The sequence below is a fragment of the Eschrichtius robustus genome, chromosome 7 (genome assembly GCF_028021215.1).
Source record: "Eschrichtius robustus isolate mEscRob2 chromosome 7, mEscRob2.pri, whole genome shotgun sequence".
NCBI classification, from domain to species: domain Eukaryota; kingdom Metazoa; phylum Chordata; class Mammalia; order Artiodactyla; family Eschrichtiidae; genus Eschrichtius; species Eschrichtius robustus.
In genome coordinates this window covers 27,908,997-27,981,085 of record NC_090830.1, presented here as the reverse complement: position 1 = coordinate 27,981,085, position 72,089 = coordinate 27,908,997, and positions in this window count along the sequence as shown.

Genomic DNA, 72,089 nt, shown 5'->3' with positions numbered 1-72,089 from the left:
GAACAGAGTCACACGGTTAGAAAACACACTATGGCTGCCTAACGGGAAAGGTGAGGTGGGGTGATGCCTAAAACAAGGGTTTCAAATTAGCTCAGATACCGTTCCATAAACCCAATACGTAATAGACAAGACCTACTCCTTGGTCAGGGAACTGGACTCAACACCCCCTATTCACCGCCCAAGAATATATCTGACTAGTAAGAATCTTAAAACCTATGTATTGATATCTCTCTGTAAGTGAGTCAAGTGGGTGTAAAGCTGCATAAACACAGCAGTGAAAAGCAGCTAAACCCCATTATAAAACTCAAATAATTTTAAAAACCCGTGAAACAAAGACAGTGAAAGAGAGAGAAATTCTTACAAAATTCGTTCAGGGGTTGTGATGCCACCTGGATTGACCATGTCTAGACCCGCAGCTGATTGAGACATAAGGGTGGACACTCTTAGGGCTGAGAGGTTTGGTGAGGTTGGGTGAGCAAACGCAGACGCTTTAAAGTAATACTGCGTGGTACCCATCCCATGGGTCCCAAATCTCTAGGTTCAAGGGCATCTGCCTACATCGAAAACATGCATGAGAAACCCAGAAGATGGTCCACCGAGTGATCGGGAAAGGTTTCTAAAACGCACCTCATTTCTCATCTCCTTGTGCTCGGGTTCGCCATTCCAGCCGCTTTACTAGCAATCTCCCTCCTTGGAGAATCAGCACCTTTAACCTCCTGTTCCATACAGGTGGCAATTTGAACTGAGGATGAACGGGAAGACGGGGAACCAATGAGAGACTAGCTCTAGGTGTTGGGACAGGCACAGGTCACTCTATTTTCCCATCAGGAAGAAGAATTAACCAGAGGCTCAGTCTGCCGCCCGGAAGCAGAATAGTGCCTAAAGCAATCCTGCGCTTTTGCGGCCAGCTCCCAAGAGAGCGAGTTGAAAAATGGAGCTCAGGGGCACTGCAATTCACAAACCTGCAGACTTATAAATGATAACTCTCGTCTACAAATATATTGAGGGAAGGCAACAAAGAGGATTTGAAAGCAAGGCAGAATTGCAGGAAACAGATTTCAGGAGGCAGATTCGAATCGCCTTTAAAGCACAGGAAAAGCGGCAAAATCTCGACAATGATGCCCTTGGCCAAAAAGGGCGTATGCGTTTTTTCCTGAATATATTCAGGAAAAAACGCATACGCCCTTTTTGGCCAACCAAGCAACCTGGAAAGGCAAATCAGCGCTACAAAGAAGTCTCGCTTCCCATCGGTCAAAAGGGCCATGCTGAATAAAGTGTCAAAACCAGAAATGCAGGACAGGCCACGGAGAAACGGGAGCCTTGCTACGCTGATGGGCGGGATGTAAATTGCCAACAACCACTCTGGAGAAGTGTACGGTGTGTCCTGAAACATTTACAAAACTCAGCTTAGAGAGCATAGGGCACTTCCACTCATGGGCGTATACATTGGGAAAACTAAAAATCAGCAAGACACAAGCACCCCAAAGTTTAGGGCTGCTCTGTTGACAAGAACCTCCACTTCGTTACACCTTAAATATCCCAGGAAAGAGAAAAATGGATAAAGAAGTTGTGCTCCTTATGTACAATGGAATATCACTCAGCCATGAAATCAACGTCATAAGGCTAGTAGCAGCATGATGAGTGGATTTAGGTACGACGATTCTAAGTCAAATAAGTCACGCAGAAAAAGACACTTATCATAAGATATCACTTATAGAGGGAATGTAAAAACCGCTACCCTTGAACTGAATTACAAAACAGAACAGGGTCACACGGTTAGAAAAGACACTATGGCTGCCTAACGGCAAAGGTGAGGTGGGGTGATGCATAAAACAAGGGTTTCAAATTAGCTCAGATACCGTTCCATAAACCCAATACGTAATAGACAAGACCTACTCCTTGCTCAGGGAACTGGACTCAACACCCCCTATTCACCGCCCAAGAATATATCTGACTAGTAAGAATCTTAAAACCTATGTATTGATATCTCTCTGTAAGTGAGTCAAGTGGGTGTAAAGCTGCATAAACACAGCAGTGAAAAGCAGCTAAACCCCATTATAAAACTCAAATAATTTTAAAAACCCGTGAAACAAAGACAGTGAAAGAGAGAGAAATTCTTACAAAATTCGTTCAGGGGCTGTGATGCCACCTGGATTGACCATGTCTAGACCCGCAGCTGATTGAGACATAAGGGTGGACACTCTTAGGGCTGAGAGGTTTGGTGAGGTTGGGTGAGCAAACGCAGACGCTTTAAAGTAATACTGCGTGGTACCCATCCCATGGGTCCCAAATCTCCAGGTTCAAGGGCATCTGCCTACATCGAAAACATGCATGAGAAACCCAGAAGATGGTCCACCGAGTGATCGGGAAAGGTTTCTAAAACGCACCTCATTTCTCATCTCCTTGTGCTCGGGTTCGCCATTCCAGCCGCTTTACTCGCAATCTCCCTCCTTGGAGAATCAGCACCTTTAACCTCCTGTTCCATACAGGTGGCAATTTGAACTGAGGATGAACGGGAAGACGGGGAACCATATGAGAGACTAGCTCTAGGTGTTGGGACAGGCACAGGTCACTCTATTTTCCCATCAGGAAGAAGAATTAACCAGAGGCTCAGTCTGCCGCCCGGAAGCAGAATAGTGCCTAAAGCAATCCTGCGCTTTTGCGGCCAGCTCCCAAGAGAGCGAGTTGAAAAATGGAGCTCAGGGGCACTGCAATTCACAAACCTGCAGACTTATAAATGATAACTCTCTTCTACAAATATATTGAGGGAAGGCAACAAAGAGGATTTGAAAGCAAGGCAGAATTGCAGGAAACAGATTTCAGCAGGCAGATTCGAATCGCCTTTAAAGCACAGGAAAAGTGGCAAAACCTCGACAATGATGCCCTTGGCCAAAAAGGGCGTATGCGTTTTTTCCTGAATATATTCAGGAAAAAACGCATACGCCCTTTTTGGCCAACCAAGCAACCTGGAAAGGCAAATCAGCGCTACAAAGAAGTCTCGCTTCCCATCGGTCAAAAGGGCCATGCTGAATAAAGTGTCAAAACCAGAAATGCAGGACAGGCCACGGAGAAACGGGAGCCTTGCTACGCGGATGGGCGGGATGTAAATTGCCAACAGCCACTCTGGAGAAGTGTACGGTGTGTCCTGAAACATTTACAAAACTCAGCTTAGAGAGCATAGGGCACTTCCACTCATGGGCGTATACATTGGGAAAACTAAAAATCAGCAAGACACAAGCACCCCAAAGTTTAGGGCTGCTCTGTTGACAAGAACCTCCACTTCGTTACACCTTAAATATCCCAGGAAAGAGAAAAATGGATAAAGAAGTTGTGCTCCTTATGTACAATGGAATATCACTCAGCCATGAAATCAACGTCATAAGGCTAGTAGCAGCATGATGAGTGGATTTAGGTACGACGATTCTAAGTCAAATAAGTCACGCAGAAAAAGACACTTATCATAAGATATCACTTATAGAGGGAATGTAAAAACCGCTATCCTTGAACTGAATTACAAAACAGAACAGGGTCACACGGTTAGAAAAGACACTATGGCTGCCTAACGGGAAAGGTGAGGTGGGGTGATGCATAAAACAAGGGTTTCAAATTAGCTCAGATACGTTCCATAAACCCAATACGTAATAGACAAGACCTACTCCTTGCTCAGGGAACTGGACTCAACACCCCCTATTCACCGCCCAAGAATATATCTGACTAGTAAGAATCTTAAAACCTATGTATTGATACCTCTCTGTAAGTGAGTCAAGTTGGTGTAAAGCTGCATAAACACAGCAGTGAAAAGCAGCTAAACCCCATTATAAAACTCAATTAATTTTAAAAACCCGTGAAACAAAGACAGTGAAAGAGAGAGAAATTCTTACAAAATTCGTTCAGGGGCTGTGATGCCACCTGGATTGACCATGTCTAGACCCGCAGCTGATTGAGACATAAGGGTGGACACTCTTAGGGCTGAGAGGTTTGGTGAGGTTGGGTGAGCAAACGCAGACGCTTTAAAGTAATACTGCGTGGTACCCATCCCATGGGTCCCAAATCTCCAGGTTCAAGGGCATCTTCCTACATCGAAAACATGCATGAGAAACCCAGAAGATGGTCCACCGAGTGATCGGGAAAGGTTTCTAAAACGCACCTCATTTCTCATCTCCTTGTGCTCGGGTTCGCCATTCCAGCCGCTTTACTAGCAATCTCCCTCCTTGGAGAATCAGCACCTTTAACCTCCTGTTCCATACAGGTGGCAATTTGAACTGAGGATGAACGGGAAGAGGGGGAACCAATGAGAGACTAGCTCTAGGTGTTGGGACAGGCACAGGTCACTCTATTTTCCCATCAGGAAGAAGACTTAACCACAGGCTCAGTCTGCCGCCCGGAAGCAGAATAGGGCCTAAAGCAATCCTGCGCTTTTGCGGCCAGCTCCCAAGAGAGCGAGTTGAAAAATGGAGCTCAGGGGCACTGCAATTCACAAACCTGCAGACTTATAAATGATAACTCTCGTCTACAAATATATTGAGGGAAGGCAACAAAGAGGATTTGAAAGCAAGGCAGAATTGCAGGAAACAGATTTCAGGAGGCAGATTCGAATCGCCTTTAAAGCACAGGAAAAGCGGCAAAACCTCGACAATGATGCCCTTGGCCAAAAAGGGCGTATGCGTTTTTTCCTGAATATATTCAGGAAAAAACGCATACGCCCTTTTTGGCCAACCAAGCAACCTGGAAAGGCAAATCAGCGCTACAAAGAAGTCTCGCTTCCCATCGGTCAAAAGGGCCATGCTGAATAAAGTGTCAAAACCAGAAATGCAGGACAGGCCACGGAGAAACGGGAGCCTTGCTACGCTGATGGGCGGGATGTAAATTGCCAACAACCACTCTGGAGAAGTGTACGGTGTGTCCTGAAACATTTACAAAACTCAGCTTAGAGAGCATAGGGCACTTCCACTCATGGGCGTATACATTGGGAAAACTAAAAATCAGCAAGACACAAGCACCCCAAAGTTTAGGGCTGCTCTGTTGACAAGAACCTCCACTTCGTTACACCTTAAATATCCCAGGAAAGAGAAAAATGGATAAAGAAGTTGTGCTCCTTATGTACAATGGAATATCACTCAGCCATGAAATCAACGTCATAAGGCTAGTAGCAGCATGATGAGTGGATTTAGGTACGACGATTCTAAGTCAAATAAGTCACGCAGAAAAAGACACTTATCATAAGATATCACTTATAGAGGGAATGTAAAAACCGCTACCCTTGAACTGAATTACAAAACAGAACAGGGTCACACGGTTAGAAAAGACACTATGGCTGCCTAACGGCAAAGGTGAGGTGGGGTGATGCATAAAACAAGGGTTTCAAATTAGCTCAGATACCGTTCCATAAACCCAATACGTAATAGACAAGACCTACTCCTTGCTCAGGGAACTGGACTCAACACCCCCTATTCACCGCCCAAGAATATATCTGACTAGTAAGAATCTTAAAACCTATGTATTGATATCTCTCTGTAAGTGAGTCAAGTGGGTGTAAAGCTGCATAAACACAGCAGTGAAAAGCAGCTAAACCCCATTATAAAACTCAAATAATTTTAAAAACCCGTGAAACAAAGACAGTGAAAGAGAGAGAAATTCTTACAAAATTCGTTCAGGGGCTGTGATGCCACCTGGATTGACCATGTCTAGACCCGCAGCTGATTGAGACATAAGGGTGGACACTCTTAGGGCTGAGAGGTTTGGTGAGGTTGGGTGAGCAAACGCAGACGCTTTAAAGTAATACTGCGTGGTACCCATCCCATGGGTCCCAAATCTCCAGGTTCAAGGGCATCTGCCTACATCGAAAACATGCATGAGAAACCCAGAAGATGGTCCACCGAGTGATCGGGAAAGGTTTCTAAAACGCACCTCATTTCTCATCTCCTTGTGCTCGGGTTCGCCATTCCAGCCGCTTTACTAGCAATCTCCCTCCTTGGAGAATCAGCACCTTTAACCTCCTGTTCCATACAGGTGGCAATTTGAACTGAGGATGAACGGGAAGACGGGGAACCATATGAGAGACTAGCTCTAGGTGTTGGGACAGGCACAGGTCACTCTATTTTCCCATCAGGAAGAAGAATTAACCAGAGGCTCAGTCTGCCGCCCGGAAGCAGAATAGTGCCTAAAGCAATCCTGCGCTTTTGCGGCCAGCTCCCAAGAGAGCGAGTTGAAAAATGGAGCTCAGGGGCACTGCAATTCACAAACCTGCAGACTTATAAATGATAACTCTCTTCTACAAATATATTGAGGGAAGGCAACAAAGAGGATTTGAAAGCAAGGCAGAATTGCAGGAAACAGATTTCAGCAGGCAGATTCGAATCGCCTTTAAAGCACAGGAAAAGTGGCAAAACCTCGACAATGATGCCCTTGGCCAAAAAGGGCGTATGCGTTTTTTCCTGAATATATTCAGGAAAAAACGCATACGCCCTTTTTGGCCAACCAAGCAACCTGGAAAGGCAAATCAGCGCTACAAAGAAGTCTCGCTTCCCATCGGTCAAAAGGGCCATGCTGAATAAAGTGTCAAAACCAGAAATGCAGGACAGGCCACGGAGAAACGGGAGCCTTGCTACGCGGATGGGCGGGATGTAAATTGCCAACAGCCACTCTGGAGAAGTGTACGGTGTGTCCTGAAACATTTACAAAACTCAGCTTAGAGAGCATAGGGCACTTCCACTCATGGGCGTATACATTGGGAAAACTAAAAATCAGCAAGACACAAGCACCCCAAAGTTTAGGGCTGCTCTGTTGACAAGAACCTCCACTTCGTTACACCTTAAATATCCCAGGAAAGAGAAAAATGGATAAAGAAGTTGTGCTCCTTATGTACAATGGAATATCACTCAGCCATGAAATCAACGTCATAAGGCTAGTAGCAGCATGATGAGTGGATTTAGGTACGACGATTCTAAGTCAAATAAGTCACGCAGAAAAAGACACTTATCATAAGATATCACTTATAGAGGGAATGTAAAAACCGCTATCCTTGAACTGAATTACAAAACAGAACAGGGTCACACGGTTAGAAAAGACACTATGGCTGCCTAACGGGAAAGGTGAGGTGGGGTGATGCATAAAACAAGGGTTTCAAATTAGCTCAGATACGTTCCATAAACCCAATACGTAATAGACAAGACCTACTCCTTGCTCAGGGAACTGGACTCAACACCCCCTATTCACCGCCCAAGAATATATCTGACTAGTAAGAATCTTAAAACCTATGTATTGATACCTCTCTGTAAGTGAGTCAAGTTGGTGTAAAGCTGCATAAACACAGCAGTGAAAAGCAGCTAAACCCCATTATAAAACTCAATTAATTTTAAAAACCCGTGAAACAAAGACAGTGAAAGAGAGAGAAATTCTTACAAAATTCGTTCAGGGGCTGTGATGCCACCTGGATTGACCATGTCTAGACCCGCAGCTGATTGAGACATAAGGGTGGACACTCTTAGGGCTGAGAGGTTTGGTGAGGTTGGGTGAGCAAACGCAGACGCTTTAAAGTAATACTGCGTGGTACCCATCCCATGGGTCCCAAATCTCCAGGTTCAAGGGCATCTTCCTACATCGAAAACATGCATGAGAAACCCAGAAGATGGTCCACCGAGTGATCGGGAAAGGTTTCTAAAACGCACCTCATTTCTCATCTCCTTGTGCTCGGGTTCGCCATTCCAGCCGCTTTACTAGCAATCTCCCTCCTTGGAGAATCAGCACCTTTAACCTCCTGTTCCATACAGGTGGCAATTTGAACTGAGGATGAACGGGAAGAGGGGGAACCAATGAGAGACTAGCTCTAGGTGTTGGGACAGGCACAGGTCACTCTATTTTCCCATCAGGAAGAAGACTTAACCACAGGCTCAGTCTGCCGCCCGGAAGCAGAATAGGGCCTAAAGCAATCCTGCGCTTTTGCGGCCAGCTCCCAAGAGAGCGAGTTGAAAAATGGAGCTCAGGGGCACTGCAATTCACAAACCTGCAGACTTATAAATGATAACTCTCGTCTACAAATATATTGAGGGAAGGCAACAAAGAGGATTTGAAAGCAAGGCAGAATTGCAGGAAACAGATTTCAGGAGGCAGATTCGAATCGCCTTTAAAGCACAGGAAAAGCGGCAAAACCTCGACAATGATGCCCTTGGCCAAAAAGGGCGTATGCGTTTTTTCCTGAATATATTCAGGAAAAAACGCATACGCCCTTTTTGGCCAACCAAGCAACCTGGAAAGGCAAATCAGCGCTACAAAGAAGTCTCGCTTCCCATCGGTCAAAAGGGCCATGCTGAATAAAGTGTCAAAACCAGAAATGCAGGACAGGCCACGGAGAAACGGGAGCCTTGCTACGCTGATGGGCGGGATGTAAATTGCCAACAACCACTCTGGAGAAGTGTACGGTGTGTCCTGAAACATTTACAAAACTCAGCTTAGAGAGCATAGGGCACTTCCACTCATGGGCGTATACATTGGGAAAACTAAAAATCAGCAAGACACAAGCACCCCAAAGTTTAGGGCTGCTCTGTTGACAAGAACCTCCACTTCGTTACACCTTAAATATCCCAGGAAAGAGAAAAATGGATAAAGAAGTTGTGCTCCTTATGTACAATGGAATATCACTCAGCCATGAAATCAACGTCATAAGGCTAGTAGCAGCATGATGAGTGGATTTAGGTACGACGATTCTAAGTCAAATAAGTCACGCAGAAAAAGACACTTATCATAAGATATCACTTATAGAGGGAATGTAAAAACCGCTACCCTTGAACTGAATTACAAAACAGAACAGGGTCACACGGTTAGAAAAGACACTATGGCTGCCTAACGGCAAAGGTGAGGTGGGGTGATGCATAAAACAAGGGTTTCAAATTAGCTCAGATACCGTTCCATAAACCCAATACGTAATAGACAAGACCTACTCCTTGCTCAGGGAACTGGACTCAACACCCCCTATTCACCGCCCAAGAATATATCTGACTAGTAAGAATCTTAAAACCTATGTATTGATATCTCTCTGTAAGTGAGTCAAGTGGGTGTAAAGCTGCATAAACACAGCAGTGAAAAGCAGCTAAACCCCATTATAAAACTCAAATAATTTTAAAAACCCGTGAAACAAAGACAGTGAAAGAGAGAGAAATTCTTACAAAATTCGTTCAGGGGCTGTGATGCCACCTGGATTGACCATGTCTAGACCCGCAGCTGATTGAGACATAAGGGTGGACACTCTTAGGGCTGAGAGGTTTGGTGAGGTTGGGTGAGCAAACGCAGACGCTTTAAAGTAATACTGCGTGGTACCCATCCCATGGGTCCCAAATCTCCAGGTTCAAGGGCATCTGCCTACATCGAAAACATGCATGAGAAACCCAGAAGATGGTCCACCGAGTGATCGGGAAAGGTTTCTAAAACGCACCTCATTTCTCATCTCCTTGTGCTCGGGTTCGCCATTCCAGCCGCTTTACTAGCAATCTCCCTCCTTGGAGAATCAGCACCTTTAACCTCCTGTTCCATACAGGTGGCAATTTGAACTGAGGATGAACGGGAAGACGGGGAACCATATGAGAGACTAGCTCTAGGTGTTGGGACAGGCACAGGTCACTCTATTTTCCCATCAGGAAGAAGAATTAACCAGAGGCTCAGTCTGCCGCCCGGAAGCAGAATAGTGCCTAAAGCAATCCTGCGCTTTTGCGGCCAGCTCCCAAGAGAGCGAGTTGAAAAATGGAGCTCAGGGGCACTGCAATTCACAAACCTGCAGACTTATAAATGATAACTCTCTTCTACAAATATATTGAGGGAAGGCAACAAAGAGGATTTGAAAGCAAGGCAGAATTGCAGGAAACAGATTTCAGCAGGCAGATTCGAATCGCCTTTAAAGCACAGGAAAAGCGGCAAAACCTCGACAATGATGCCCTTGGCCAAAAAGGGCGTATGCGTTTTTTCCTGAATATATTCAGGAAAAAACGCATACGCCCTTTTTGGCCAACCAAGCAACCTGGAAAGGCAAATCAGCGCTACAAAGAAGTCTCGCTTCCCATCGGTCAAAAGGGCCATGCTGAATAAAGTGTCAAAACCAGAAATGCAGGACAGGCCACGGAGAAACGGGAGCCTTGCTACGCGGATGGGCGGGATGTAAATTGCCAACAGCCACTCTGGAGAAGTGTACGGTGTGTCCTGAAACATTTACAAAACTCAGCTTAGAGAGCATAGGGCACTTCCACTCATGGGCGTATACATTGGGAAAACTAAAAATCAGCAAGACACAAGCACCCCAAAGTTTAGGGCTGCTCTGTTGACAAGAACCTCCACTTCGTTACACCTTAAATATCCCAGGAAAGAGAAAAATGGATAAAGAAGTTGTGCTCCTTATGTACAATGGAATATCACTCAGCCATGAAATCAACGTCATAAGGCTAGTAGCAGCATGATGAGTGGATTTAGGTACGACGATTCTAAGTCAAATAAGTCACGCAGAAAAAGACACTTATCATAAGATATCACTTATAGAGGGAATGTAAAAACCGCTATCCTTGAACTGAATTACAAAACAGAACAGGGTCACACGGTTAGAAAAGACACTATGGCTGCCTAACGGGAAAGGTGAGGTGGGGTGATGCATAAAACAAGGGTTTCAAATTAGCTCAGATACGTTCCATAAACCCAATACGTAATAGACAAGACCTACTCCTTGCTCAGGGAACTGGACTCAACACCCCCTATTCACCGCCCAAGAATATATCTGACTAGTAAGAATCTTAAAACCTATGTATTGATACCTCTCTGTAAGTGAGTCAAGTTGGTGTAAAGCTGCATAAACACAGCAGTGAAAAGCAGCTAAACCCCATTATAAAACTCAATTAATTTTAAAAACCCGTGAAACAAAGACAGTGAAAGAGAGAGAAATTCTTACAAAATTCGTTCAGGGGCTGTGATGCCACCTGGATTGACCATGTCTAGACCCGCAGCTGATTGAGACATAAGGGTGGACACTCTTAGGGCTGAGAGGTTTGGTGAGGTTGGGTGAGCAAACGCAGACGCTTTAAAGTAATACTGCGTGGTACCCATCCCATGGGTCCCAAATCTCCAGGTTCAAGGGCATCTTCCTACATCGAAAACATGCATGAGAAACCCAGAAGATGGTCCACCGAGTGATCGGGAAAGGTTTCTAAAACGCACCTCATTTCTCATCTCCTTGTGCTCGGGTTCGCCATTCCAGCCGCTTTACTAGCAATCTCCCTCCTTGGAGAATCAGCACCTTTAACCTCCTGTTCCATACAGGTGGCAATTTGAACTGAGGATGAACGGGAAGAGGGGGAACCAATGAGAGACTAGCTCTAGGTGTTGGGACAGGCACAGGTCACTCTATTTTCCCATCAGGAAGAAGAATTAACCACAGGCTCAGTCTGCCGCCCGGAAGCAGAATAGGGCCTAAAGCAATCCTGCGCTTTTGCGGCCAGCTCCCAAGAGAGCGAGTTGAAAAATGGAGCTCAGGGGCACTGCAATTCACAAACCTGCAGACTTATAAATGATAACTCTCTTCTACAAATATATTGAGGGAAGGCAACAAAGAGGATTTGAAAGCAAGGCAGAATTGCAGGAAACAGATTTCAGCAGGCAGATTCGAATCGCCTTTAAAGCACAGGAAAAGCGGCAAAACCTCGACAATGATGCCCTTGGCCAAAAAGGGCGTATGCGTTTTTTCCTGAATATATTCAGGAAAAAACGCATACGCCCTTTTTGGCCAACCAAGCAACCTGGAAAGGCAAATCAGCGCTACAAAGAAGTCTCGCTTCCCATCGGTCAAAAGGGCCATGCTGAATAAAGTGTCAAAACCAGAAATGCAGGACAGGCCACGGAGAAACGGGAGCCTTGCTACGCTGATGGGCGGGATGTAAATTGCCAACAACCACTCTGGAGAAGTGTACGGTGTGTCCTGAAACATTTACAAAACTCAGCTTAGAGAGCATAGGGCACTTCCACTCATGGGCGTATACATTGGGAAAACTAAAAATCAGCAAGACACAAGCACCCCAAAGTTTAGGGCTGCTCTGTTGACAAGAACCTCCACTTCGTTACACCTTAAATATCCCAGGAAAGAGAAAAATGGATAAAGAAGTTGTGCTCCTTATGTACAATGGAATATCACTCAGCCATGAAATCAACGTCATAAGGCTAGTAGCAGCATGATGAGTGGATTTAGGTACGACGATTCTAAGTCAAATAAGTCACGCAGAAAAAGACACTTATCATAAGATATCACTTATAGAGGGAATGTAAAAACCGCTACCCTTGAACTGAATTACAAAACAGAACAGGGTCACACGGTTAGAAAAGACACTATGGCTGCCTAACGGCAAAGGTGAGGTGGGGTGATGCATAAAACAAGGGTTTCAAATTAGCTCAGATACCGTTCCATAAACCCAATACGTAATAGACAAGACCTACTCCTTGCTCAGGGAACTGGACTCAACACCCCCTATTCACCGCCCAAGAATATATCTGACTAGTAAGAATCTTAAAACCTATGTATTGATATCTCTCTGTAAGTGAGTCAAGTGGGTGTAAAGCTGCATAAACACAGCAGTGAAAAGCAGCTAAACCCCATTATAAAACTCAAATAATTTTAAAAACCCGTGAAACAAAGACAGTGAAAGAGAGAGAAATTCTTACAAAATTCGTTCAGGGGCTGTGATGCCACCTGGATTGACCATGTCTAGACCCGCAGCTGATTGAGACATAAGGGTGGACACTCTTAGGGCTGAGAGGTTTGGTGAGGTTGGGTGAGCAAACGCAGACGCTTTAAAGTAATACTGCGTGGTACCCATCCCATGGGTCCCAAATCTCCAGGTTCAAGGGCATCTGCCTACATCGAAAACATGCATGAGAAACCCAGAAGATGGTCCACCGAGTGATCGGGAAAGGTTTCTAAAACGCACCTCATTTCTCATCTCCTTGTGCTCGGGTTCGCCATTCCAGCCGCTTTACTAGCAATCTCCCTCCTTGGAGAATCAGCACCTTTAACCTCCTGTTCCATACAGGTGGCAATTTGAACTGAGGATGAACGGGAAGACGGGGAACCATATGAGAGACTAGCTCTAGGTGTTGGGACAGGCACAGGTCACTCTATTTTCCCATCAGGAAGAAGAATTAACCAGAGGCTCAGTCTGCCGCCCGGAAGCAGAATAGTGCCTAAAGCAATCCTGCGCTTTTGCGGCCAGCTCCCAAGAGAGCGAGTTGAAAAATGGAGCTCAGGGGCACTGCAATTCACAAACCTGCAGACTTATAAATGATAACTCTCTTCTACAAATATATTGAGGGAAGGCAACAAAGAGGATTTGAAAGCAAGGCAGAATTGCAGGAAACAGATTTCAGCAGGCAGATTCGAATCGCCTTTAAAGCACAGGAAAAGCGGCAAAACCTCGACAATGATGCCCTTGGCCAAAAAGGGCGTATGCGTTTTTTCCTGAATATATTCAGGAAAAAACGCATACGCCCTTTTTGGCCAACCAAGCAACCTGGAAAGGCAAATCAGCGCTACAAAGAAGTCTCGCTTCCCATCGGTCAAAAGGGCCATGCTGAATAAAGTGTCAAAACCAGAAATGCAGGACAGGCCACGGAGAAACGGGAGCCTTGCTACGCGGATGGGCGGGATGTAAATTGCCAACAGCCACTCTGGAGAAGTGTACGGTGTGTCCTGAAACATTTACAAAACTCAGCTTAGAGAGCATAGGGCACTTCCACTCATGGGCGTATACATTGGGAAAACTAAAAATCAGCAAGACACAAGCACCCCAAAGTTTAGGGCTGCTCTGTTGACAAGAACCTCCACTTCGTTACACCTTAAATATCCCAGGAAAGAGAAAAATGGATAAAGAAGTTGTGCTCCTTATGTACAATGGAATATCACTCAGCCATGAAATCAACGTCATAAGGCTAGTAGCAGCATGATGAGTGGATTTAGGTACGACGATTCTAAGTCAAATAAGTCACGCAGAAAAAGACACTTATCATAAGATATCACTTATAGAGGGAATGTAAAAACCGCTATCCTTGAACTGAATTACAAAACAGAACAGGGTCACACGGTTAGAAAAGACACTATGGCTGCCTAACGGCAAAGGTGAGGTGGGGTGATGCATAAAACAAGGGTTTCAAATTAGCTCAGATACCGTTCCATAAACCCAATACGTAATAGACAAGACCTACTCCTTGCTCAGGGAACTGGACTCAACACCCCCTATTCACCGCCCAAGAATATATCTGACTAGTAAGAATCTTAAAACCTATGTATTGATATCTCTCTGTAAGTGAGTCAAGTGGGTGTAAAGCTGCATAAACACAGCAGTGAAAAGCAGCTAAACCCCATTATAAAACTCAAATAATTTTAAAAACCCGTGAAACAAAGACAGTGAAAGAGAGAGAAATTCTTACAAAATTCGTTCAGGGGCTGTGATGCCACCTGGATTGACCATGTCTAGACCCGCAGCTGATTGAGACATAAGGGTGGACACTCTTAGGGCTGAGAGGTTTGGTGAGGTTGGGTGAGCAAACGCAGACGCTTTAAAGTAATACTGCGTGGTACCCATCCCATGGGTCCCAAATCTCCAGGTTCAAGGGCATCTGCCTACATCGAAAACATGCATGAGAAACCCAGAAGATGGTCCACCGAGTGATCGGGAAAGGTTTCTAAAACGCACCTCATTTCTCATCTCCTTGTGCTCGGGTTCGCCATTCCAGCCGCTTTACTAGCAATCTCCCTCCTTGGAGAATCAGCACCTTTAACCTCCTGTTCCATACAGGTGGCAATTTGAACTGAGGATGAACGGGAAGACGGGGAACCATATGAGAGACTAGCTCTAGGTGTTGGGACAGGCACAGGTCACTCTATTTTCCCATCAGGAAGAAGAATTAACCAGAGGCTCAGTCTGCCGCCCGGAAGCAGAATAGTGCCTAAAGCAATCCTGCGCTTTTGCGGCCAGCTCCCAAGAGAGCGAGTTGAAAAATGGAGCTCAGGGGCACTGCAATTCACAAACCTGCAGACTTATAAATGATAACTCTCTTCTACAAATATATTGAGGGAAGGCAACAAAGAGGATTTGAAAGCAAGGCAGAATTGCAGGAAACAGATTTCAGCAGGCAGATTCGAATCGCCTTTAAAGCACAGGAAAAGCGGCAAAACCTCGACAATGATGCCCTTGGCCAAAAAGGGCGTATGCGTTTTTTCCTGAATATATTCAGGAAAAAACGCATACGCCCTTTTTGGCCAACCAAGCAACCTGGAAAGGCAAATCAGCGCTACAAAGAAGTCTCGCTTCCCATCGGTCAAAAGGGCCATGCTGAATAAAGTGTCAAAACCAGAAATGCAGGACAGGCCACGGAGAAACGGGAGCCTTGCTACGCGGATGGGCGGGATGTAAATTGCCAACAGCCACTCTGGAGAAGTGTACGGTGTGTCCTGAAACATTTACAAAACTCAGCTTAGAGAGCATAGGGCACTTCCACTCATGGGCGTATACATTGGGAAAACTAAAAATCAGCAAGACACAAGCACCCCAAAGTTTAGGGCTGCTCTGTTGACAAGAACCTCCACTTCGTTACACCTTAAATATCCCAGGAAAGAGAAAAATGGATAAAGAAGTTGTGCTCCTTATGTACAATGGAATATCACTCAGCCATGAAATCAACGTCATAAGGCTAGTAGCAGCATGATGAGTGGATTTAGGTACGACGATTCTAAGTCAAATAAGTCACGCAGAAAAAGACACTTATCATAAGATATCACTTATAGAGGGAATGTAAAAACCGCTATCCTTGAACTGAATTACAAAACAGAACAGGGTCACACGGTTAGAAAAGACACTATGGCTGCCTAACGGGAAAGGTGAGGTGGGGTGATGCATAAAATATGGGTTTCAAATTAGCTCAGATACCGTTCCATAAACCCAATACGTAATAGACAAGACCTACTCCTTGCTCAGGGAACTGGACTCAACACCCCCTATTCACCGCCCAAGAATATATCTGACTAGTAAGAATCTTAAAACCTATGTATTGATATCTCTCTGTAAGTGAGTCAAGTGGGTGTAAAGCTGCATAAACACAGCAGTGAAAAGCAGCTAAACCCCATTATAAAACTCAAATAATTTTAAAAACCCGTGAAACAAAGACAGTGAAAGAGAGAGAAATTCTTATAAAATTTGTTCAGGGGCTGTGATGCCACCTGGATTGACCATGTCTAGACCCGCAGCTGATTGAGACATAAGGGTGGACACTCTTAGGGCTGAGAGGTTTGGTGAGGTTGGGTGAGCAAACGCAGACGCTTTAAAGTAATACTGCGTGGTACCCATCCCATGGGTCCCAAATCTCCAGGTTCAAGGGCATCTTCCTACATCGAAAACATGCATGAGAAACCCAGAAGATGGTCCACCGAGTGATCGGGAAAGGTTTCTAAAACGCACCTCATTTCTCATCTCCTTGTGCTCGGGTTCGCCATTCCAGCCGCTTTACTAGCAATCTCCCTCCTTGGAGAATCAGCACCTTTAACCTCCTGTTCCATACAGGTGGCAATTTGAACTGAGGATGAACGGGAAGAGGGGGAACCAATGAGAGACTAGCTCTAGGTGTTGGGACAGGCACAGGTCACTCTATTTTCCCATCAGGAAGAAGACTTAACCACAGGCTCAGTCTGCCGCCCGGAAGCAGAATAGGGCCTAAAGCAATCCTGCGCTTTTGCGGCCAGCTCCCAAGAGAGCGAGTTGAAAAATGGAGCTCAGGGGCACTGCAATTCACAAACCTGCAGACTTATAAATGATAACTCTCGTCTACAAATATATTGAGGGAAGGCAACAAAGAGGATTTGAAAGCAAGGCAGAATTGCAGGAAACAGATTTCAGGAGGCAGATTCGAATCGCCTTTAAAGCACAGGAAAAGCGGCAAAACCTCGACAATGATGCCCTTGGCCAAAAAGGGCGTATGCGTTTTTTCCTGAATATATTCAGGAAAAAACGCATACGCCCTTTTTGGCCAACCAAGCAACCTGGAAAGGCAAATCAGCGCTACAAAGAAGTCTCGCTTCCCATCGGTCAAAAGGGCCATGCTGAATAAAGTGTCAAAACCAGAAATGCAGGACAGGCCACGGAGAAACGGGAGCCTTGCTACGCTGATGGGCGGGATGTAAATTGCCAACAACCACTCTGGAGAAGTGTACGGTGTGTCCTGAAACATTTACAAAACTCAGCTTAGAGAGCATAGGGCACTTCCACTCATGGGCGTATACATTGGGAAAACTAAAAATCAGCAAGACACAAGCACCCCAAAGTTTAGGGCTGCTCTGTTGACAAGAACCTCCACTTCGTTACACCTTAAATATCCCAGGAAAGAGAAAAATGGATAAAGAAGTTGTGCTCCTTATGTACAATGGAATATCACTCAGCCATGAAATCAACGTCATAAGGCTAGTAGCAGCATGATGAGTGGATTTAGGTACGACGATTCTAAGTCAAATAAGTCACGCAGAAAAAGACACTTATCATAAGATATCACTTATAGAGGGAATGTAAAAACCGCTACCCTTGAACTGAATTACAAAACAGAACAGGGTCACACGGTTAGAAAAGACACTATGGTTGCCTAACGGCAAAGGTGAGGTGGGGTGATGCATAAAACAAGGGTTTCAAATTAGCTCAGATACCGTTCCATAAACCCAATACGTAATAGACTGACCTACTCCTTGCTCAGGGAACTGGACTCAACACCCCCTATTCACCGCCCAAGAATATATCTGACTAGTAAGAATCTTAAAACCTATGTATTGATATCTCTCTGTAAGTGAGTCAAGTGGGTGTAAAGCTGCATAAACACAGCAGTGAAAAGCAGCTAAACCCCATTATAAAACTCAAATAATTTTAAAAACCCGTGAAACAAAGACAGTGAAAGAGAGAGAAATTCTTACAAAATTCGTTCAGGGGCTGTGATGCCACCTGGATTGACCATGTCTAGACCCGCAGCTGATTGAGACATAAGGGTGGACACTCTTAGGGCTGAGAGGTTTGGTGAGGTTGGGTGAGCAAACGCAGACGCTTTAAAGTAATACTGCGTGGTACCCATCCCATGGGTCCCAAATCTCCAGGTTCAAGGGCATCTGCCTACATCGAAAACATGCATGAGAAACCCAGAAGATGGTCCACCGAGTGATCGGGAAAGGTTTCTAAAACGCACCTCATTTCTCATCTCCTTGTGCTCGGGTTCGCCATTCCAGCCGCTTTACTAGCAATCTCCCTCCTTGGAGAATCAGCACCTTTAACCTCCTGTTCCATACAGGTGGCAATTTGAACTGAGGATGAACGGGAAGACGGGGAACCATATGAGAGACTAGCTCTAGGTGTTGGGACAGGCACAGGTCACTCTATTTTCCCATCAGGAAGAAGAATTAACCAGAGGCTCAGTCTGCCGCCCGGAAGCAGAATAGTGCCTAAAGCAATCCTGCGCTTTTGCGGCCAGCTCCCAAGAGAGCGAGTTGAAAAATGGAGCTCAGGGGCACTGCAATTCACAAACCTGCAGACTTATAAATGATAACTCTCTTCTACAAATATATTGAGGGAAGGCAACAAAGAGGATTTGAAAGCAAGGCAGAATTGCAGGAAACAGATTTCAGCAGGCAGATTCGAATCGCCTTTAAAGCACAGGAAAAGCGGCAAAACCTCGACAATGATGCCCTTGGCCAAAAAGGGCGTATGCGTTTTTTCCTGAATATATTCAGGAAAAAAACGCATACGCCCTTTTTGGCCAACCAAGCAACCTGGAAAGGCAAATCAGCGCTACAAAGAAGTCTCGCTTCCCATCGGTCAAAAGGGCCATGCTGAATAAAGTGTCAAAACCAGAAATGCAGGACAGGCCACGGAGAAACGGGAGCCTTGCTACGCTGATGGGCGGGATGTAAATTGCCAACAGCCACTCTGGAGAAGTGTACGGTGTGTCCTGAAACATTTACAAAACTCAGCTTAGAGAGCATAGGGCACTTCCACTCATGGGCGTATACATTGGGAAAACTAAAAATCAGCAAGACACAAGCACCCCAAAGTTTAGGGCTGCTCTGTTGACAAGAACCTCCACTTCGTTACACCTTAAATATCCCAGGAAAGAGAAAAATGGATAAAGAAGTTGTGCTCCTTATGTACAATGGAATATCACTCAGCCATGAAATCAACGTCATAAGGCTAGTAGCAGCATGATGAGTGGATTTAGGTACGACGATTCTAAGTCAAATAAGTCACGCAGAAAAAGACACTTATCATAAGATATCACTTATAGAGGGAATGTAAAAACCGCTACCCTTGAACTGAATTACAAAACAGAACAGGGTCACACGGTTAGAAAAGACACTATGGCTGCCTAACGGCAAAGGTGAGGTGGGGTGATGCATAAAACAAGGGTTTCAAATTAGCTCAGATACCGTTCCATAAACCCAATACGTAATAGACAAGACCTACTCCTTGCTCAGGGAACTGGACTCAACACCCCCTATTCACCGCCCAAGAATATATCTGACTAGTAAGAATCTTAAAACCTATGTATTGATATCTCTCTGTAAGTGAGTCAAGTGGGTGTAAAGCTGCATAAACACAGCAGTGAAAAGCAGCTAAACCCCATTATAAAACTCAAATAATTTTAAAAACCCGTGAAACAAAGACAGTGAAAGAGAGAGAAATTCTTACAAAATTCGTTCAGGGGCTGTTGATGCCACCTGGATTGACCATGTCTAGACCCGCAGCTGATTGAGACATAAGGGTGGACACTCTTAGGGCTGAGAGGTTTGGTGAGGTTGGGTGAGCAAACGCAGACGCTTTAAAGTAATACTGCGTGGTACCCATCCCATGGGTCCCAAATCTCCAGGTTCAAGGGCATCTGCCTACATCGAAAACATGCATGAGAAACCCAGAAGATGGTCCACCGAGTGATCGGGAAAGGTTTCTAAAACGCACCTCATTTCTCATCTCCTTGTGCTCGGGTTCGCCATTCCAGCCGCTTTACTAGCAATCTCCCTCCTTGGAGAATCAGCACCTTTAACCTCCTGTTCCATACAGGTGGCAATTTGAACTGAGGATGAACGGGAAGACGGGGAACCATATGAGAGACTAGCTCTAGGTGTTGGGACAGGCACAGGTCACTCTATTTTCCCATCAGGAAGAAGAATTAACCAGAGGCTCAGTCTGCCGCCCGGAAGCAGAATAGTGCCTAAAGCAATCCTGCGCTTTTGCGGCCAGCTCCCAAGAGAGCGAGTTGAAAAATGGAGCTCAGGGGCACTGCAATTCACAAACCTGCAGACTTATAAATGATAACTCTCTTCTACAAATATATTGAGGGAAGGCAACAAAGAGGATTTGAAAGCAAGGCAGAATTGCAGGAAACAGATTTCAGCAGGCAGATTCGAATCGCCTTTAAAGCACAGGAAAAGCGGCAAAACCTCGACAATGATGCCCTTGGCCAAAAGGGCGTATGCGTTTTTTCCTGAATATATTCAGGAAAAAACGCATACGCCCTTTTTGGCCAACCAAGCAACCTGGAAAGGCAAATCAGCGCTACAAAGAAGTCTCGCTTCCCATCGGTCAAAAGGGCCATGCTGAATAAAGTGTCAAAACCAGAAATGCAGGACAGGCCACGGAGAAACGGGAGCCTTGCTACGCGGATGGGCGGGATGTAAATTGCCAACAGCCACTCTGGAGAAGTGTACGGTGTGTCCTGAAACATTTACAAAACTCAGCTTAGAGAGCATAGGGCACTTCCACTCATGGGCGTATACATTGGGAAAACTAAAAATCAGCAAGACACAAGCACCCCAAAGTTTAGGGCTGCTCTGTTGACAAGAACCTCCACTTCGTTACACCTTAAATATCCCAGGAAAGAGAAAAATGGATAAAGAAGTTGTGCTCCTTATGTACAATGGAATATCACTCAGCCATGAAATCAACGTCATAAGGCTAGTAGCAGCATGATGAGTGGATTTAGGTACGACGATTCTAAGTCAAATAAGTCACGCAGAAAAAGACACTTATCATAAGATATCACTTATAGAGGGAATGTAAAAACCGCTATCCTTGAACTGAATTACAAAACAGAACAGGGTCACACGGTTAGAAAAGACACTATGGCTGCCTAACGGGAAAGGTGAGGTGGGGTGATGCATAAAACAAGGGTTTCAAATTAGCTCAGATACGTTCCATAAACCCAATACGTAATAGACAAGACCTACTCCTTGCTCAGGGAACTGGACTCAACACCCCCTATTCACCGCCCAAGAATATATCTGACTAGTAAGAATCTTAAAACCTATGTATTGATACCTCTCTGTAAGTGAGTCAAGTTGGTGTAAAGCTGCATAAACACAGCAGTGAAAAGCAGCTAAACCCCATTATAAAACTCAATTAATTTTAAAAACCCGTGAAACAAAGACAGTGAAAGAGAGAGAAATTCTTACAAAATTCGTTCAGGGGCTGTGATGCCACCTGGATTGACCATGTCTAGACCCGCAGCTGATTGAGACATAAGGGTGGACACTCTTAGGGCTGAGAGGTTTGGTGAGGTTGGGTGAGCAAACGCAGACGCTTTAAAGTAATACTGCGTGGTACCCATCCCATGGGTCCCAAATCTCCAGGTTCAAGGGCATCTTCCTACATCGAAAACATGCATGAGAAACCCAGAAGATGGTCCACCGAGTGATCGGGAAAGGTTTCTAAAACGCACCTCATTTCTCATCTCCTTGTGCTCGGGTTCGCCATTCCAGCCGCTTTACTAGCAATCTCCCTCCTTGGAGAATCAGCACCTTTAACCTCCTGTTCCATACAGGTGGCAATTTGAACTGAGGATGAACGGGAAGAGGGGGAACCAATGAGAGACTAGCTCTAGGTGTTGGGACAGGCACAGGTCACTCTATTTTCCCATCAGGAAGAAGACTTAACCACAGGCTCAGTCTGCCGCCCGGAAGCAGAATAGGGCCTAAAGCAATCCTGCGCTTTTGCGGCCAGCTCCCAAGAGAGCGAGTTGAAAAATGGAGCTCAGGGGCACTGCAATTCACAAACCTGCAGACTTATAAATGATAACTCTCTTCTACAAATATATTGAGGGAAGGCAACAAAGAGGATTTGAAAGCAAGGCAGAATTGCAGGAAACAGATTTCAGCAGGCAGATTCGAATCGCCTTTAAAGCACAGGAAAAGCGGCAAAACCTCGACAATGATGCCCTTGGCCAAAAAGGGCGTATGCGTTTTTTCCTGAATATATTCAGGAAAAAACGCATACGCCCTTTTTGGCCAACCAAGCAACCTGGAAAGGCAAATCAGCGCTACAAAGAAGTCTCGCTTCCCATCGGTCAAAAGGGCCATGCTGAATAAAGTGTCAAAACCAGAAATGCAGGACAGGCCACGGAGAAACGGGAGCCTTGCTACGCTGATGGGCGGGATGTAAATTGCCAACAACCACTCTGGAGAAGTGTACGGTGTGTCCTGAAACATTTACAAAACTCAGCTTAGAGAGCATAGGGCACTTCCACTCATGGGCGTATACATTGGGAAAACTAAAAATCAGCAAGACACAAGCACCCCAAAGTTTAGGGCTGCTCTGTTGACAAGAACCTCCACTTCGTTACACCTTAAATATCCCAGGAAAGAGAAAAATGGATAAAGAAGTTGTGCTCCTTATGTACAATGGAATATCACTCAGCCATGAAATCAACGTCATAAGGCTAGTAGCAGCATGATGAGTGGATTTAGGTACGACGATTCTAAGTCAAATAAGTCACGCAGAAAAAGACACTTATCATAAGATATCACTTATAGAGGGAATGTAAAAACCGCTACCCTTGAACTGAATTACAAAACAGAACAGGGTCACACGGTTAGAAAAGACACTATGGCTGCCTAACGGCAAAGGTGAGGTGGGGTGATGCATAAAACAAGGGTTTCAAATTAGCTCAGATACCGTTCCATAAACCCAATACGTAATAGACAAGACCTACTCCTTGCTCAGGGAACTGGACTCAACACCCCCTATTCACCGCCCAAGAATATATCTGACTAGTAAGAATCTTAAAACCTATGTATTGATATCTCTCTGTAAGTGAGTCAAGTGGGTGTAAAGCTGCATAAACACAGCAGTGAAAAGCAGCTAAACCCCATTATAAAACTCAAATAATTTTAAAAACCCGTGAAACAAAGACAGTGAAAGAGAGAGAAATTCTTACAAAATTCGTTCAGGGGCTGTGATGCCACCTGGATTGACCATGTCTAGACCCGCAGCTGATTGAGACATAAGGGTGGACACTCTTAGGGCTGAGAGGTTTGGTGAGGTTGGGTGAGCAAACGCAGACGCTTTAAAGTAATACTGCGTGGTACCCATCCCATGGGTCCCAAATCTCCAGGTTCAAGGGCATCTGCCTACATCGAAAACATGCATGAGAAACCCAGAAGATGGTCCACCGAGTGATCGGGAAAGGTTTCTAAAATAACGCACCTCATTTCTCATCTCCTTGTGCTCGGGTTCGCCATTCCAGCCGCTTTACTAGCAATCTCCCTCCTTGGAGAATCAGCACCTTTAACCTCCTGTTCCATACAGGTGGCAATTTGAACTGAGGATGAACGGGAAGACGGGGAATCATATGAGAGACTAGCTCTAGGTGTTGGGACAGGCACAGGTCACTCTATTTTCCCATCAGGAAGAAGAATTAACCAGAGGCTCAGTCTGCCGCCCGGAAGCAGAATAGTGCCTAAAGCAATCCTGCGCTTTTGCGGCCAGCTCCCAAGAGAGCGAGTTGAAAAATGGAGCTCAGGGGCACTGCAATTCACAAACCTGCAGACTTATAAATGATAACTCTCTTCTACAAATATATTGAGGGAAGGCAACAAAGAGGATTTGAAAGCAAGGCAGAATTGCAGGAAACAGATTTCAGCAGGCAGATTCGAATCGCCTTTAAAGCACAGGAAAAGCGGCAAAACCTCGACAATGATGCCCTTGGCCAAAAAGGGCGTATGCGTTTTTTCCTGAATATATTCAGGAAAAAACGCATACGCCCTTTTTGGCCAACCAAGCAACCTGGAAAGGCAAATCAGCGCTACAAAGAAGTCTCGCTTCCCATCGGTCAAAAGGGCCATGCTGAATAAAGTGTCAAAACCAGAAATGCAGGACAGGCCACGGAGAAACGGGAGCCTTGCTACGCGGATGGGCGGGATGTAAATTGCCAACAGCCACTCTGGAGAAGTGTACGGTGTGTCCTGAAACATTTACAAAACTCAGCTTAGAGAGCATAGGGCACTTCCACTCATGGGCGTATACATTGGGAAAACTAAAAATCAGCAAGACACAAGCACCCCAAAGTTTAGGGCTGCTCTGTTGACAAGAACCTCCACTTCGTTACACCTTAAATATCCCAGGAAAGAGAAAAATGGATAAAGAAGTTGTGCTCCTTATGTACAATGGAATATCACTCAGCCATGAAATCAACGTCATAAGGCTAGTAGCAGCATGATGAGTGGATTTAGGTACGACGATTCTAAGTCAAATAAGTCACGCAGAAAAAGACACTTATCATAAGATATCACTTATAGAGGGAATGTAAAAACCGCTACCCTTGAACTGAATTACAAAACAGAACAGGGTCACACGGTTAGAAAAGACACTATGGCTGCCTAACGGCAAAGGTGAGGTGGGGTGATGCATAAAACAAGGGTTTCAAATTAGCTCAGATACCGTTCCATAAACCCAATACGTAATAGACAAGACCTACTCCTTGCTCAGGGAACTGGACTCAACACCCCCTATTCACCGCCCAAGAATATATCTGACTAGTAAGAATCTTAAAACCTATGTATTGATATCTCTCTGTAAGTGAGTCAAGTGGGTGTAAAGCTGCATAAACACAGCAGTGAAAAGCAGCTAAACCCCATTATAAAACTCAAATAATTTTAAAAACCCGTGAAACAAAGACAGTGAAAGAGAGAGAAATTCTTACAAAATTCGTTCAGGGGCTGTGATGCCACCTGGATTGACCATGTCTAGACCCGCAGCTGATTGAGACATAAGGGTGGACACTCTTAGGGCTGAGAGGTTTGGTGAGGTTGGGTGAGCAAACGCAGACGCTTTAAAGTAATACTGCGTGGTACCCATCCCATGGGTCCCAAATCTCCAGGTTCAAGGGCATCTGCCTACATCGAAAACATGCATGAGAAACCCAGAAGATGGTCCACCGAGTGATCGGGAAAGGTTTCTAAAACGCACCTCATTTCTCATCTCCTTGTGCTCGGGTTCGCCATTCCAGCCGCTTTACTAGCAATCTCCCTCCTTGGAGAATCAGCACCTTTAACCTCCTGTTCCATACAGGTGGCAATTTGAACTGAGGATGAACGGGAAGACGGGGAACCATATGAGAGACTAGCTCTAGGTGTTGGGACAGGCACAGGTCACTCTATTTTCCCATCAGGAAGAAGAATTAACCAGAGGCTCAGTCTGCCGCCCGGAAGCAGAATAGTGCCTAAAGCAATCCTGCGCTTTTGCGGCCAGCTCCCAAGAGAGCGAGTTGAAAAATGGAGCTCAGGGGCACTGCAATTCACAAACCTGCAGACTTATAAATGATAACTCTCTTCTACAAATATATTGAGGGAAGGCAACAAAGAGGATTTGAAAGCAAGGCAGAATTGCAGGAAACAGATTTCAGCAGGCAGATTCGAATCGCCTTTAAAGCACAGGAAAAGCGGCAAAACCTCGACAATGATGCCCTTGGCCAAAAAGGGCGTATGCGTTTTTTCCTGAATATATTCAGGAAAAAACGCATACGCCCTTTTTGGCCAACCAAGCAACCTGGAAAGGCAAATCAGCGCTACAAAGAAGTCTCGCTTCCCATCGGTCAAAAGGGCCATGCTGAATAAAGTGTCAAAACCAGAAATGCAGGACAGGCCACGGAGAAACGGGAGCCTTGCTACGCGGATGGGCGGGATGTAAATTGCCAACAGCCACTCTGGAGAAGTGTACGGTGTGTCCTGAAACATTTACAAAACTCAGCTTAGAGAGCATAGGGCACTTCCACTCATGGGCGTATACATTGGGAAAACTAAAAATCAGCAAGACACAAGCACCCCAAAGTTTAGGGCTGCTCTGTTGACAAGAACCTCCACTTCGTTACACCTTAAATATCCCAGGAAAGAGAAAAATGGATAAAGAAGTTGTGCTCCTTATGTACAATGGAATATCACTCAGCCATGAAATCAACGTCATAAGGCTAGTAGCAGCATGATGAGTGGATTTAGGTACGACGATTCTAAGTCAAATAAGTCACGCAGAAAAAGACACTTATCATAAGATATCACTTATAGAGGGAATGTAAAAACCGCTATCCTTGAACTGAATTACAAAACAGAACAGGGTCACACGGTTAGAAAAGACACTATGGCTGCCTAACGGGAAAGGTGAGGTGGGGTGATGCATAAAATATGGGTTTCAAATTAGCTCAGATACCGTTCCATAAACCCAATACGTAATAGACAAGACCTACTCCTTGCTCAGGGAACTGGACTCAACACCCCCTATTCACCGCCCAAGAATATATCTGACTAGTAAGAATCTTAAAACCTATGTATTGATATCTCTCTGTAAGTGAGTCAAGTGGGTGTAAAGCTGCATAAACACAGCAGTGAAAAGCAGCTAAACCCCATTATAAAACTCAAATAATTTTAAAAACCCGTGAAACAAAGACAGTGAAAGAGAGAGAAATTCTTATAAAATTTGTTCAGGGGCTGTGATGCCACCTGGATTGACCATGTCTAGACCCGCAGCTGATTGAGACATAAGGGTGGACACTCTTAGGGCTGAGAGGTTTGGTGAGGTTGGGTGAGCAAACGCAGACGCTTTAAAGTAATACTGCGTGGTACCCATCCCATGGGTCCCAAATCTCCAGGTTCAAGGGCATCTTCCTACATCGAAAACATGCATGAGAAACCCAGAAGATGGTCCACCGAGTGATCGGGAAAGGTTTCTAAAACGCACCTCATTTCTCATCTCCTTGTGCTCGGGTTCGCCATTCCAGCCGCTTTACTAGCAATCTCCCTCCTTGGAGAATCAGCACCTTTAACCTCCTGTTCCATACAGGTGGCAATTTGAACTGAGGATGAACGGGAAGAGGGGGAACCAATGAGAGACTAGCTCTAGGTGTTGGGACAGGCACAGGTCACTCTATTTTCCCATCAGGAAGAAGACTTAACCACAGGCTCAGTCTGCCGCCCGGAAGCAGAATAGGGCCTAAAGCAATCCTGCGCTTTTGCGGCCAGCTCCCAAGAGAGCGAGTTGAAAAATGGAGCTCAGGGGCACTGCAATTCACAAACCTGCAGACTTATAAATGATAACTCTCGTCTACAAATATATTGAGGGAAGGCAACAAAGAGGATTTGAAAGCAAGGCAGAATTGCAGGAAACAGATTTCAGGAGGCAGATTCGAATCGCCTTTAAAGCACAGGAAAAGCGGCAAAACCTCGACAATGATGCCCTTGGCCAAAAAGGGCGTATGCGTTTTTTCCTGAATATATTCAGGAAAAAACGCATACGCCCTTTTTGGCCAACCAAGCAACCTGGAAAGGCAAATCAGCGCTACAAAGAAGTCTCGCTTCCCATCGGTCAAAAGGGCCATGCTGAATAAAGTGTCAAAACCAGAAATGCAGGACAGGCCACGGAGAAACGGGAGCCTTGCTACGCTGATGGGCGGGATGTAAATTGCCAACAACCACTCTGGAGAAGTGTACGGTGTGTCCTGAAACATTTACAAAACTCAGCTTAGAGAGCATAGGGCACTTCCACTCATGGGCGTATACATTGGGAAAACTAAAAATCAGCAAGACACAAGCACCCCAAAGTTTAGGGCTGCTCTGTTGACAAGAACCTCCACTTCGTTACACCTTAAATATCCCAGGAAAGAGAAAAATGGATAAAGAAGTTGTGCTCCTTATGTACAATGGAATATCACTCAGCCATGAAATCAACGTCATAAGGCTAGTAGCAGCATGATGAGTGGATTTAGGTACGACGATTCTAAGTCAAATAAGTCACGCAGAAAAAGACACTTATCATAAGATATCACTTATAGAGGGAATGTAAAAACCGCTACCCTTGAACTGAATTACAAAACAGAACAGGGTCACACGGTTAGAAAAGACACTATGGCTGCCTAACGGCAAAGGTGAGGTGGGGTGATGCATAAAACAAGGGTTTCAAATTAGCTCAGATACCGTTCCATAAACCCAATACGTAATAGACAAGACCTACTCCTTGCTCAGGGAACTGGACTCAACACCCCCTATTCACCGCCCAAGAATATATCTGACTAGTAAGAATCTTAAAACCTATGTATTGATATCTCTCTGTAAGTGAGTCAAGTGGGTGTAAAGCTGCATAAACACAGCAGTGAAAAGCAGCTAAACCCCATTATAAAACTCAAATAATTTTAAAAACCCGTGAAACAAAGACAGTGAAAGAGAGAGAAATTCTTACAAAATTCGTTCAGGGGCTGTGATGCCACCTGGATTGACCATGTCTAGACCCGCAGCTGATTGAGACATAAGGGTGGACACTCTTAGGGCTGAGAGGTTTGGTGAGGTTGGGTGAGCAAACGCAGACGCTTTAAAGTAATACTGCGTGGTACCCATCCCATGGGTCCCAAATCTCCAGGTTCAAGGGCATCTGCCTACATCGAAAACATGCATGAGAAACCCAGAAGATGGTCCACCGAGTGATCGGGAAAGGTTTCTAAAACGCACCTCATTTCTCATCTCCTTGTGCTCGGGTTCGCCATTCCAGCCGCTTTACTAGCAATCTCCCTCCTTGGAGAATCAGCACCTTTAACCTCCTGTTCCATACAGGTGGCAATTTGAACTGAGGATGAACGGGAAGACGGGGAACCATATGAGAGACTAGCTCTAGGTGTTGGGACAGGCACAGGTCACTCTATTTTCCCATCAGGAAGAAGAATTAACCAGAGGCTCAGTCTGCCGCCCGGAAGCAGAATAGTGCCTAAAGCAATCCTGCGCTTTTGCGGCCAGCTCCCAAGAGAGCGAGTTGAAAAATGGAGCTCAGGGGCACTGCAATTCACAAACCTGCAGACTTATAAATGATAACTCTCTTCTACAAATATATTGAGGGAAGGCAACAAAGAGGATTTGAAAGCAAGGCAGAATTGCAGGAAACAGATTTCAGCAGGCAGATTCGAATCGCCTTTAAAGCACAGGAAAAGCGGCAAAACCTCGACAATGATGCCCTTGGCCAAAAAGGGCGTATGCGTTTTTTCCTGAATATATTCAGGAAAAAACGCATACGCCCTTTTTGGCCAACCAAGCAACCTGGAAAGGCAAATCAGCGCTACAAAGAAGTCTCGCTTCCCATCGGTCAAAAGGGCCATGCTGAATAAAGTGTCAAAACCAGAAATGCAGGACAGGCCACGGAGAAACGGGAGCCTTGCTACGCTGATGGGCGGGATGTAAATTGCCAACAGCCACTCTGGAGAAGTGTACGGTGTGTCCTGAAACATTTACAAAACTCAGCTTAGAGAGCATAGGGCACTTCCACTCATGGGCGTATACATTGGGAAAACTAAAAATCAGCAAGACACAAGCACCCCAAAGTTTAGGGCTGCTCTGTTGACAAGAACCTCCACTTCGTTACACCTTAAATATCCCAGGAAAGAGAAAAATGGATAAAGAAGTTGTGCTCCTTATGTACAATGGAATATCACTCAGCCATGAAATCAACGTCATAAGGCTAGTAGCAGCATGATGAGTGGATTTAGGTACGACGATTCTAAGTCAAATAAGTCACGCAGAAAAAGACACTTATCATAAGATATCACTTATAGAGGGAATGTAAAAACCGCTACCCTTGAACTGAATTACAAAACAGAACAGGGTCACACGGTTAGAAAAGACACTATGGCTGCCTAACGGCAAAGGTGAGGTGGGGTGATGCATAAAACAAGGGTTTCAAATTAGCTCAGATACCGTTCCATAAACCCAATACGTAATAGACAAGACCTACTCCTTGCTCAGGGAACTGGACTCAACACCCCCTATTCACCGCCCAAGAATATATCTGACTAGTAAGAATCTTAAAACCTATGTATTGATATCTCTCTGTAAGTGAGTCAAGTGGGTGTAAAGCTGCATAAACACAGCAGTGAAAAGCAGCTAAACCCCATTATAAAACTCAAATAATTTTAAAAACCCGTGAAACAAAGACAGTGAAAGAGAGAGAAATTCTTACAAAATTCGTTCAGGGGCTGTGATGCCACCTGGATTGACCATGTCTAGACCCGCAGCTGATTGAGACATAAGGGTGGACACTCTTAGGGCTGAGAGGTTTGGTGAGGTTGGGTGAGCAAACGCAGACGCTTTAAAGTAATACTGCGTGGTACCCATCCCATGGGTCCCAAATCTCCAGGTTCAAGGGCATCTTCCTACATCGAAAACATGCATGAGAAACCCAGAAGATGGTCCACCGAGTGATCGGGAAAGGTTTCTAAAACGCACCTCATTTCTCATCTCCTTGTGCTCGGGTTCGCCATTCCAGCCGCTTTACTAGCAATCTCCCTCCTTGGAGAATCAGCACCTTTAACCTCCTGTTCCATACAGGTGGCAATTTGAACTGAGGATGAAAGGGAAGACGGGGAACCAATGAGAGACTAGCTCTAGGTGTTGGGACAGGCACAGGTCACTCTAGTTTCCCATCAGGAAGAAGAATTAACCACAGGCTGAGTCTGCCGCCCGGAAGCAGAATAGGGCCTAAAGCAATCCTGCGCTTTTGCGGCCAGCTCCCAAGAGAGCGAGTTGAAAAATGGAGCTCAGGGGCACTGCAATTCACAAACCTGCAGACTTATAAATGATAACTCTCGTCTACAAATATATTGAGGGAAGGCAACAAAGAGTATTTGAAAGCAAGGCAGAATTGCAGGAAACAGATTTCAGGAGGCAGATTCGAATCGCCTTTAAAGCACAGGAAAAGCGGCAAAACCTCGACAATGATGCCCTTGGCCAAAAAGGGCGTATGCGTTTTTTCCTGAATATATTCAGGAAAAAACGCATACGCCCTTTTTGGCCAACCAAGCAACCTGGAAAGGCAAATCAGCGCTACAAAGAAGTCTCGCTTCCCATCGGTCAAAAGGGCCATGCTGAATAAAGTGTCAAAACCAGAAATGCAGGACAGGCCACGGAGAAACGGGAGCCTTGCTACGCTGATGGGCGGGATGTAAATTGCCAACAGCCACTCTGGAGAAGTGTACGGTGTGTCCTGAAACATTTACAAAACTCAGCTTAGAGAGCATAGGGCACTTCCACTCATGGGCGTATACATTGGGAAAACTAAAAATCAGCAAGACACAAGCACCCCAAAGTTTAGGGCTGCTCTGTTGACAAGAACCTCCACTTCGTTACACCTTAAATATCCCAGGAAAGAGAAAAATGGATAAAGAAGTTGTGCTCCTTATGTACAATGGAATATCACTCAGCCATGAAATCAACGTCATAAGGCTAGTAGCAGCATGATGAGTGGATTTAGGTACGACGATTCTAAGTCAAATAAGTCACGCAGAAAAAGACACTTATCATAAGATATCACTTATAGAGGGAATGTAAAAACCGCTACCCTTGAACTGAATTACAAAACAGAACAGGGTCACACGGTTAGAAAAGACACTATGGCTGCCTAACGGGAAAGGTGAGGTGGGGTGATGCATAAAACAAGGGTTTCAAATTAGCTCAGATACGTTCCATAAACCCAATACGTAATAGACAAGACCTACTCCTTGCTCAGGGAACTGGACTCAACACCCCCTATTCACCGCCCAAGAATATATCTGACTAGTAAGAATCTTAAAACCTATGTATTGATACCTCTCTGTAAGTGAGTCAAGTTGGTGTAAAGCTGCATAAACACAGCAGTGAAAAGCAGCTAAACCCCATTATAAAACTCAATTAATTTTAAAAACCCGTGAAACAAAGACAGTGAAAGAGAGAGAAATTCTTACAAAATTCGTTCAGGGGCTGTGATGCCACCTGGATTGACCATGTCTAGACCCGCAGGTGATTGAGACATAAGGGTGGACACTCTTAGGGCTGAGAGGTTTGGTGAGGTTGGGTGAGCAAACGCAGACGCTTTAAAGTAATACTGCGTGGTACCCATCCCATGGGTCCCAAATCTCCAGGTTCAAGGGCATCTTCCTACATCGAAAACATGCATGAGAAACCCAGAAGATGGTCCACCGAGTGATCGGGAAAGGTTTCTAAAACGCACCTCATTTCTCATCTCCTTGTGCTCGGGTTCGCCATTCCAGCCGCTTTACTAGCAATCTCCCTCCTTGGAGAATCAGCACCTTTAACCTCCTGTTCCATACAGGTGGCAATTTGAACTGAGGATGAACGGGAAGAGGGGGAACCAATGAGAGACTAGCTCTAGGTGTTGGGACAGGCACAGGTCACTCTATTTTCCCATCAGGAAGAAGACTTAACCACAGGCTCAGTCTGCCGCCCGGAAGCAGAATAGGGCCTAAAGCAATCCTGCGCTTTTGCGGCCAGCTCCCAAGAGAGCGAGTTGAAAAATGGAGCTCAGGGGCACTGCAATTCACAAACCTGCAGACTTATAAATGATAACTCTCGTCTACAAATATATTGAGGGAAGGCAACAAAGAGGATTTGAAAGCAAGGCAGAATTGCAGGGAACAGATTTCAGGAGGCAGATTCGAATCGCCTTTAAAGCACAGGAAAAGCGGCAAAACCTCGACAATGATGCCCTTGGCCAAAAAGGGCGTATGCGTTTTTTCCTGAATATATTCAGGAAAAAACGCATACGCCCTTTTTGGCCAACCAAGCAACCTGGAAAGGCAAATCGGCGCTACAAAGAAGTCTCGCTTCCCATCGGTCAAAAGGGCCATGCTGAATAAAGTGTCAAAACCAGAAATGCAGGACAGGCCACGGAGAAACGGGAGCCTTGCTACGCTGATGGGCGGGATGTAAATTGCCAACAACCACTCTGGAGAAGTGTACGGTGTGTCCTGAAACATTTACAAAACTCAGCTTAGAGAGCATAGGGCACTTCCACTCATGGGCGTATACATTGGGAAAACTAAAAATCAGCAAGACACAAGCACCCCAAAGTTTAGGGCTGCTCTGTTGACAAGAACCTCCACTTCGTTACACCTTAAATATCCCAGGAAAGAGAAAAATGGATAAAGAAGTTGTGCTCCTTATGTACAATGGAATATCACTCAGCCATGAAATCAACGTCATAAGGCTAGTAGCAGCATGATGAGTGGATTTAGGTACGACGATTCTAAGTCAAATAAGTCACGCAGAAAAAGACACTTATCATAAGATATCACTTATAGAGGGAATGTAAAAACCGCTACCCTTGAACTGAATTACAAAACAGAACAGGGTCACACGGTTAGAAAAGACACTATGGCTGCCTAACGGCAAAGGTGAGGTGGGGTGATGCATAAAACAAGGGTTTCAAATTAGCTCAGATACCGTTCCATAAACCCAATACGTAATAGACAAGACCTACTCCTTGCTCAGGGAACTGGACTCAACACCCCCTATTCACCGCCCAAGAATATATCTGACTAGTAAGAATCTTAAAACCTATGTATTGATATCTCTCTGTAAGTGAGTCAAGTGGGTGTAAAGCTGCATAAACACAGCAGTGAAAAGCAGCTAAACCCCATTATAAAACTCAAATAATTTTAAAAACCCGTGAAACAAAGACAGTGAGAGAGAGAGAAATTCTTACAAAATTCGTTCAGGGGCTGTGATGCCACCTGGATTGACCATGTCTAGACCCGCAGCTGATTGAGACATAAGGGTGGACACTCTTAGGGCTGAGAGGTTTGGTGAGGTTGGGTGAGCAAACGCAGACGCTTTAAAGTAATACTGCGTGGTACCCATCCCATGGGTCCCAAATCTCCAGGTTCAAGGGCATCTGCCTACATCGAAAACATGCATGAGAAACCCAGAAGATGGTCCACCGAGTGATCGGGAAAGGTTTCTAAAACGCACCTCATTTCTCATCTCCTTGTGCTCGGGTTCGCCATTCCAGCCGCTTTACTAGCAATCTCCCTCCTTGGAGAATCAGCACCTTTAACCTCCTGTTCCATACAGGTGGCAATTTGAACTGAGGATGAACGGGAAGACGGGGAACCATATGAGAGACTAGCTCTAGGTGTTGGGACAGGCACAGGTCACTCTATTTTCCCATCAGGAAGAAGAATTAACCAGAGGCTCAGTCTGCCGCCCGGAAGCAGAATAGTGCCTAAAGCAATCCTGCGCTTTTGCGGCCAGCTCCCAAGAGAGCGAGTTGAAAAATGGAGCTCAGGGGCACTGCAATTCACAAACCTGCAGACTTATAAATGATAACTCTCTTCTACAAATATATTGAGGGAAGGCAACAAAGAGGATTTGAAAGCAAGGCAGAATTGCAGGAAACAGATTTCAGCAGGCAGATTCGAATCGCCTTTAAAGCACAGGAAAAGCGGCAAAACCTCGACAATGATGCCCTTGGCCAAAAAGGGCGTATGCGTTTTTTCCTGAATATATTCAGGAAAAAACGCATACGCCCTTTTTGGCCAACCAAGCAACCTGGAAAGGCAAATCAGCGCTACAAAGAAGTCTCGCTTCCCATCGGTCAAAAGGGCCATGCTGAATAAAGTGTCAAAACCAGAAATGCAGGACAGGCCACGGAGAAACGGGAGCCTTGCTACGCGGATGGGCGGGATGTAAATTGCCAACAGCCACTCTGGAGAAGTGTACGGTGTGTCCTGAAACATTTACAAAACTCAGCTTAGAGAGCATAGGGCACTTCCACTCATGGGCGTATACATTGGGAAAACTAAAAATCAGCAAGACACAAGCACCCCAAAGTTTAGGGCTGCTCTGTTGACAAGAACCTCCACTTCGTTACACCTTAAATATCCCAGGAAAGAGAAAAATGGATAAAGAAGTTGTGCTCCTTATGTACAATGGAATATCACTCAGCCATGAAATCAACGTCATAAGGCTAGTAGCAGCATGATGAGTGGATTTAGGTACGACGATTCTAAGTCAAATAAGTCACGCAGAAAAAGACACTTATCATAAGATATCACTTATAGAGGGAATGTAAAAACCGCTACCCTTGAACTGAATTACAAAACAGAACAGGGTCACACGGTTAGAAAAGACACTATGGCTGCCTAACGGGAAAGGTGAGGTGGGGTGATGCATAAAACAAGGGTTTCAAATTAGCTCAGATACGTTCCATAAACCCAATACGTAATAGACAAGACCTACTCCTTGCTCAGGGAACTGGACTCAACACCCCCTATTCACCGCCCAAGAATATATCTGACTAGTAAGAATCTTAAAACCTATGTATTGATACCTCTCTGTAAGTGAGTCAAGTTGGTGTAAAGCTGCATAAACACAGCAGTGAAAAGCAGCTAAACCCCATTATAAAACTCAATTAATTTTAAAAACCCGTGAAACAAAGACAGTGAAAGAGAGAGAAATTCTTACAAAATTCGTTCAGGGGCTGTGATGCCACCTGGATTGACCATGTCTAGACCCGCAGGTGATTGAGACATAAGGGTGGACACTCTTAGGGCTGAGAGGTTTGGTGAGGTTGGGTGAGCAAACGCAGACGCTTTAAAGTAATACTGCGTGGTACCCATCCCATGGGTCCCAAATCTCCAGGTTCAAGGGCATCTTCCTACATCGAAAACATGCATGAGAAACCCAGAAGATGGTCCACCGAGTGATCGGGAAAGGTTTCTAAAACGCACCTCATTTCTCATCTCCTTGTGCTCGGGTTCGCCATTCCAGCCGCTTTACTAGCAATCTCCCTCCTTGGAGAATCAGCACCTTTAACCTCCTGTTCCATACAGGTGGCAATTTGAACTGAGGATGAACGGGAAGAGGGGGAACCAATGAGAGACTAGCTCTAGGTGTTGGGACAGGCACAGGTCACTCTATTTTCCCATCAGGAAGAAGACTTAACCACAGGCTCAGTCTGCCGCCCGGAAGCAGAATAGGGCCTAAAGCAATCCTGCGCTTTTGCGGCCAGCTCCCAAGAGAGCGAGTTGAAAAATGGAGCTCAGGGGCACTGCAATTCACAAACCTGCAGACTTATAAATGATAACTCTCGTCTACAAATATATTGAGGGAAGGCAACAAAGAGGATTTGAAAGCAAGGCAGAATTGCAGGGAACAGATTTCAGGAGGCAGATTCGAATCGCCTTTAAAGCACAGGAAAAGCGGCAAAACCTCGACAATGATGCCCTTGGCCAAAAAGGGCGTATGCGTTTTTTCCTGAATATATTCAGGAAAAAACGCATACGCCCTTTTTGGCCAACCAAGCAACCTGGAAAGGCAAATCAGCGCTACAAAGAAGTCTCGCTTCCCATCGGTCAAAAGGGCCATGCTGAATAAAGTGTCAAAACCAGAAATGCAGGACAGGCCACGGAGAAACGGGAGCCTTGCTACGCTGATGGGCGGGATGTAAATTGCCAACAACCACTCTGGAGAAGTGTACGGTGTGTCCTGAAACATTTACAAAACTCAGCTTAGAGAGCATAGGGCACTTCCACTCATGGGCGTATACATTGGGAAAACTAAAAATCAGCAAGACACAAGCACCCCAAAGTTTAGGGCTGCTCTGTTGACAAGAACCTCCACTTCGTTACACCTTAAATATCCCAGGAAAGAGAAAAATGGATAAAGAAGTTGTGCTCCTTATGTACAATGGAATATCACTCAGCCATGAAATCAACGTCATAAGGCTAGTAGCAGCATGATGAGTGGATTTAGGTACGACGATTCTAAGTCAAATAAGTCACGCAGAAAAAGACACTTATCATAAGATATCACTTATAGAGGGAATGTAAAAACCGCTACCCTTGAACTGAATTACAAAACAGAACAGGGTCACACGGTTAGAAAAGACACTATGGCTGCCTAACGGCAAAGGTGAGGTGGGGTGATGCATAAAACAAGGGTTTCAAATTAGCTCAGATACCGTTCCATAAACCCAATACGTAATAGACAAGACCTACTCCTTGCTCAGGGAACTGGACTCAACACCCCCTATTCACCGCCCAAGAATATATCTGACTAGTAAGAATCTTAAAACCTATGTATTGATATCTCTCTGTAAGTGAGTCAAGTGGGTGTAAAGCTGCATAAACACAGCAGTGAAAAGCAGCTAAACCCCATTATAAAACTCAAATAATTTTAAAAACCCGTGAAACAAAGACAGTGAAAGAGAGAGAAATTCTTACAAAATTCGTTCAGGGGCTGTGATGCCACCTGGATTGACCATGTCTAGACCCGCAGCTGATTGAGACATAAGGGTGGACACTCTTAGGGCTGAGAGGTTTGGTGAGGTTGGGTGAGCAAACGCAGACGCTTTAAAGTAATACTGCGTGGTACCCATCCCATGGGTCCCAAATCTCCAGGTTCAAGGGCATCTGCCTACATCGAAAACATGCATGAGAAACCCAGAAGATGGTCCACCGAGTGATCGGGAAAGGTTTCTAAAACGCACCTCATTTCTCATCTCCTTGTGCTCGGGTTCGCCATTCCAGCCGCTTTACTAGCAATCTCCCTCCTTGGAGAATCAGCACCTTTAACCTCCTGTTCCATACAGGTGGCAATTTGAACTGAGGATGAACGGGAAGACGGGGAACCATATGAGAGACTAGCTCTAGGTGTTGGGACAGGCACAGGTCACTCTATTTTCCCATCAGGAAGAAGAATTAACCAGAGGCTCATTCTGCCGCCCGGAAGCAGAATAGTGCCTAAAGCAATCCTGCGCTTTTGCGGCCAGCTCCCAAGAGAGCGAGTTGAAAAATGGAGCTCAGGGGCACTGCAATTCACAAACCTGCAGACTTATAAATGATAACTCTCTTCTACAAATATATTGAGGGAAGGCAACAAAGAGGATTTGAAAGCAAGGCAGAATTGCAGGAAACAGATTTCAGCAGGCAGATTCGAATCGCCTTTAAAGCACAGGAAAAGCGGCAAAACCTCGACAATGATGCCCTTGGCCAAAAAGGGCGTATGCGTTTTTTCCTGAATATATTCAGGAAAAAACGCATACGCCCTTTTTGGCCAACCAAGCAACCTGGAAAGGCAAATCAGCGCTACAAAGAAGTCTCGCTTCCCATCGGTCAAAAGGGCCATGCTGAATAAAGTGTCAAAACCAGAAATGCAGGACAGGCCACGGAGAAACGGGAGCCTTGCTACTCTGATGGGCGTGATGTAAATTGCCAACAGCCACTCTGGAGAAGTGTACGGTGTGTCCTGAAACATTTACAAAACTCAGCTTAGAGAGCATAGGGCACTTCCACTCATGGGCGTATAAATTGGGAAAACTAAAAATCAGCAAGACACAAGCACCCCAAAGTTTAGGGCTGCTCTGTTGACAAGAACCTCCACTTCGTTACACCTTAAATATCCCAGGAAAGAGAAAAATGGATAAAGAAGTTGTGGTCCTTATGTACAATGGAATATCACTCAGCCATGAAATCAACGTCATAAGGCTAGTAGCAGCATGATGAGTGGATTTAGGTACGACGATTCTAAGTCAAATAAGTCACACAGAAAAAGACACTTATCATAAGATATCACCTATAGAGGGAATGTAAAAACCGCTGCCCTTGAACTGAATTACAAAACAGAACAGAGTCACACGGTTAGAAAACACACTATGGCTGCCTAACGGGAAAGGTGAGGTGGGGTGATGCATAAAACAAGGGTTTCAAATTAGCTCAGATACCGTTCCATAAACCCAATACGTAATAGACAAGACCTACTCCTTGCTCAGGGAACTGGACTCAACACCCCCTATTCACCGCCCAAGAGTATATCTGACTAGTAAGAATCTTAAAACCTATGTATTGATATCTCTCTGTAAGTGAGTCAAGTGGGTGTAAAGCTGCATAAACACAGCAGTGAAAAGCAGCTAAACCCCATTATAAAACTCAATTAATTTTAAAAACCCGTGAAACAAAGACAGTGAAAGGGAGAGAAATTCTTACAAAATTCGTTCAGGCGCTGTGATGCCACCTGGATTGACCATATCTAGACCCGCAGCTGATTGAGACATAAGGGTGGACACTCTTGGGGCTGAGGGGTTTGGTGAGGTTAGGTGAGCAAACGCAGACGCTTTAAAGTAATACTGCGTGGTACCCATCCCATGGGTCCCAAATCTCCAGGTTCAAGGGCATCTTCCTACATCGAAAACATGCATGAGAAACCCAGAAGACGGTCCACCGTGTGATTGGGAAAGGTTTCTAAAACGCACCTCATTTCTCATCTCCTTGTGCTCGGGTTCGCCATTCCAGCCGCTTTACTAGCAATCTCCCTCCTTGGAGAATCAGCACCTTTAACCTCCTGTTCCATACAGGTGTCAATTTGAACTGAGGGTGAACGGGAAGACGGGGAACCAATGAAAGACTAGCTCTAGGTGTTGGGACAGGCACAGGTCACTCTATTTTCCCATCAGGAAGAAGAATTAACCACAGGCTCAGTCTGCCGCCCGGAAGCAGAATAGAGCCTAAAGCAATCCTGCGCTTTTGCGGCCAGCTCCCAAGAGAGCGAGTTGAAAAATGGAGCTCGGGGGCACTGCAATTCACAAACCTGCAGACTTATAAATGATAACTCTCGTCTACAAATATATTGAGGGAAGGCAACAAAGAGGATTTGAAAGCAAGGCAGAATTGCAGGTAACAGATTTCAGGAGGCAGATTCGAATCGCCTTTAAAGCACAGGAAAAGCGGCAAAACCTCGACAATGATGCCCTTGGCCAAAAAGGGCGTATGCGTTTTTTCCTGAATATATTCAGGAAAAAATGCATACGCCCTTTTTGGCCAACCAAGCAACCTGGAAAGGCAAATCAGCGCTACAAAGAAGTCTCGCTTCCCATCGGTCAAAAGGGCCATGCTGAATAAAGTGTCCAAACCAGAAATGCAGGACAGGCCACGGAGAAACGGGAGCCTTGCTACGCTGATGGGCGGGATGTAAATTGCCAACAGCCACTCTGGAGAAGTGTACGGTGTGTCCTGAAACATTTACAAAACTCAGCTTAGAGAGCATAGGGCACTTCCACTCATGGGCGTATAAATTGGGAAAACTAAAAATCAGCAAGACACAAGCACCCCAAAGTTTAGGGCTGCTCTGTTGACAAGAACCTCCACTTCGTTACACCTTAAATATCCCAGGAAAGAGAAAAATGGATAAAGAAGTTGTGCTCCTTATGTACAATGGAATATCACTCAGCCATGAAATCAACGTCATAAGGCTAGTAGCAGCATGATGAGTGGATTTAGGTACGACGATTCTAAGTCAAATAAGTCACGCAGAAAAAGACACTTATCATAAGATATCACTTATAGAGGGAATGTAAAAACCGCTACCCTTGAACTGAATTACAAAACAGAACAGGGTCACACGGTTAGAAAAGACACTATGGCTGCCTAACGGCAAAGGTGAGGTGGGGTGATGCATAAAACAAGGGTTTCAAATTAGCTCAGATACCGTTCCATAAACCCAATACGTAATAGACAAGACCTACTCCTTGCTCAGGGAACTGGACTCAACACCCCCTATTCACCGCCCAAGAATATATCTGACTAGTAAGAATCTTAAAACCTATGTATTGATATCTCTCTGTAAGTGAGTCAAGTGGGTGTAAAGCTGCATAAACACAGCAGTGAAAAGCAGCTAAACCCCATTATAAAACTCAAATAATTTTAAAAACCCGTGAAACAAAGACAGTGAAAGAGAGAGAAATTCTTACAAAATTCGTTCAGGGGCTGTGATGCCACCTGGATTGACCATGTCTAGACCCGCAGCTGATTGAGACATAAGGGTGGACACTCTTAGGGCTGAGAGGTTTGGTGAGGTTGGGTGAGCAAACGCAGACGCTTTAAAGTAATACTGCGTGGTACCCATCCCATGGGTCCCAAATCTCCAGGTTCAAGGGCATCTGCCTACATCGAAAACATGCATGAGAAACCCAGAAGATGGTCCACCGAGTGATCGGGAAAGGTTTCTAAAACGCACCTCATTTCTCATCTCCTTGTGCTCGGGTTCGCCATTCCAGCCGCTTTACTAGCAATCTCCCTCCTTGGAGAATCAGCACCTTTAACCTCCTGTTCCATACAGGTGGCAATTTGAACTGAGGATGAACGGGAAGACGGGGAACCATATGAGAGACTAGCTCTAGGTGTTGGGACAGGCACAGGTCACTCTATTTTCCCATCAGGAAGAAGAATTAACCAGAGGCTCAGTCTGCCGCCCGGAAGCAGAATAGTGCCTAAAGCAATCCTGCGCTTTTGCGGCCAGCTCCCAAGAGAGCGAGTTGAAAAATGGAGCTCAGGGGCACTGCAATTCACAAACCTGCAGACTTATAAATGATAACTCTCTTCTACAAATATATTGAGGGAAGGCAACAAAGAGGATTTGAAAGCAAGGCAGAATTGCAGGAAACAGATTTCAGCAGGCAGATTCGAATCGCCTTTAAAGCACAGGAAAAGCGGCAAAACCTCGACAATGATGCCCTTGGCCAAAAAGGGCGTATGCGTTTTTTCCTGAATATATTCAGGAAAAAACGCATACGCCCTTTTTGGCCAACCAAGCAACCTGGAAAGGCAAATCAGCGCTACAAAGAAGTCTCGCTTCCCATCGGTCAAAAGGGCCATGCTGAATAAAGTGTCAAAACCAGAAATGCAGGACAGGCCACGGAGAAACGGGAGCCTTGCTACTCTGATGGGCGTGATGTAAATTGCCAACAGCCACTCTGGAGAAGTGTACGGTGTGTCCTGAAACATTTACAAAACTCAGCTTAGAGAGCATAGGGCACTTCCACTCATGGGCGTATAAATTGGGAAAACTAAAAATCAGCAAGACACAAGCACCCCAAAGTTTAGGGCTGCTCTGTTGACAAGAACCTCCACTTCGTTACACCTTAAATATCCCAGGAAAGAGAAAAATGGATAAAGAAGTTGTGGTCCTTATGTACAATGGAATATCACTCAGCCATGAAATCAACGTCATAAGGCTAGTAGCAGCATGATGAGTGGATTTAGGTACGACGATTCTAAGTCAAATAAGTCACACAGAAAAAGACACTTATCATAAGATATCACCTATAGAGGGAATGTAAAAACCGCTGCCCTTGAACTGAATTACAAAACAGAACAGAGTCACACGGTTAGAAAACACACTATGGCTGCCTAACGGGAAAGGTGAGGTGGGGTGATGCATAAAACAAGGGTTTCAAATTAGCTCAGATACCGTTCCATAAACCCAATACGTAATAGACAAGACCTACTCCTTGCTCAGGGAACTGGACTCAACACCCCCTATTCACCGCCCAAGAGTATATCTGACTAGTAAGAATCTTAAAACCTATGTATTGATATCTCTCTGTAAGTGAGTCAAGTGGGTGTAAAGCTGCATAAACACAGCAGTGAAAAGCAGCTAAACCCCATTATAAAACTCAATTAATTTTAAAAACCCGTGAAACAAAGACAGTGAAAGGGAGAGAAATTCTTACAAAATTCGTTCAGGCGCTGTGATGCCACCTGGATTGACCATATCTAGACCCGCAGCTGATTGAGACATAAGGGTGGACACTCTTGGGGCTGAGGGGTTTGGTGAGGTTAGGTGAGCAAACGCAGACGCTTTAAAGTAATACTGCGTGGTACCCATCCCATGGGTCCCAAATCTCCAGGTTCAAGGGCATCTTCCTACATCGAAAACATGCATGAGAAACCCAGAAGACGGTCCACCGTGTGATTGGGAAAGGTTTCTAAAACGCACCTCATTTCTCATCTCCTTGTGCTCGGGTTCGCCATTCCAGCCGCTTTACTAGCAATCTCCCTCCTTGGAGAATCAGCACCTTTAACCTCCTGTTCCATACAGGTGTCAATTTGAACTGAGGGTGAACGGGAAGACGGGGAACCAATGAAAGACTAGCTCTAGGTGTTGGGACAGGCACAGGTCACTCTATTTTCCCATCAGGAAGAAGAATTAACCACAGGCTCAGTCTGCCGCCCGGAAGCAGAATAGAGCCTAAAGCAATCCTGCGCTTTTGCGGCCAGCTCCCAAGAGAGCGAGTTGAAAAATGGAGCTCGGGGGCACTGCAATTCACAAACCTGCAGACTTATAAATGATAACTCTCGTCTACAAATATATTGAGGGAAGGCAACAAAGAGGATTTGAAAGCAAGGCAGAATTGCAGGTAACAGATTTCAGGAGGCAGATTCGAATCGCCTTTAAAGCACAGGAAAAGCGGCAAAACCTCGACAATGATGCCCTTGGCCAAAAAGGGCGTATGCGTTTTTTCCTGAATATATTCAGGAAAAAATGCATACGCCCTTTTTGGCCAACCAAGCAACCTGGAAAGGCAAATCAGCGCTACAAAGAAGTCTCGCTTCCCATCGGTCAAAAGGGCCATGCTGAATAAAGTGTCCAAACCAGAAATGCAGGACAGGCCACGGAGAAACGGGAGCCTTGCTACGCTGATGGGCGGGATGTAAATTGCCAACAGCCACTCTGGAGAAGTGTACGGTGTGTCCTGAAACATTTACAAAACTCAGCTTAGAGAGCATAGGGCACTTCCACTCATGGGCGTATAAATTGGGAAAACTAAAAATCAGCAAGACACAAGCACCCCAAAGTTTAGGGCTGCTCTGTTGACAAGAACCTCCACTTCGTTACACCTTAAATATCCCAGGAAAGAGAAAAATGGATAAAGAAGTTGTGGTCCTTATGTACAATGGAATATCACTCAGCCATGAAATCAACGTCATAAGGCTAGTAGCAGCATGATGAGTGGATTTAGGTACGACGATTCTAAGTCAAATAAGTCACACAGAAAAAGACACTTATCATAAGATATCACCTATAGAGGGAATGTAAAAACCGCTGCCCTTGAACTGAATTACAAAACAGAACAGAGTCACACGGTTAGAAAACACACTATGGCTGCCTAACGGGAAAGGTGAGGTGGGGTGATGCATAAAACAAGGGTTTCAAATTAGCTCAGATACCGTTCCATAAACCCAATACGTAATAGACAAGACCTACTCCTTGCTCAGGGAACTGGACTCAACACCCCCTATTCACCGCCCAAGAGTATATCTGACTAGTAAGAATCTTAAAACCTATGTATTGATATCTCTCTGTAAGTGAGTCAAGTGGGTGTAAAGCTGCATAAACACAGCAGTGAAAAGCAGCTAAACCCCATTATAAAACTCAATTAATTTTAAAAACCCGTGAAACAAAGACAGTGAAAGGGAGAGAAATTCTTACAAAATTCGTTCAGGCGCTGTGATGCCACCTGGATTGACCATATCTAGACCCGCAGCTGATTGAGACATAAGGGTGGACACTCTTGGGGCTGAGGGGTTTGGTGAGGTTAGGTGAGCAAACGCAGACGCTTTAAAGTAATACTGCGTGGTACCCATCCCATGGGTCCCAAATCTCCAGGTTCAAGGGCATCTTCCTACATCGAAAACATGCATGAGAAACCCAGAAGACGGTCCACCGAGTGATTGGGAAAGGTTTCTAAAACGCACCTCATTTCTCGTCTCCTTGTGCTCGGGTTCGCCATTCCAGCCGCTTTACTAGCAATCTCCCTCCTTGGAGAATCAGCACCTTTAACCTCCTGTTCCATACAGGTGTCAATTTGAACTGAGGGTGAACGGGAAGACGGGGAACCAATGAAAGACTAGCTCTAGGTGTTGGGACAGGCACAGGTCACTCTATTTTCCCATCAGGAAGAAGAATTAACCACAGGCTCAGTCGGCCGCCCGGAAGCAGAATAGAGCCTAAAGCAATCCTGCGCTTTTGCGGCCAGCTCCCAAGAGAGCGAGTTGAAAAATGGAGCTCGGGGGCACTGCAATTCACAAACCTGCAGACTTATAAATGATAACTCTCGTCTACAAATATATTGAGGGAAGGCAACAAAGAGGATTTGAAAGCAAGGCAGAATTGCAGGTAACAGATTTCAGGAGGCAGATTCGAATCGCCTTTAAAGCACAGGAAAAGCGGCAAAACCTCGACAATGATGCCCTTGGCCAAAAAGGGCGTATGCGTTTTTTCCTGAATATATTCAGGAAAAAACGCATACGCCCTTTTTGGCCAACCAAGCAACCTGGAAAGGCAAATCAGCGCTACAAAGAAGTCTCGCTTCCCATCGGTCAAAAGGGCCATGCTGAATAAAGTGTCAAAACCAGAAATGCAGGACAGGCCACGGAGAAACGGGAGCCTTGCTACGCTGATGGGCGGGATGTAAATTGCCAACAGCCACTCTGGAGAAGTGTACGGTGTGTCCTGAAACATTTACAAAACTCAGCTTAGAGAGCATAGGGCACTTCCACTCATGGGCGTATAAATTGGGAAAACTAAAAATCAGCAAGACACAAGCACCCCAAAGTTTAGGGCTGCTCTGTTGACAAGAACCTCCACTTCGTTACACCTTAAATATCCCAGGAAAGAGAAAAATGGATAAAGAAGTTGTGGTCCTTATGTACAATGGAATATCACTCAGCCATGAAATCAACGTCATAAGGCTAGTAGCAGCATGATGAGTGGATTTAGGTACGACGATTCTAAGTCAAATAAGTCACACAGAAAAAGACACTTATCATAAGATATCACCTATAGAGGGAATGTAAAAACCGCTGCCCTTGAACTGAATTACAAAACAGAACAGAGTCACACGGTTAGAAAACACACTATGGCTGCCTAACGGGAAAGGTGAGGTGGGGTGATGCATAAAACAAGGGTTTCAAATTAGCTCAGATACCGTTCCATAAACCCAATACGTAATAGACAAGACCTACTCCTTGCTCAGGGAACTGGACTCAACACCCCCTATTCACCGCCCAAGAGTATATCTGACTAGTAAGAATCTTAAAACCTATGTATTGATATCTCTCTGTAAGTGAGTCAAGTGGGTGTAAAGCTGCATAAACACAGCAGTGAAAAGCAGCTAAACCCCATTATAAAACTCAATTAATTTTAAAAACCCGTGAAACAAAGACAGTGAAACGGAGAGAAATTCTTACAAAATTCGTTCAGGCGCTGTGATGCCACCTGGATTGACCATATCTAGACCCGCAGCTGATTGAGACATAAGGGTGGACACTCTTGGGGCTGAGGGGTTTGGTGAGGTTCGGTGAGCAAACGCAGACGCTTTAAAGTAATACTGCGTGGTACCCATCCCATGGGTCCCAAATCTCCAGGTTCAAGGGCATCTTCCTACATCGAAAACATGCATGAGAAACCCAGAAGATGGTCCACCGAGTGATTGGGAAAGGTTTCTAAAACGCACCTCATTTCTCGTCTCCTTGTGCTCGGGTTCGCCATTCCAGCCGCTTTACTAGCAATCTCCCTCCTTGGAGAATCAGCACCTTTAACCTCCTGTTCCATACAGGTGGCAATTTGAACTGAGGGTGAACGGGAAGACGGGGAACCAATGAGAGACTAGCTCTAGGTGTTGGGACAGGCACAGGTCACTCTATTTTCCCATCAGGAAGAAGAATTAAGCACAGGCTCAGTCTGCCGCCCGGAAGCAGAATAGGGCCTAAAGCAATGCTGCGCTTTTGCGGCCAGCTCCCAAGAGAGCGAGTTGAAAAATGGAGCTCGGGGGCACTGCAATTCACAAACCTGCAGACTTATAAATGATAACTCTCGTCTACAAATATATTGAGGGAAGGCAACAAAGAGGATTTGAAAGCAAGGCAGAATTGCAGGTAACAGATTTCAGGAGGCAGATTCGAATCGCCTTTAAAGCACAGGAAAAGAGGCAAAACCTCGACAATGATGCCCTTGGCCAAAAAGGGCGTATGCGTTTTTTCCTGAATATATTCAGGAAAAAACGCATACGCCCTTTTTGGCCAACCAAGCAACCTGGAAAGGCAAATCAGTGCTACAAAGAAGTCTCGCTTCCCATCGGTCAAAAGGGCCATGCTGAATAAAGTGTCAAAACCAGAAATGCAGGACAGGCCACGGAGAAACGGGAGCCTTGCTACGCTGATGGGCGGGATGTAAATTGCCAACAGCCACTCTGGAGAAGTGTACGGTGTGTCCTGAAACATTTACAAAACTCAGCTTAGAGAGCATAGGGCACTTCCACTCATGGGCGTATAAATTGGGAAAACTAAAAATCAGCAAGACACAAGCACCCCGAAGTTTACGGCTGCTCTGTTGACAAGAACCTCCACTTCGTTACACCTTAAATATCCCAGGAAAGAGAAAAATGGATAAAGAAGTTGTGGTCCTTATGTACAATGGAATATCACTCAGCCATGAAATCAACGTCATAAGGCTAGTAGCAGCATGATGAGTGGATTTAGGTACGACGATTCTAAGTCAAATAAGTCACACAGAAAAAGACACTTATCATAAGATATCACCTATAGAGGGAATGTAAAAACCGCTGCCCTTGAACTGAATTACAAAACAGAACAGAGTCACACGGTTAGAAAACACACTATGGCTGCCTAACGGGAAAGGTGAGGTGGGGTGATGCATAAAACAAGGGTTTCAAATTAGCTCAGATACCGTTCCATAAACCCAATACGTAATAGACAAGACCTACTCCTTGCTCAGGGAACTGGACTCAACACCCCCTATTCACCGCCCAAGAGTATATCTGACTAGTAAGAATCTTAAAACCTATGTATTGATATCTCTCTGTAAGTGAGTCAAGTGGGTGTAAAGCTGCATAAACACAGCAGTGAAAAGCAGCTAAACCCCATTATAAAACTCAATTAATTTTAAAAACCCGTGAAACAAAGACAGTGAAAGGGAGAGAAATTCTTACAAAATTCGTTCAGGCGCTGTGATGCCACCTGGATTGACCATATCTAGACCCGCAGCTGATTGAGACATAAGGGTGGACACTCTTGGGGCTGAGAGGTTTGGTGAGGTTGGGTGAGCAAATGCAGACGCTTTAATGTAATACTGCGTGGTACCCATCCCATGGGTCCCAAATCTCCAGGTTCAAGGGCATCTTCCTAAATCGAAAACATGCATGAGAAACCCAGAAGACGGTCCACCGAGTGATCGGGAAAGGTTTCTAAAACGCACCTCATTTCTCATCTCCTTGTGCTCGGGTTCGCCATTCCAGCCGCTTTACTAGCAATCTCCCTCCTTGGAGAATCAGCACCTTTAACCTCCTGTTCCATACAGGTGGCAATTTGAACTGAGGATGAACGGGAAGACGGGGAACCAATGAGAGACTAGCTCTAGGTGTTGGGACAGGCACAGGTCACTCTATTTTCCCATCAGGAAGAAGAATTAACCACAGGCTCAGTCTGCCGCCCGGAAGCAGAATAGGGCCTAAAGCAATCCTGCGCTTTTGCGGCCAGCTCCCAAGAGAGCGAGTTGAAAAATGGAGCTCAGGGGCACTGCAATTCACAAACCTGCAGACTTATAAATGATAACTCTCGTCTACAAATATATTGAGGGAAGGCAACAAAGAGGATTTGAAAGCAAGGCAGAATTGCAGGAAACAGATTTCAGGAGGCAGATTCGAATCGCCTTTAAAGCACAGGAAAAGCGGCAAAACCTCGACAATGATGCCCTTGGCCAAAAAGGGCGTATGCGTTTTTTCCTGAATATATTCAGGAAAAAACGCATACGCCCTTTTTGGCCAACCAAGCATCCTGGAAAGGCAAATCAGCGCTACAAAGAAGTCTCGCTTCCCATCGGTCAAAAGGGCCATGCTGAATAAAGTGTCAAAACCAGAAATGCAGGACAGGCCACGGAGAAACGGGAGCCTTGCTACGCTGATGGGCGTGATGTAAATTGCCAACAGCCACTCTGGAGAAGTGTATGGTGTGTCCTGAAACATTTACAAAACTCAGCTTAGAGAGCATAGGGCACTTCCACTCATGGGCGTATAAATTGGGAAAACTAAAAATCAGCAAGACAAAAGCACCCCAAAGTTTAGGGCTGCTCTGTTGACAAGAACCTCCACTTCGTTACACCTTAAATATCCCAGGAAAGAGAAAAATGGATAAAGAAGTTGTGGTCCTTATGTACAATGGAATATCACTCAGCCATGAAATCAACGTCATAAGGCTAGTAGCAGCATGATGAGTGGATTTAGGTACGACGATTCTAAGTGCAATAAGTCACACAGAAAAAGACACTTATCATAAGTTATCACCTATAGAGGGAATGTAAAAATCGCTATCCTTGAACTGAATTACAAAACAGAACAGATTCACACGGTTAGAAAACACACTATGGCTGCCTAACGGGAAAGGTGAGGTGGGGTGATGCATAAAACAAGGGTTTCAAATTAGCTCAGATACCGTTCCATAAACCCAATACGTAATAGACAAGACCTACTCCTTGCTCAGGGAACTGGACTCAACACCCCCTATTCACCGCCCAAGATTATATCTGACTAGTAAGAATCTTAAAACCTATGTATTGATATCTCTCTGTAAGTGAGTCAAGTGGGTGTAAAGCTGCATAAGCACAGCAGTGAAAAGCAGCTAAACCCCATTATAAAACTCAATTAATTTTAAAAATCCGTGAAACAAAGACAGTGAAAGGGAGAGAAATTCTTACAAAATTCGTTCAGGCGCTGTGATGCCACCTGGATTGACCATATCTAGACCCGCAGCTGATTGAGACATAAGGGTGGACACTCTTGGGGCTGAGGGGTTTGGTGAGGTTCGGTGAGCAAACGCAGACGCTTTAAAGTAATACTGCGTGGTACCCATCCCATGGGTCCCAAATCTCCAGGTTCAAGGGCATCTTCCTACATCAAAAACATGCATGAGAAACCCAGAAGATGGTCCACCGAGTGATTGGGAAAGGTTTCTAAAACGCACCTCATTTCTCGTCTCCTTGTGCTCGGGTTCGCCATTCCAGCCGCTTTACTAGCAATCTCCCTCCTTGGAGAATCAGCACCTTTAACCTCCTGTTCCATACAGGTGGCAATTTGAACTGAGGGTGAACGGGAAGACGGGGAACCAATGAGAGACTAGCTCTAGGTGTTGGGACAGGCACAGGTCACTCTATTTTCCCATCAGGAAGAAGAATTAACCACAGGCTCAGTCTGCCGCCCGGAAGCAGAATAGGGCCTAAAGCAATCCTGCGCTTTTGCGGCCAGCTCCCAAGAGAGCGAGTTGAAAAATGGAGCTCAGGGGCACTGCAATTCACAAACCTGCAGACTTATAAATGATAACTCTCGTCTACAAATATATTGAGGGAAGGCAACAAAGAGGATTTGAAAGCAAGGCAGAATTGCAGGAAACAGATTTCAGGAGGCAGATTCGAATCGCCTTTAAAGCACAGGAAAAGCGGCAAAACCTCGACAATGATGCCCTTGGACAAAAAGGGCGTATGCGTTTTTTCCTGAATATATTCAGGAAAAAACGCATACGCCCTTTTTGGCCAACCAAGCAACCTGGAAAGGCAAATCAGCGCTACAAAGAAGTCTCGCTTCCCATCGGTCAAAAGGGCCATGCTGAATAAAGTGTCAAAACCAGAAATGCAGGACAGGCCACGGAGAAACGGGAGCCTTGCTACGCTGATGGGCGGGATGTAAATTGCCAACAGCCACTCTGGAGAAGTGTACGGTGTGTCCTGAAACATTTACAAAACTCAGCTTAGAGAGCATAGGGCACTTCCACTCATGGGCGTATAAATTGGGAAAACTAAAAATCAGCAAGACACAAGCACCCCAAAGTTTAGGGCTGCTCTGTTGACAAGAACCTCCACTTCGTTACACCTTAAATATCCCAGGAAAGAGAAAAATGGATAAAGAAGTTGTGGTCCTTATGTACAATGGAATATCACTCAGCCATGAAATCAACGTCATAAGGCTAGTAGCAGCATGATGAGTGGATTTAGGTACGACGATTCTAAGTCAAATAAGTCACACAGAAAAAGACACTTATCATAAGATATCACCTATAGAGGGAATGTAAAAACCGCTGCCCTTGAACTGAATTACAAAACAGAACAGAGTCACACGGTTAGAAAACACACTATGGCTGCCTAACGGGAAAGGTGAGGTGGGGTGATGCATAAAACACGGGTTTCAAATTAGCTCAGATACCGTTCCATAAACCCAATACGTAATAGACAAGACCTACTCCTTGCTCAGGGAACTGGACTCAACACCCCCTATTCACCGCCCAAGAGTATATCTGACTAGTAAGAATCTTAAAACCTATGTATTGATATCTCTCTGTAAGTGAGTCAAGTGGGTGTAAAGCTGCATAAACACAGCAGTGAAAAGCAGCTAAACCCCATTATAAAACTCAATTAATTTTAAAAACCCGTGAAACAAAGACAGTGAAAGGGAGAGAAATTCTTACAAAATTCGTTCAGGCGCTGTGATGCCACCTGGATTGACCATATCTAGACCCGCAGCTGATTGAGACATAAGGGTGGACACTCTTGGGGCTGAGGGGTTTGGTGAGGTTAGGTGAGCAAACGCAGACGCTTTAAAGTAATACTGCGTGGTACCCATCCCATGGGTCCCAAATCTCCAGGTTCAAGGGCATCTTCCTACATCGAAAACATGCATGAGAAACCCAGAAGACGGTCCACCGAGTGATTGGGAAAGGTTTCTAAAACGCACCTCATTTCTCGTCTCCTTGTGCTCGGGTTCGCCATTCCAGCCGCTTTACTAGCAATCTCCCTCCTTGGAGAATCAGCACCTTTAACCTCCTGTTCCATACAGGTGTCAATTTGAACTGAGGGTGAACGGGAAGACGGGGAACCAATGAAAGACTAGCTCTAGGTGTTGGGACAGGCACAGGTCACTCTATTTTCCCATCAGGAAGAAGAATTAACCACAGGCTCAGTCTGCCGCCCGGAAGCAGAATAGAGCCTAAAGCAATCCTGCGCTTTTGCGGCCAGCTCCCAAGAGAGCGAGTTGAAAAATGGAGCTCGGGGGCACTGCAATTCACAAACCTGCAGACTTATAAATGATAACTCTCGTCTACAAATATATTGAGGGAAGGCAACAAAGAGGATTTGAAAGCAAGGCAGAATTGCAGGTAACAGATTTCAGGAGGCAGATTCGAATCGCCTTTAAAGCACAGGAAAAGCGGCAAAACCTCGACAATGATGCCCTTGGCCAAAAAGGGCGTATGCGTTTTTTCCTGAATATATTCAGGAAAAAACGCATACGCCCTTTTTGGCCAACCAAGCAACCTGGAAAGGCAAATCAGCGCTACAAAGAAGTCTCGCTTCCCATCGGTCAAAAGGGCCATGCTGAATAAAGTGTCAAAACCAGAAATGCAGGACAGGCCACGGAGAAACGGGAGCCTTGCTACGCTGATGGGCGGGATGTAAATTGCCAACAGCCACTCTGGAGAAGTGTACGGTGTGTCCTGAAACATTTACAAAACTCAGCTTAGAGAGCATAGGGCACTTCCACTCATGGGCGTATAAATTGGGAAAACTAAAAATCAGCAAGACACAAGCACCCCAAAGTTTAGGGCTGCTCTGTTGACAAGAACCTCCACTTCGTTACACCTTAAATATCCCAGGAAAGAGAAAAATGGATAAAGAAGTTGTGGTCCTTATGTACAATGGAATATCACTCAGCCATGAAATCAACGTCATAAGGCTAGTAGCAGCATGATGAGTGGATTTAGGTACGACGATTCTAAGTGCAATAAGTCACACAGAAAAAGACACTTATCATAAGATATCACTTATAGAGGGAATGTAAAAACCGCTACCCTTGAACTGAATTACAAAACAGAACAGAGTCACACGGTTAGAAAACACACTATGGCTGCCTAACGGGAAAGGTGAGGTGGGGTGATGCATAAAACAAGGGTTTCAAATTAGCTCAGATACCGTTCCATAAACCCAATACGTAATAGACAAGACCTACTCCTTGCTCAGGGAACTGGACTCAACACCCCCTATTCACCGCCCAAGAGTATATCTGACTAGTAAGAATCTTAAAACCTATGTATTGATATCTCTCTGTAAGTGAGTCAAGTGGGTGTAAAGCTGCATAAACACAGCAGTGAAAAGCAGCTAAACCCCATTATAAAACTCAATTAATTTTAAAAACCCGTGAAACAAAGACAGTGAAAGGGAGAGAAATTCTTACAAAATTCGTTCAGGCGCTGTGATGCCACCTGGATTGACCATATCTAGACCCGCAGCTGATTGAGACATAAGGGTGGACACTCTTGGGGCTGAGAGGTTTGGTGAGGTTGGGTGAGCAAATGCAGACGCTTTAATGTAATACTGCGTGGTACCCATCCCATGGGTCCCAAATCTCCAGGTTCAAGGGCATCTTCCTAAATCGAAAACATGCATGAGAAACCCAGAAGACGGTCCACCGAGTGATCGGGAAAGGTTTCTAAAACGCACCTCATTTCTCATCTCCTTGTGCTCGGGTTCGCCATTCCAGCCGCTTTACTAGCAATCTCCCTCCTTGGAGAATCAGCACCTTTAACCTCCTGTTCCATACAGGTGGCAATTTGTCCTGAGGGTGAACGGGAAGAGGGGGAACCAATGAGAGACTAGCTCTAGGTGTTGGGACAGGCACAGGTCACTCTATTTTCCCATCAGGAAGAAGAATTAACCACAGGCTCAGTCTGCCGCCCGGAAGCAGAATAGGGCCTAAAGCAATCCTGCGCTTTTGCGGCCAGCTCCCAAGAGAGCGAGTTGAAAAATGGAGCTCGGGGGCACTGCAATTCACAAACCTGCAGACTTATAAATGATAACTCTCGTCTACAAATATATTGAGGGAAGGCAACAAAGAGGATTTGAAAGCAAGGCAGAATTGCAGGAAACAGATTTCAGGAGGCAGATTCGAATCGCCTTTAAAGCACAGGAAAAGCGGCAAAACCTCGACAATGATGCCCTTGGCCAAAAAGGGCGTATGCGTTTTTTCCTGAATATATTCAGGAAAAAACGCATACGCCCTTTTTGGCCAACCAAGCATCCTGGAAAGGCAAATCAGCGCTACAAAGAAGTCTCGCTTCCCATCGGTCAAAAGGGCCATGCTGAATAAAGTGTCAAAACCAGAAATGCAGGACAGGCCACGGAGAAACGGGAGCCTTGCTACGCTGATGGGCGTGATGTAAATTGCCAACAGCCACTCTGGAGAAGTGTATGGTGTGTCCTGAAACATTTACAAAACTCAGCTTAGAGAGCATAGGGCACTTCCACTCATGGGCGTATAAATTGGGAAAACTAAAAATCAGCAAGACAAAAGCACCCCAAAGTTTAGGGCTGCTCTGTTGACAAGAACCTCCACTTCGTTACACCTTAAATATCCCAGGAAAGAGAAAAATGGATAAAGAAGTTGTGGTCCTTATGTACAATGGAATATCACTCAGCCATGAAATCAACGTCATAAGGCTAGTAGCAGCATGATGAGTGGATTTAGGTACGACGATTCTAAGTGCAATAAGTCACACAGAAAAAGACACTTATCATAAGTTATCACCTATAGAGGGAATGTAAAAACCGCTACCCTTGAACTGAGTTACAAAACAGAACAGATTCACACGGTTAGAAAACACACTATGGCTGCCTAACGGGAAAGGTGAGGTGGGGTGATGCATAAAACAAGGGTTTCAAATTAGCTCAGATACCGTTCCATAAACCCAATACGTAATAGACAAGACCTACTCCTTGCTCAGGGAACTGGACTCAACACCCCCTATTCACCGCCCAAGATTATATCTGACTAGTAAGAATCTTAAAACCTATGTATTGATATCTCTCTGTAAGTGAGTCAAGTGGGTGTAAAGCTGCATAAGCACAGCAGTGAAAAGCAGCTAAACCCCATTATAAAACTCAATTAATTTTAAAAACCCGTGAAACAAAGACAGTGAAAGGGAGAGAAATTCTTACAAAATTCGTTCAGGCGCTGTGATGCCACCTGGATTGACCATATCTAGACCCGCAGCTGATTGAGACATAAGGGTGGACACTCTTGGGGCTGAGGGGTTTGGTGAGGTTCGGTGAGCAAACGCAGACGCTTTAAAGTAATACTGCGTGGTACCCATCCCATGGGTCCCAAATCTCCAGGTTCAAGGGCATCTTCCTACATCAAAAACATGCATGAGAAACCCAGAAGATGGTCCACCGAGTGATTGGGAAAGGTTTCTAAAACGCACCTCATTTCTCGTCTCCTTGTGCTCGGGTTCGCCATTCCAGCCGCTTTACTAGCAATCTCCCTCCTTGGAGAATCAGCACCTTTAACCTCCTGTTCCATACAGGTGGCAATTTGAACTGAGGGTGAACGGGAAGACGGGGAACCAATGAGAGACTAGCTCTAGGTGTTGGGACAGGCACAGGTCACTCTATTTTCCCATCAGGAAGAAGAATTAACCACAGGCTCAGTCTGCCGCCCGGAAGCAGAATAGGGCCTAAAGCAATCCTGCGCTTTTGCGGCCAGCTCCCAAGAGAGCGAGTTGAAAAATGGAGCTCAGGGGCACTGCAATTCACAAACCTGCAGACTTATAAATGATAACTCTCGTCTACAAATATATTGAGGGAAGGCAACAAAGAGGATTTGAAAGCAAGGCAGAATTGCAGGAAACAGATTTCAGGAGGCAGATTCGAATCGCCTTTAAAGCACAGGAAAAGCGGCAAGACCTCGACAATGATGCCCTTGGCCAAAAAGGGCGTATGCGTTTTTTCCTGAATATATTCAGGAAAAAACGCATACGCCCTTTTTGGCCAACCAAGCAACCTGGAAAGGCAAATCAGCGCTACAAAGAAGTCTCGCTTCCCATCGGTCAAAAGGGCCATGCTGAATAAAGTGTCAAAACCAGAAATGCAGGACAGGCCATGGAGAAACGGGAGCCTTGCTACGCTGATGGGCGTGATGTAAATTGCCAACAGCCACTCTGGAGAAGTGTACGGTGTGTCCTGAAACATTTACAAAACTCAGCTTAGAGAGCATAGGGCACTTCCACTCATGGGCGTATAAATTGGGAAAACTAAAAATCAGCAAGACACAAGCACCCCAAAGTTTAGGGCTGCTCTGTTGACAAGAACCTCCACTTTGTTACACCTTAAATATCCCAGGAAAGAGAAAAATGGATAAAGAAGTTGTGGTCCTTATGTACAATGGAATATCACTCAGCCATGAAATCAACGTCATAAGGCTAGTAGCAGCATGATGAGTGGATTTAGGTACGACGATTCTAAGTGCAATAAGTCACACAGAAAAAGACACTTATCATAAGTTATCACCTATAGAGGGAATGTAAAAACCGCTACCCTTGAACTGAATTACAAAACAGAACAGACTCACACGGTTAGAAAACACACTATGGCTGCCTAACGGGAAAGGTGAGGTGGGGTGATGCATAAAACAAGGGTTTCAAATTAGCTCAGATACCGTTCCATAAACCCAATATGTAATAGACAAGACCTACTCCTTGCTCAGGGAACTGGACTCAACACCCCCTATTCACCGCCCAAGATTATATCTGACTAGTAAGAATCTTAAAACCTATGTATTGATATCTCTCTGTAAGTGAGTCAAGTGGGTGTAAAGCTGCATAAGCACAGCAGTGAAAAGCAGCTAAACCCCATTATAAAACTCAATTAATTTTAAAAACCCGTGAAACAAAGACAGTGAAAGGGAGCGAAATTCTTACAAAATTCGTTCAGGCGCTGTGATGCCACCTGGACTGACCATATCTAGACCCGCAGCTGATTGAGACATAAGGGTGGACACTCTTGGGGCTGAGGGGTTTGGTGAGGTTCGGTGAGCAAACGCAGACGCTTTAAAGTAATACTGCGTGGTACCCATCCCATGGGTCCCAAATCTCCAGGTTCAAGGACATCTTCCTACATCGAAAACATGCATGAGAAACCCAGAAGACGGTCCACCGAGTGATTGGGAAAGGTTTCTAAAACGCACCTCATTTCTCGTCTCCTTGTGCTCGGGTTCGCCATTCCAGCCGCTTAACTAGCAATCTCCCTCCTTGGAGAATCAGCACCTTTAACCTCATGTTCCATACAGGTGGCAATTTGAACTGAGGGTAAACGGGAAGACGGGGACCAATGAGAGACTAGCTCTAGGTGTTGGGACAGGCACAGGTCACTCTATTTTCCCATCAGGGAGAAGAATTAACCACAGGCTCAGTCTGCCGCCCGGAAGCAGAATAGGGCCTAAAGCAATCCTGCACTTTTGCGGCCAGCTCCCAAGAGAGCGAGTTGAAAAATGGAGCTCGGGGACACTGCAATTCACAAACCTGCAGACTTATAAATGATAACTCTCGTCTACAAATATATTGAGGGAAGGCAACAAAGAGGATTTGAAAGCAAGGCAGAATTGCAGGTAACAGATTTCAGGAGGCAGATTCGAATCGCCTTTAAAGCACAGGAAAAGCGGCAAAACCTCGACAATGATGCCCTTGGCCAAAAAGGGCGTAAGCGTTTTTTCCTGAATATATTCAGGAAAAAACGCATACGCCCTTTTTGGCCAACCAAGCAACCTGGAAAGGCAAATCAGCGCTACAAAGAAGTCTCGCTTCCCATCGGTCAAAAGGGCCATGCTGAATAAAGTGTCCAAACCAGAAATGCAGGACAGGCCACGGAGAAACGGGAGCCTTGCTACGCTGATGGGCGGGATGTAAATTGCCAACAGCCACTCTGGAGAAGTGTACGGTGTGTCCTGAAACATTTACAAAACTCAGCTTAGAGAGCATAGGGCACTTCCACTCATGGGCGTATAAATTGGGAAAACTAAAAATCAGCAAGACACAAGCACCCCAAAGTTTAGGGCTGCTCTGTTGACAAGAACCTCCACTTCGTTACACCTTAAATATCCCAGGAAAGAGAAAAATGGATAAAGAAGTTGTGGTCCTTATGTACAATGGAATATCACTCAGCCATGAAATCAACGTCATAAGGCTAGTAGCAGCATGATGAGTGGATTTAGTTACGACGATTCTAAGTCAAATAAGTCACACAGAAAAAGACACTTATCATAAGATATCACCTATAGAGGGAATGTAAAAACCGCTGCCCTTGAACTGAATTACAAAACAGAACAGAGTCACACGGTTAGAAAACACACTATGGCTGCCTAACGGGAAAGGTGAGGTAGGGTGATGCATAAAACAAGGGTTTCAAATTAGCTCAGATACCGTTCCATAAACCCAATACGTAATAGACAAGACCTACTCCTTGCTCAGGGAACTGGACTCAACACCCCCTATTCACCGCCCAAGAGTATATCTGACTAGTAAGAATCTTAAAACCTATGTATTGATATCTCTCTGTAAGTGAGTCAAGTGGGTGTAAAGCTGCATAAACACAGCAGTGAAAAGCAGCTAAACCCCATTATAAAACTCAATTAATTTTAAAAACCCGTGAAACAAAGACAGTGAAAGGGAGAGAAATTCTTACAAAATTCGTTCAGGCGCTGTGATGCCACCTGGATTGACCATATCTAGACCCGCAGCTGATTGAGACATAAGGGTGGACACTCTTGGGGCTGAGGGGTTTGGTGAGGTTCGGTGAGCAAACGCAGACGCTTTAAAGTAATACTGCGTTGTACCCATCCCATGGGTCCCAAATCTCCAGGTTCAAGGGCATCTTCCTACATCGAAAACATGCATGAGAACCCCAGAAGGTGGTCCACCGAGTGATCGGGAAAGGTTTCTAAAACGCACCTCATTTCTCGTCTCCTTGTGCTCGGGTTCGCCATTCCAGCCGCTTTACTAGCAATCTCCCTCCTTGGAGAATCAGCACCTTTAACCTCCTGTTCCATACAGGTGGCAATTTGAACTGAGGATGAACGGGAAGACGGGGAACCAATGAGAGACTAGCTCTAGGTGTTGGGACAGGCACAGGTCACTCTATTTTCCCATCAGGAAGAAGAATTAACCACAGGCTCAGTCTGCCGCCCGGAAGCAGAATAGGGCCTAAAGCAATCCTGCGCTTTTGCGGCCAGCTCCCAAGAGAGCGAGTTGAAAAATGGAGCTCAGGGGCACTGCAATTCACAAACCTGCAGACTTATAAATGATAACTCTCGTCTACAAATATATTGAGGGAAGGCAACAAAGAGGATTTGAAAGCAAGGCAGAATTGCAGGAAACAGATTTCAGGAGGCAGATTCGAATCGCCTTTAAAGCACAGGAAAAGCGGCAAAACCTCGACAATGATGCCCTTGGCCAAAAAGGGCGTATGCGTTTTTTCCTGAATATATTCAGGAAAAAACGCATACGCCCTGTTTGGCCAACCAAGCAACCTGGAAAGTCAAATCAGCGCTACAAAGAAGTCTCGCTTCCCATCGGTCAAAAGGGCCATGCTGAATAAAGTGTCCAAACCAGAAATGCAGGACAGGCCACGGAGAAACGGGAGCCTTGCTACGCTGATGGGCGGGATGTAAATTGCCAACAGCCACTCTGGAGAAGTGTACGGTGTGTCCTGAAACATTTACAAAACTCAGCTTAGAGAGCATAGGGCACTTCCACTCATGGGCGTATAAATTGGGAAAACTAAAAATCAGCAAGACACAAGCACCCCAAAGTTTAGGGCTGCTCTGTTGACAAGAACCTCCACTTCGTTACACCTTAAATATCCCTGGAAAGAGAAAAATGGATAAAGAAGTTGTGGTCCTTATGCACAATGGAATATCACTCAGCCATGAAATCAATGTCATAAGGCTAGTAGCAGCATGATGAGTGGATTTAGGTACGACGATTCTAAGTGCAATAAGTCACACAGAAAAAGACAATTATCATAAGATATCACTTATAGAGGGAATGTAAAAACCGCTGCCCTTGAACTGAATTACAAAACAGAACAGAGTCACACGGTTAGAAAACACACTATGGCTGCCTAACGGGAAACGTGAGGTGGGGTGATGCATAAAACAAGGGTTTCAAATTAGCTCAGATACCGTTCCATAAACCCAATACGTAATAGACAAGACCTACTCCTTGCTCAGGGAACTGGACTCAACACCCCCTATTCACCGCCCAAGAGTATATCTGACTAGTAAGAATCTTAAAACCTATGTATTGATATCTCTCTGTAAGTGAGTCAAGTGGGTGTAAAGCTGCATAAACACAGCAGTGAAAAGCAGCTAAACCCCATTAGAAAAGTCAATTAATTTTAAAAACCCGTGAAACAAAGACAGTGAAAGGGAGAGAAATTCTTACAAAATTTGTTCAGGCGCTGTGATGCCACCTGGATTGACCATATCTAGACCCGCAGCTGATTGAGACATAAGGGTGGACACTCTTGGGGCTGAGGGGTTTGGTGAGGTTCGGTGAGCAAACGCAGACGCTTTAAAGTAATACTGCGTGGTACCCATCCCATGGGTCCCAAATCTCCAGGTTCAAGGGCATCTTCCTACATCGAAAACATGCATGAGAAACCCAGAAGATGGTCCACCGAGTGATCGGGAAAGGTTTCTAAAACGCACCTCATTTCTCGTCTCCTTGTGCTCGGGTTCGCCATTCCAGCCGCTTTACTAGCAATCTCCCTCCTTGGAGAATCAGCACCTTTAACCTCCTGTTCCATACAGGTGGCAATTTGAACTGAGGATGAACGGGAAGACGGGGAACCAATGAGAGACTAGCTCTAGGTGTTGGGACAGGCACAGGTCACTCTATTTTCCCATCAGGAAGAAGAATTAACCACAGGCTCAGTCTGCCGCCCGGAAGCAGAATAGGGCCTAAAGCAATCCTGCGCTTTTGCGGCCAGCTCCCAAGAGAGCGAGTTGAAAAATGGAGCTCAGGGGCACTGCAATTCACAAACCTGCAGACTTATAAATGATAACTCTCGTCTACAAATATATTGAGGGAAGGCAACAAAGAGGATTTGAAAGCAAGGCAGAATTGCAGGAAACAGATTTCAGGAGGCAGATTCGAATCGCCTTTAAAGCACAGGAAAAGCGGCAAAACCTCGACAATGATGCCCTTGGCCAAAAAGGGCGTATGCGTTTTTTCCTGAATATATTCAGGAAAAAACGCATACGCCCTGTTTGGCCAACCAAGCAACCTGGAAAGGCAAATCAGCGCTACAAAGAAGTCTCGCTTCCCATCGGTCAAAAGGGCCATGCTGAATAAAGTGTCCAAACCAGAAATGCAGGACAGGCCACGGAGAAACGGGAGCCTTGCTACGCTGATGGGCGGGATGTAAATTGCCAACAGCCACTCTGGAGAAGTGTACGGTGTGTCCTGAAACATTTACAAAACTCAGCTTAGAGAGCATAGGGCACTTCCACTCATGGGCGTATAAATTGGGAAAACTAAAAATCAGCAAGACACAAGCACCCCAAAGTTTACGGCTGCTCTGTTGACAAGAACCTCCACTTCGTTACACCTTAAATATCCCAGGAAAGAGCAAAATGGATAAAGAAGTTGTGGTCCTTATGTACAATGGAATATCACTCAGCCATGAAATCAACGTCATAAGGCTAGTAGCAGCATGATGAGTGGATTTAGGTACGACGATTCTAAGTGCAATAAGTCACACAGAAAAAGACACTTATCATAAGATATCACCTATAGAGGGAATGTAAAAACCGCTGCCCTTGAACTGAATTACAAAACAGAACAGAGTCACACGGTTAGAAAACACACTATGGCTGCCTAACGGCAAAGGTGAGGTGGGGTGATGCATAAAACAAGGGTTTCAAATTAGCTCAGATACCGTTCCATAAACCCAATACGTAATAGACAAGACCTACTCCTTGCTCAGGGAACTGGACTCAACACCCCCTATTCACCGCCCAAGAGTATATCTGACTAGTAAGAATCTTAAAACCTATGTATTGATATCTCTCTGTAAGTGAGTCAAGTGGGTGTAAAGCTGCATAAACACAGCAGTGAAAAGCAGCTAAACCCCATTATAAAACTCAATTAATTTTAAAAACCCGAGAAACAAAGACAGTGAAACGGAGAGAAATTCTTACAAAATTCGTTCAGGCGCTGTGATGCCACCTGGATTGACCATATCTAGACCCGCAGCTGATTGAGACATAAGGGTGGACACTCTTGGGGCTGAGGGGTTTGGTGAGGTTCGGTGAGCAAACGCAGACGCTTTAAAGTAATACTGCGTGGTACCCATCCCATGGGTCCCAAATCTCCAGGTTCAAGGGCATCTTCCTACATCGAAAACATGCATGAGAAACCCAGAAGATGGTCCACCGAGTGATCGGGAAAGGTTTCTAAAACGCACCTCATTTCTCGTCTCCTTGTGCTCGGGTTCGCCATTCCAGCCGCTTTACTAGCAATCTCCCTCCTTGGAGAATCAGCACCTTTAACCTCCTGTTCCATACAGGTGGCAATTTGAACTGAGGGTGAACGGGAAGACGGGGAACCAATGAGAGACTAGCTCTAGGTGTTGGGACAGGCACAGGTCACTCTATTTTCCCATCAGGAAGAAGAATTAACCACAGGCTCAGTCTGCCGCCCGGAAGCAGAATAGGGCCTAAAGCAATCCTGCGCTTTTGCGGCCAGCTCCCAAGAGAGCGAGTTGAAAAATGGAGCTCAGGGGCACTGCAATTCACAAACCTGCAGACTTATAAATGATAACTCTCGTCTACAAATATATTGAGGGAAGGCAACAAAGAGGATTTGAAAGCAAGGCAGAATTGCAGGAAACAGATTTCAGGAGGCAGATTCGAATCGCCTTTAAAGCACAGGAAAAGCGGCAAAACCTCGACAATGATGCCCTTGGCCAAAAAGGGCGTATGCGTTTTTTCCTGAATATATTCAGGAAAAAACGCATACGCCCTTTTTGGCCAACCAAGCAACCTGGAAAGGCAAATCAGCGCTACAAAGAAGTCTCGCTTCCCATCGGTCAAAAGGGCCATGCTGAATAAAGTGTCAAAACCAGAAATGCAGGACAGGCCACGGAGAAACGGGAGCCTTGCTACGCTGATGGGCGGGATGTAAATTGCCAACAGCCACTCTGGAGAAGTGTACGGTGTGTCCTGAAACATTTACAAAACTCAGCTTAGAGAGCATAGGGCACTTCCACTCATGGGCGTATAAATTGGGAAAACTAAAAATCAGCAAGACACAAGCACCCCAAAGTTTAGGGCTGCTCTGTTGACAAGAACCTCCACTTCGTTACACCTTAAATATCCCAGGAAAGAGAAAAATGGATAAAGAAGTTGTGGTCCTTATGTACAATGGAATATCACTCAGCCATGAAATCAACGTCATAAGGCTAGTAGCAGCATGATGAGTGGATTTAGGTACCACGATTCTAAGTCAAATAAGTCACACAGAAAAAGACACTTATCATAAGATATCACTTATAGAGGGAATGTAAAAAGGGCTACCCTTGAACTGCATTACAAAACAGAACAGAGTCACACGGTTAGAAAACACACTATGGCTGCCTAACGGGAAAGGTGAGGTGGGGTGATGCATAAAACAAGGGTTTCAAATTAGCTCAGATACCGTTCCATAAACCCAATACGTAATAGACAAGACCTACTCCTTGCTCAGGGAACTGGACTCAACACCCCCTATTCACCGCCCAAGAGTATATCTGACTAGTAAGAATCTTAAAACCTATGTATTGATATCTCTCTGTAAGTGAGTCAAGTGGGTGTAAAGCTGCATAAACACAGCAGTGAAAAGCAGCTAAACCCCATTATAAAACTCAATTAATTTTAAAAACCCGTGAAACAAAGACAGTGAAAGGGAGAGAAATTCTTACAAAATACGTTCAGGCGCTGTGATGCCACCTGGATTGACCATATCTAGACCCGCAGCTGATTGAGACATAAGGGTGGACACTCTTGGGGCTGAGGGGTTTGGTGAGGTTCGGTGAGCAAACGCAGACGCTTTAAAGTAATACTGCGTGGTACCCATCCCATGGGTCCCAAATCTCCAGGTTCAAGGGCGTCTTCCTACATCGAAAACATGCATGAGAAACCCAGAAGACGGTCCACCGAGTGATTGGGAAAGGTTTCTAAAACGCACCTCATTTCTCGTCTCCTTGTGCTCGGGTTCGCCATTCCAGCCGCTTTACTAGCAATCTCCCTCCTTGGAGAATCAGCACCTTTAACCTCCTGTTCCATACAGGTGTCAATTTGAACTGAGGGTGAACGGGAAGACGGGGAAACAATGAAAGACTAGCTCTAGGTGTTGGGACAGGCACAGGTCACTCTATTTTCCCATCAGGAAGAAGAATTAACCACAGGCTCAGTCTGCCGCCCGGAAGCAGAATAGAGCCTAAAGCAATCCTGCGCTTTTGCGGCCAGCTCCCAAGAGAGCGAGTTGAAAAATGGAGCTCGGGGGCACTGCAATTCACAAACCTGCAGACTTATAAATGATAACTCTCGTCTACAAATATATTGAGGGAAGGCAACAAAGAGGATTTGAAAGCAAGGCAGAATTGCAGGTAACAGATTTCAGGAGGCAGATTCGAATCGCCTTTAAAGCACAGGAAAAGCGGCAAAACCTCGACAATGATGCCCTTGGCCAAAAAGGGCGTATGCGTTTTTTCCTGAATATATTCAGGAAAAAACGCATACGCCCTTTTTGGCCAACCAAGCAACCTGGAAAGGCAAATCAGCGCTACAAAGAAGTCTCGCTTCCCATCGGTCAAAAGGGCCATGCTGAATAAAGTGTCAAAACCAGAAATGCAGGACAGGCCACGGAGAAACGGGAGCCTTGCTACGCTGATGGGCGGGATGTAAATTGCCAACAGCCACTCTGGAGCAGTGTACGGTGTGTCTTGAAACATTTACAAAACTCAGCTTAGAGAGCATAGGGCACTTCCACTCATGGGCGTATAAATTGGGAAAACTAAAAATCAGCAAGACACAAGCACCCCAAAGTTTAGGGCTGCTCTGTTGACAAGAACCTCCACTTCGTTACACCTTAAATATCCCAGGAAAGAGAAAAATGGATAAAGAAGTTGTGGTCCTTATGTACAATGGAATATCACTCAGCCATGAAATCAACGTCATAAGGCTAGTAGCAGCATGATGAGTGGATTTAGGTACGACGATTCTAAGTCAAATAAGTCACACAGAAAAAGACACTTATCATAAGATATCACCTATAGAGGGAATGTAAAAACCGCTGCCCTTGAACTGAATTACAAAACAGAACAGAGTCACACGGTTAGAAAACACACTATGGCTGCCTAACGGCAAAGGTGAGGTGGGGTGATGCATAAAACAAGGGTTTCAAATTAGCTCAGATACCGTTCCATAAACCCAATACGTAATAGACAAGACCTACTCCTTGCTCAGGGTACTGGACTCAACACCCCCTATTCACCGCCCAAGAGTATATCTGACTAGTAAGAATCTTAAAACCTATGTATTGATATCTCTCTGTAAGTGAGTCAAGTGGGTGTAAAGCTGCATAAACACAGCAGTGAAAAGCAGCTAAACCCCATTATAAAACTCAATTAATTTTAAAAACCCGTGAAACAAAGACAGTGAAACGGAGAGAAATTCTTACAAAATTCGTTCAGGCGCTGTGATGCCACCTGGATTGACCATATCTAGACCCGCAGCTGATTGAGACATAAGGGTGGACACTCTTGGGGCTGAGGGGTTTGGTGAGGTTCGGTGAGCAAACGCAGACGCTTTAAAGTAATACTGCGTGGTACCCATCCCATGGGTCCCAAATCTCCAGGTTCAAGGGCATCTTCCTACATCGAAAACATGCATGAGAAACCCAGAAGATGGTCCACCGAGTGATTGGGAAAGGTTTCTAAAACGCACCTCATTTCTCGTCTCCTTGTGCTCGGGTTCGCCATTCCAGCCGCTTTACTAGCAATCTCCCTCCTTGGAGAATCAGCACCTTTAACCTCCTGTTCCATACAGGTGGCAATTTGAACTGAGGGTGAACGGGAAGACGGGGAACCAATGAGAGACTAGCTCTAGGTGTTGGGACAGGCACAGGTCACTCTATTTTCCCATCAGGAAGAAGAATTAACCACAGGCTCAGTCTGCCGCCCGGAAGCAGAATAGGGCCTAAAGCAATCCTGCGCTTTTGCGGCCAGCTCCCAAGAGAGCGAGTTGAAAAATGGAGCTCGGGGGCACTGCAATTCACAAACCTGCAGACTTATAAATGATAACTCTCGTCTACAAATATATTGAGGGAAGGCAACAAAGAGGATTTGAAAGCAAGGCAGAATTGCAGGTAACAGATTTCAGGAGGCAGATTCGAATCGCCTTTAAAGCACAGGAAAAGCGGCAAAACCTCGACAATGATGCCCTTGGCCAAAAAGGGCGTATGCGTTTTTTCCTGAATATATTCAGGAAAAAACGCATACGCCCTTTTTGGCCAACCAAGCAACCTGGAAAGGCAAATCAGTGCTACAAAGAAGTCTCGCTTCCCATCGGTCAAAAGGGCCATGCTGAATAAAGTGTCAAAACCAGAAATGCAGAACAGGCCACGGAGAAACGGGAGCCTTGCTACGCTGATGGGCGGGATGTAAATTGCCAACAGCCACTCTGGAGAAGTGTACGGTGTGTCCTGAAACATTTACAAAACTCAGCTTAGAGAGCATAGGGCACTTCCACTCATGGGCGTATAAATTGGGAAAACTAAAAATCAGCAAGACACAAGCACCCCAAAGTTTAGGGCTGCTCTGTTGACAAGAACCTCCACTTCGTTACACCTTAAATATCCCAGGAAAGAGAAAAATGGATAAAGAAGTTGTGGTCCTTATGTACAATGGAATATCACTCAGCCATGAAATCAACGTCATAAGGCTAGTAGCAGCATGATGAGTGGATTTAGGTACGACGATTCTAAGTCAAATAAGTCTCACAGAAAAAGACACTTATCATAAGATATCACCTATAGAGGGAATGTAAAAACCGCTGCCCTTGAACTGAATTACAAAACAGAACAGAGTCACACGGTTAGAAAACACACTATGGCTGCCTAACGGGAAAGGTGAGGTGGGGTGATGCATAAAACAAGGGTTTCAAATTAGCTCAGATACCGTTCCATAAACCCAATACGTAATAGACAAGACCTACTCCTTGCTCAGGGAACTGGACTCAACACCCCCTATTCACCGCCCAAGAGTATATCTGACTAGTAAGAATCTTAAAACCTATGTATTGATATCTCTCTGTAAGTGAGTCAAGTGGGTGTAAAGCTGCATAAACACAGCAGTGAAAAGCAGCTAAACCCCATTATAAAACTCAATTAATTTTAAAAACCCGTGAAACAAAGACAGTGAAAGGGAGAGAAATTCTTACAAAATTCGTTCAGGCGCTGTGATGCCACCTGGATTGACCATATCTAGACCCGCAGCTGATTGAGACATAAGGGTGGACACTCTTGGGGCTGAGAGGTTTGGTGAGGTTGGGTGAGCAAACGCAGACGCTTTAATGTAATACTGCGTGGTACCCATCCCATGGGTCCCAAATCTCCAGGTTCAAGGGCATCTTCCTAAATCGAAAACATGCATGAGAAACCCAGAAGACGGTCCACCGAGTGATCGGGAAAGGTTTCTAAAACGCACCTCATTTCTCATCTACTTGTGCTCGGGTTCGCCATTCCAGCCGCTTTACTAGCAATCTCCCTCCTTGGAGAATCAGCACCTTTAACCTCCTGTTCCATACAGGTTGCAATTTGTCCTGAGGGTAAACGGGAAGAGGGGGAACCAATGAGAGACTAGCTCTAGGTGTTGGGACAGGCACAGGTCACTCTATTTTCCCATCAGGAAGAAGAATTAACCACAGGCTCAGTCTGCCGCCCGGAAGCAGAATAGGGCCTAAAGCAATCCTGCGCTTTTGCGGCCAGCTCCCAAGAGAGCAGGTTGAAAAATGGAGCTCAGGGGCACTGCAATTCACAAACCTGCAGACTTATAAATGATAACTCTCGTCTACAAATATATTGAGGGAAGGCAACAAAGAGGATTTGAAAGCAAGGCAGAATTGCAGGAAACAGATTTCAGGAGGCAGATTCGAATCGCCTTTAAAGCACAGGAAAAGCGGCAAAACCTCGACAATGATGCCCTTGGCCAAAAAGGGTGTATGCGTTTTTTCCTGAATATATTCAGGAAAAAACGCATACGCCCTTTTTGGCCAACCAAGCATCCTGGAAAGGCAAATCAGCGCTACAAAGAAGTCTCGCTTCCCATCGGTCAAAAGGGCCATGCTGAATAAAGTGTCAAAACCAGAAATGCAGGACAGGCCACGGAGAAACGGGAGCCTTGCTACGCTGATGGGCGTGATGTAAATTGCCAACAGCCACTCTGGAGAAGTGTATGGTGTGTCCTGAAACATTTACAAAACTCAGCTTAGAGAGCATAGGGCACTTCCACTCATGGGCGTATAAATTGGGAAAACTAAAAATCAGCAAGACAAAAGCACCCCAAAGTTTAGGGCTGCTCTGTTGACAAGAACCTCCACTTCGTTACACCTTAAATATCCCAGGAAAGAGAAAAATGGATAAAGAAGTTGTGGTCGTTATGTACAATGGAATATCACTCAGCCATGAAATCAACGTCATAAGGCTAGTAGCAGCATGATGAGTGGATTTAGGTACGACGATTCTAAGTGCAATAAGTCACACAGAAAAAGACACTTATCATAAGTTATCACCTATAGAGGGAATGTAAAAACCGCTACCCTTGAACTGAATTACAAAACAGAACAGATTCACACGGTTAGAAAACACACTATGGCTGCCTAACGGGAAAGGTGAGGTGGGGTGATGCATAAAACAAGGGTTTCAAATTAGCTCAGATACCGTTCCATAAACCCAATACGTAATAGACAAGACCTACTCCTTGCTCAGGGAACTGGACTCAACACCCCCTATTCACCGCCCAAGATTATATCTGACTAGTAAGAATCTTAAAACCTATGTATTGATATCTCTCTGTAAGTGAGTCAAGTGGGTGTAAAGCTGCATAAGCACAGCAGTGAAAAGCAGCTAAACCCCATTATAAAACTCAATTAATTTTAAAAATCCGTGAAACAAAGACAGTGAAAGGGAGAGAAATTCTTACAAAATTCGTTCAGGCGCTGTGATGCCACCTGGATTGAACATATCTAGACCCGCAGCTGATTGAGACATAAGGGTGGACACTCTTGGGGCTGAGGGGTTTGGTGAGGTTCGGTGAGCAAACGCAGACGCTTTAAAGTAATACTGCGTGGTACCCATCCCATGGGTCCCAAATCTCCAGGTTCAAGGGCATCTTCCTACATCGAAAACATGCATGAGAAACCCAGAAGATGGTCCACCGAGTGATTGGGAAAGGTTTCTAAAACGCACCTCATTTCTCGTCTCCTTGTGCTCGGGTTCGCCATTCCAGCCGCTTTACTAGCAATCTCCCTCCTTGGAGAATCAGCACCTTTAACCTCCTGTTCCATACAGGTGGCAATTTGAACTGAGGGTGAACGGGAAGACGGGGAACCAATGAGAGACTAGCTCTAGGTGTTGGGACAGGCACAGGTCACTCTATTTTCCCATCAGGAAGAAGAATTAACCACAGGCTCAGTCTGCCGCCCGGAAGCAGAATAGGGCCTAAAGCAATCCTGCGCTTTTGCGGCCAGCTCCCAAGAGAGCGAGTTGAAAAATGGAGCTCGGGGGCACTGCAATTCACAAACCTGCAGACTTATAAATGATAACTCTCGTCTACAAATATATTGAGGGAAGGCAACAAAGAGGATTTGAAAGCAAGGCAGAATTGCAGGTAACAGATTTCAGGAGGCAGATTCGAATCGCCTTTAAAGCACAGGAAAAGCGGCAAAACCTCGACAATGATGCCCTTGGCCAAAAAGGGCGTATGCGTTTTTTCCTGAATATATTCAGGAAAAAACGCATACGCCCTGTTTGGCCAACCAAGCAACCTGGAAAGGCAAATCAGCGCTACAAAGAAGTCTCGCTTCCCATCGGTCAAAAGGGCCATGCTGAATAAAGTGTCCAAACCAGAAATGCAGGACAGGCCACGGAGAAACGGGAGCCTTGCTACGCTGATGGGCGGGATGTAAATTGCCAACAGCCACTCTGGAGAAGTGTACGGTGTGTCCTGAAACATTTACAAAACTCAGCTTAGAGAGCATAGGGCACTTCCACTCATGGGCGTATAAATTGGGAAAACTAAAAATCAGCAAGACACAAGCACCCCAAAGTTTAGGGCTGCTCTGTTGACAAGAACCTCCACTTCGTTACACCTTAAATATCCCAGGAAAGAGAAAAATGGATAAAGAAGTTGTGGTCCTTATGTACAATGGAATATCACTCAGCCATGAAATCAACGTCATAAGGCTAGTAGCAGCATGATGAGTGGATTTAGGTACGACGATTCTAAGTCAAATAAGTCACACAGAAAAAGACACTTATCATAAGATATCACCTATAGAGGGAATGTAAAAACCGCTGCCCTTGAACTGAATTACAAAACAGAACAGAGTCACACGGTTAGAAAACACACTATGGCTGCCTAACGGCAAAGGTGAGGTGGGGTGATGCATAAAACAAGGGTTTCAAATTAGCTCAGATACCGTTCCATAAACCCAATACGTAATAGACAAGACCTACTCCTTGCTCAGGGTACTGGACTCAACACCCCCTATTCACCGCCCAAGAGTATATCTGACTAGTAAGAATCTTAAAACCTATGTATTGATATCTCTCTGTAAGTGAGTCAAGTGGGTGTAAAGCTGCATAAACACAGCAGTGAAAAGCAGCTAAACCCCATTATAAAACTCAATTAATTTTAAAAACCCGTGAAACAAAGACAGTGAAACGGAGAGAAATTCTTACAAAATTCGTTCAGGCGCTGTGATGCCACCTGGATTGACCATATCTAGACCCGCAGCTGATTGAGACATAAGGGTGGACACTCTTGGGGCTGAGGGGTTTGGTGAGGTTCGGTGAGCAAACGCAGACGCTTTAAAGTAATACTGCGTGGTACCCATCCCATGGGTCCCAAATCTCCAGGTTCAAGGGCATCTTCCTACATCGAAAACATGCATGAGAAACCCAGAAGATGGTCCACCGAGTGATTGGGAAAGGTTTCTAAAACGCACCTCATTTCTCGTCTCCTTGTGCTCGGGTTCGCCATTCCAGCCGCTTTACTAGCAATCTCCCTCCTTGGAGAATCAGCACCTTTAACCTCCTGTTCCATACAGGTGGCAATTTGAACTGAGGGTGAACGGGAAGACGGGGAACCAATGAGAGACTAGCTCTAGGTGTTGGGACAGGCACAGGTCACTCTATTTTCCCATCAGGAAGAAGAATTAACCACAGGCTCAGTCTGCCGCCCGGAAGCAGAATAGGGCCTAAAGCAATCCTGCGCTTTTGCGGCCAGCTCCCAAGAGAGCGAGTTGAAAAATGGAGCTCGGGGGCACTGCAATTCACAAACCTGCAGACTTATAAATGATAACTCTCGTCTACAAATATATTGAGGGAAGGCAACAAAGAGGATTTGAAAGCAAGGCAGAATTGCAGGTAACAGATTTCAGGAGGCAGATTCGAATCGCCTTTAAAGCACAGGAAAAGCGGCAAAACCTCGACAATGATGCCCTTGGCCAAAAAGGGCGTATGCGTTTTTTCCTGAATATATTCAGGAAAAAACGCATACGCCCTTTTTGGCCAACCAAGCAACCTGGAAAGGCAAATCAGTGCTACAAAGAAGTCTCGCTTCCCATCGGTCAAAAGGGCCATGCTGAATAAAGTGTCAAAACCAGAAATGCAGGACAGGCCACGGAGAAACGGGAGCCTTGCTACGCTGATGGGCGGGATGTAAATTGCCAACAGCCACTCTGGAGAAGTGTACGGTGTGTCCTGAAACATTTACAAAACTCAGCTTAGAGAGCATAGGGCACTTCCACTCATGGGCGTATAAATTGGGAAAACTAAAAATCAGCAAGACACAAGCACCCCAAAGTTTAGGGCTGCTCTGTTGACAAGAACCTCCACTTCGTTACACCTTAAATATCCCAGGAAAGAGAAAAATGGATAAAGAAGTTGTGGTCCTTATGTACAATGGAATATCACTCAGCCATGAAATCAACGTCATAAGGCTAGTAGCAGCATGATGAGTGGATTTAGGTACGACGATTCTAAGTCAAATAAGTCTC